General features: G+C 44.8%; 4 protein-coding genes across 4 annotated transcripts; 3 read left to right on the forward strand and 1 right to left on the reverse strand.

Annotated features, from left to right (window-relative positions):
- Positions 1-862: 862 nt before the first annotated feature.
- PtA15_2A221 (uncharacterized protein) lies at positions 863-1594 on the forward strand (the record flags this gene model as incomplete). The annotated part of the gene is made up of 3 exons (XM_053166220.1): positions 863-1000; positions 1065-1515; positions 1587-1594. The coding sequence occupies 3 exons, from the start codon at positions 863-865 to the stop codon at positions 1592-1594; spliced, it is 597 nt and encodes a 198-aa protein (XP_053017463.1).
- A 34358-nt stretch (positions 1595-35952) lies between these two features.
- Positions 35953-37228, reverse strand: PtA15_2A222 (uncharacterized protein; the record flags this gene model as incomplete). The annotated part of the gene is made up of 4 exons (XM_053166221.1): positions 35953-36323; positions 36391-36456; positions 36543-36819; positions 36917-37228. The coding sequence occupies 4 exons, from the start codon at positions 37226-37228 to the stop codon at positions 35953-35955; spliced, it is 1026 nt and encodes a 341-aa protein (XP_053017464.1).
- A 6582-nt stretch (positions 37229-43810) lies between these two features.
- On the forward strand, positions 43811-44397 carry PtA15_2A223 (uncharacterized protein; the record flags this gene model as incomplete). The annotated part of the gene is made up of 2 exons (XM_053166222.1): positions 43811-44303; positions 44390-44397. The coding sequence occupies 2 exons, from the start codon at positions 43811-43813 to the stop codon at positions 44395-44397; spliced, it is 501 nt and encodes a 166-aa protein (XP_053017465.1).
- An 8852-nt stretch (positions 44398-53249) lies between these two features.
- Positions 53250-53572, forward strand: PtA15_2A224 (uncharacterized protein; the record flags this gene model as incomplete). The annotated part of the gene is made up of 2 exons (XM_053166223.1): positions 53250-53406; positions 53469-53572. The coding sequence occupies 2 exons, from the start codon at positions 53250-53252 to the stop codon at positions 53570-53572; spliced, it is 261 nt and encodes an 86-aa protein (XP_053017466.1).
- Positions 53573-72089: the final 18517 nt, after the last annotated feature.

Here is a 72089-nt window from a genome sequence, read left to right on the forward strand (position 1 = left end):
TGACCACGGGACACAAGAAAAAAGGGGGGAATCTGGTTGGATTTCTTGGGATAAAGAAATAAAAACAGAAGGAGAGAAAGAAAGAGAGAAAGAGAGAAGATCAGGCCTGGACTTTAAGTCTTTATTAATTGATCTGGGCTATTCTCAACCTGGAAAAGTTGGATGCCAGCTGTGCCAGGCCAAAAAGAGTGCAACAGCCTCCACTCACAACAAGGAAACGTTGGTGGGATTCAGAAGTAGGGTTACTACTCTGCTCTGGTTTTGTAGGTCTTAACCAGAGATAACCTTTTGATCTTTTAAGATTGGAAGAGTTGAAGAAAAGAAGAAACAATCAAGAGCAACAGAGTTTCACTCTGGATAAGCAAAGCTCAGTGAAAAGAGTCTACTTACTGTCAATATCCTAGGCGCCTGTGATGGTAGGTATACTGGGAGCGTGGTGGTCTCTTTGGTGGTGATCCTGGGTTATCTGGGGTGTGGTTCTGGTGTGCTGAAGTCTGTAGATCCTCCTCAGGCAAGGGGGATCCTGACTTCGAAAATTTCCACAGTTTGCTTATGTAATTACATATGTACATATGGTTTTGGCGCACCTGGTAGCGCTGACACGTCAGAACTGCGCATGCGCGCCACAACTCAAGAACTCAGGGAAGGAGTATAGTTACAAAGAATTGATAATTTGTAACTAGGGTTAAAAGTGTCTGAGGAAACAGAATATGAAGTCAAAACAATGATATCTCTTAAGATGAAAAAGATATGAATTAATTTCATATGTAATAAGTAGAAAAGAGGCAGACTTTAGGTCAGCTGTGTTGACTCTAAAGCTGACACCAACAATGCCACTCTAGTCAACTGCTTGAAAGAAGAGATGGCACGTCATGGTAGTACAGCCAATGGCTTTAAGCCTGCGTCTTGGAACCAAGTCGCTCAAGCACTCCAAGGTTCTGAGCTAGTTAACGGCTTGAGGGCAAAGGACAAGGATACCTGCAAAAGTCGCTGGCAGGCGGTGAGTAGCCCAAGGTTTTAATCTTGGTCAACAAAGCAAGCTGACCAAGGTGTTTGCATTACAGCTTAAAAAGCTTTATGTTAGCTTCCAAACGGTCGCCAGAATGTTGGGTGCTGGTTGGGATGAGACTTCAAAAATGGTTAACCTTCCCCCCTTGGTATGGAAAGACCTTGCGGAAAACAAAAGCTTGGCCGGCCGCGATTTGTCACAATGGGAGCATCAATCGTTATCCCTATATCACAAACTGGGCGAGCTCATCGAGGGGAACGTGGCCACCGGAGAACTCATGGAAACCACAGAAGATGGCCCTGCCAAGACCCAAAGAGATGTTGGAAATGTCATTGAAGATGTGGAAGGTGACATTGACGACAAGGATGACGCTAGCGATCAAGATTTGGCTGTCATCCGAGGCCCCGTTCCCACCATAACCCCTACGGCCAAACGCAAACAAGGATCAGGCATGTCGCCTGAAGTGCTTGTTAACAAACTCAAGCTGATGGGTAGTAGCATGGCGAGTGCAATGCAGGCTCCGCTTCCACCTCTAGTTTTCACTAAGTTGGCCCCGCCTCCTTTGGTCCTCATGCAGGCCGTTGAAATTGTCCAGAAACACACGGACCTCAATCCTGAACAAATTTTTGAGGCAATTGAGTTCATCAGGCAGTCAACTAGCAAGGCCAAGGCCCGCCTCCTTTGGTCCTCATGCAGGCCGTTAAAATTGTCCAGAAACACACGGACCTCAATCCTGAACAAATGTTTGAGGCAATTGAGTTCATCAGGCAGTCAACTAGCAAGGCTGAGGTGTTTGTAGTGTTAAAAAAAAGCTCTCCGCCCAACTTGGCTTTGCATGAAATTGAGGTGGTAGCTTATCCGTCCTGCACCCTTATGCTTTCCTTTAGTAACCTTTTGTTCTTTTAAGATTGGAAGAGTTGAAGAAAAGAAGAAACAATTAAGAGCAACAAAGTTTCACTCTGGATAAGCAAGGTTCAGTGAAAAGAGTTTACTTACTGTCAATATCCTAGGCGCCTGTGACGGTAGGTATACTGGGAGTGTGGTAATCTCTTTGGTGGTGATCCTGGGTTATCTGGGGTGTGGTTCTGGTGTGCTCAAGTCTGTAGATTCTCCTATGGCAAATGGGATCCTGAATTCAACAATTTTCACAGTTTGACTATGTAATTACATATGTACATGTGGTTTGGTGCGCCTGGTAGTGCTTACACGTCACAACTACGCATGCGCGTCACAACTCAAGAACTCAGGGAAGGAGTAGAGTTACAAAGAAATGGTAAGTCTTAACTAGGGTTGGAATTGCATGAGGAAACAGAATATGAAGTCAAAACAAGGATATCTGTCAAGATGGAAAAGATATGAGGCAATTCATATGTAAAAAGGTAGAAAAGGCAGTCTTTAGGTCAGCTACACTGACTCTAAGGATGACATTCCCTACCACTAAAACAGGTTGGATTTCTGAAGGAAATTAAACAAATAGGGTAGACCTCTTCTCACTTCTGAACTTCCTGAGAAGGGTAGCAGATTCATGAATGTCCTTCTCAAGGAGCCATTCATCATGATCAGCACTCATACCTTTGTATCTAGCTAGGTACATCATGACATCTCTGTTCTCTACTCTTAATCATTTCTCTCTGAGAATCTTCTGTATGAATTTACTCTGGGGGTTTTTTCCATGGGGGGAATGACAACTTTAACCTTCTGTCTTAGGGGGAACTTATCTGGATTGGGGTCCTTCCATGGTTTCACTAGGCTGACAGGAAATGTGGGATGTTTTCTGCTGAAATCTTCAGTCAGTATTACCTCTACAGCATTATTTCCATGTAAAGCTTTCACCAGGAATGGTCCAGCAAAGGAGTCTCTCATCTTCTTGGGGCCAGACAAGTTTTTGAAGTTTGCTGTGGATATCAGGACTTTATCACCAACTTTAAAGGAACGTTCTTTATGAGTCTTGTCCCATCTCTTTTTGTTGTAAGAGGTAGCTTCTGTTATGCATTTTTAAGCATGTTTCCTTGCTTTCTCAAAGATTTTTCCATAAGCAAGAGCAGTAGGATGAATGTTTACAGAGTCTTGTTTCAAGAAATGTCAAGGAAGGTTTGGGATCCACCCTTTCTCCAGAATGGAAGGAGGTTTTCCAGTGGTTGAATGTATACTGGTGCAGTAGGCTAGCTCAAGGATTGGTAGAAGTGAGACCCAGTCATGAGTGTATCCATCATTGTCTTTGAATTTAAGTCCATAGGCACAAAATCTCCTGATCATATCTTCAAGTGTTTGGATCATCCTTTCAGCTAGACCATCAGTCTGGGGGTGGTAAGTAGTAGAAAAGGAGAGTTTTTTTCCTAGAATACTATGCAAGCCAGTCCAGAATTCAGATGTGAATTTGGGATCTCTTTCAGAGATAATGATTCTTGGGATGCCAGTTCTAGGCATTACTCTGTTCCAAAACAGTATGGCAGTGTCCATTGCAGAGTCATCCTTGAAGCAAAACACAAATATTGGGGTCCTGGAGTATCTGTCTACTATTACCAGGCAAGCATTGAAACTAGCAGCTCCTCCAGGAGATAAGGAACTTACCCAATCCATATTGATCATTAGAAGGTTCTTGTATTTTCATGAGTAGTCCAAATCCCTTTCCTGTATCTTTGTTGGCTTTCTGGCCTCTGTCACAAGAAGAGCAATATTCACCAGTATCTTGTTTCCAATTAGCCCACCAGGCAGCATCAGCCACTTTCTCTAAGGTCCTGTCTTCAAAAAGATGACCAGAGTAGACACTGTCATGGCATTCATGCAAGATGGTGTTAATGCTGTCCCTGTCAGCTAGAACCAGCACAGAATTGTATTTTTCTCTCAAGTAGATGAGGCCATCAAATAGAGAGAATATTTCTTCATCATATACCTTTCTCCAAGGTTCCTGCAGAGAGTTTTTCAGTTGGGAATCTTTGGCATCTTTCAGCAAAAGCTCAGACAAGATAACAGTGTTCTTATCTTGTTGGTAACCTTCTCTCACTGAGTCAAAGAACTCATTCTTGAAAGTAGAGAAATGTATACCCATGATGGGGAATCTATCATCATCTTTGTCTTCTGGGTCATAAGCAGGGTTAGTTGGATCATTTGGCAAAGCCCATCTGCTAAGTCCATCAGCATTCTTGTGAATATTCCCATCTCTGTGGATTATGGTCATATTGCCTCTGTATTCTTGAATAGCAATCTGCCACCTGAGCATGTGTCTGTTGGGAGTCTTCATGTTCAGCAGTGATTTCAAAGCTTTGCAATCTGTTACAACATGAAATACACTTCCATCCAAGTAGTAATGGAGTTTTTCCAGGGCCCAAACCTTACATAAGCATTCAAGTTGACTAGCACCATACCTTGTTTGACTGTCCTTCAGTTGTCTGGATATGAAAAAAATGAGCCTCTCTTTTCTTACCCCATCAATGACTTGGAATTGATGTAAAGCAGCACCCATGTCAGCCGGGCTACTATAATAAGTTAGAGCCCGGCTAACTATTGTAGCATTACAAAAATTGTATGTAATAATAGCGGCGCAGAGCGCCGCGTACGAAATAGACTTCTTTCTTGTAAAAAGACCTAGCTGCGGCGCGGAGCGCCGCGCACATAGTAATAAAGATTCCTTAGACAAGTAAGGAAAATAAAGCTCCGGCCAAAGAATTGGCAGGAGAAAGAATATTAGTTCAAACCCGTTCTCAAGCCAAGAGAACGGGTCGTCAGACACTCTCAAAAGACTACTAAACAGAGAGTAGTCTCTATGAGAAATAGAAGCACTTCAGTCGGGGAGGAGAGAAACAGAATTATACTACTCCTCCTCCCCCGGCCAAGGATGGAACATGAACCACGCTATTCCTCGAGCCGAGGAATAGCAAATAGATCACAGGACAAATAACCATGAATGGGACCGAAGGGACTAGTAGAATCCCCCTTCACTCCCGTCATCCTAGTCAGAAGCACGGCTTCCTCCGGCCGAGAAACGGAGGAAGTATTTGCAATAAGAGCTACAACCCTATTGGTTGTAGCTTGAATATATAATCGAGGGCCTTCGGGCGAAGCAAGGCCCCTCAGATACCTATTATAACCAGTTCGACGCCTCGCCAGTCTCGCCACTCGTCTCATCGACCAGTTTGCCAGCCTGACATTGCCTTGACTTTGGTTTTTTCGGATCGTTCGTGTTTTTTTGTCGCAGACTTCTTTTTACAAGTAAATCTGCATTTTTTTTCTTTCTACCGGGATTTCTATCCCCTTATATCTCCTGGGAGCGAGTCATCGCGCAATCACGCCCTTTTTAAGGGCCCCAGATGTCACAGGTCACAAAAACCCCTGCGCAGGCCCTGTAAGAACTGCGGAGGGCACTAAACCACCCCAGGCGCCCCTGGCCCCTCTGTTAACCCCTTTTTTGGGTTCATTAGAAATAAGCTTTTTTAGCTATTTTGCACTTGTACCGTGCTTTTGCTGCGCGCGCTACCGCTCTGTGCTCTGTCGCCGGCGTAGCTAGAAGAGTAATATTACTCTTGGCATCACCGCGCCTGACAACCTAGACCAGTCATGCTAGCATCTACATATAGTGTGAATGGATGGGCCCAGTCAAAGAACGGTAACAAGGGAGCTGTAGTCAGTTTCTCTTTTAACAAGTTGTAGGCCAATATCCTATGATGAGTCATCTCATATATGACATCAATCCTGGTGAGCTCAGTAATTGGTTTTGCTATCTCTGCAAATTTCTCAATCTGTTGTCTGTAGTAACCAGCAAAACCAAGAAGGTATTGAATTTATTTACCTACTACTAGGCACAGGCTTTTGGAGGACAGCAGCTACTTTGTTCTGATCTATTCCTATAGCAATTCCAGAGACAAGATGTCCTAGAGCTTTGATTTTGTCAAATTCAAAGTTACACTTCTTCAGGGAGATTTTCATGTTCATGTTGATGACAACTTTAAGTATCCTGTCTATCCTAGTGAGGTGTTCTTCCCAAGTATTGGACATAATGATGTTATCATCAATGTAGATAATGACCCACTTCTCATCAATCTCTTTTCTGAACTCAATGTCAATCATCCTCTGGAAATGAGAGGGGGCATTCTTGATTCCAAAGGGCATCCTCAGATATTCATAGATTCCCTTGTGCACAATAATCCTGAGCAGGTGTCTGGAATCTTCTGCAATGGCATTCTGGTGAAAACCTTTGAGTACATCCATGCTGGTCAGAAATTTAGACTTGGCCAGGTTGTTCAGAGTCTCACTGATTTTAGGAATGGTATATCTGTCTGAAGCAGTGTAGGAGTTTAGAGCTCTGAAATCTCCTACCATTCTGGATTTCCCATTAGGCCAGGCAATGATAACAGGAGTGGTGATTTCAACTACTTCATTATGGCCAAATTTCCTTAGAACATTCAGGTTTACTAGCTCTTCAATATGATGCTTAAGAGATTCTCTGCTTTTTGGGCTGGCAGGATATAAAGGAGGTCTTCTGAGAAGAGGAGGATAAGGCCTTTCATTTTTCAACTTGAGGTGAACTCCATGGCATTTGATGGCACCAAGGGCTGGTTGATGTTAGAGAAGGCAAGTTTGTTATTATAGAGGACTTCAAAGAGTTTCTCTTTCTACTCAATGATTAGCTTATCACTGAACTTGGCTTCACAGAGTTCTTCTATTATAAATTGCTGCAGTTGGGGATAGGACTTCTTTACAACAGAAATTTCATTGGAAGGACTCATTTTCTCCAAATGATGGGATTTAAAATTGAATTTCTTCCTCTTGTTCTCATTTCCTATGGTCTGCAAGAATCTCTCCTCACTATTTGTGATGTCAAAACCATACAGAGACATGTAATCATTTCCAAGTATAAGGTAATTGATTCTTGCATTTCTCATAACTACAAATTCTGCTGGAATTCTAATGGAACCTTTAGTGTGAGGAAAAATCAAAGCGATTTCTATTAGCACTGTTCACGTAAGTAATCTATGACCATGTGAGAGATATACATCAGCATACTTTCCCAGCCAAATTGGCTGGCACAATGGGATAAACTTTATTTCAATCTTGCTGATGTTTAGCTTATGTGAACAGTGCTATTATGCCCATTGGCTGTAATTGATCACTACAGCTGTGGAATTTAGCATGGTTGATTGGCATGAGTTTGTTTTCCCATTCTGGTATTATAGAATCTAGTAGTCTGTTGCTGATGATTGAACAAGAAGCTCCACTATCAAGAAGACATGGGTGTTCTCTGGATTTAATGAGGACAGTAGTGAGATTATCTTTCCCATTCAGATGAGCTTTTCCTCTATTAGGTTTACATTTCATCAGTCTAGCATCCTCTACATGTGAAGACCGGCAGGATTTGTCCCAGTTCTGAAGTTGATGAGTCTCAGCTTGGATTTCAGCAATGGAGAAGTCTTGGTTTATCTCACACTCTACAGCATGTGCTCTAAAATCAAAGTCAATTAGGGGATCATAATTGGCACCATTGCCATTGTCCATAGCAAGGATCATGTGGTTGGTTCTACGATTCTCTTCTTCTTCATCTAGCTCTGATTCAGAATTTTGTGGCTCACCTTGATCTGCTCCATTGTCACTCTTGGGATCATCATCATCATCCATTCCTACATTGTTGATCCTTTTCTTCTTCTTAGGGCATTCCCTGGAGAAGTGGCCAGTTTGTTTGCAGAAATGAAATACATGTTTTTTCTTTTCAGGGGCAGAGACAGGATTCCTTTTAGAAGAGGACCCAGTTGGCTTATCAGCTTTCTCAGGGGCAGGATTATTCCTCCATTGGGATATGTTTGGAGCATTATAATTGTTAGTCACAGGCTTGCTTCTTTTCATAACTCTGTCTATGACTTCTTCAGCAATTACGACCATGTCCTCAAAACTCATTTCAGTAGCATCTCTCTTGTATCTGCTTTTGACAGCATGTTCAAGATTTGGAGGGCATTGCTTCAGGATCTTTTCACAGATGAGATATTTACTGAGCTCAGGTTGATATGCTATCAGTCTCTCTCTCTGAGTTCCAAACCACTTATGAATTTTTCTTCCATCATAAGCAAAGTGATCACTTTCAAACTCCTGTTGCATTTTCCATCTCCAATTGTCAGTACCAAACTTAGTTCTGATGGCATTCTTCCACCAAGACATTTGTTCCCAAACTTATCTCTGATTCTAAGGTACCAACTGTTATTATTTTTAGCTGATTTGGAGAAGTTGGCTTTAGCAGATTGGTGGGAGTCAAGTTGAGGAGTATTGTCCATGGCAGGAGGTGGTCTGTGAGAAGCAAAATGAGCAGGATTTCTCAGATTGTCTTGGTGGTGTTGGCCTTCACTCTGGGCATTAAGCACTGGATTATTATAGTTGAGATGAGGAGGACAATCTCTATCAGCAGGTCCAATCAATTTCTCCAACTTGGTGTTGGTGTTATTTACTACAGAAGAAATATCACAGAATCTTCTTTTGGTCTGCTCAAATCTATTTTGTCCATTAGTTTGAAGGTCACTCAGTTGATTTTCTAAAGAGGAAAGTTTGTGATACATTTTATCTTCCATCTCATCCAAATTTTTACCAATAGTGTCCATATTGGAATGGCATTGGGATTCATTGACCAGAATGAGGTCTTGCACTCCTTCTAGTTTCTCTTGAACACCTTATAGCTTCTCTTCAAAGAGTCTTCTCAATTGTTCAAACTCACTGGAACTCACAGGAGGTCTCTATTTGGCACAGTCTCTCATTTGATTCAGAAATTTGTCAAGTAAATGGGGCATAAATTCCTCTCTGAAGATATCAATGATGGAAACATTAAGGACTTGTCTGAAATTTTGGACACAAGATTCTAAAAGAGTTCAAGGGATCGTCTCTACAGTACCAGAAATTTCAGAAAGAAACTTTGAGAACAATGAATGTAATTTTTCTTCTAACAAAATAGGACCATTGTTAGACAAATCATTATTAAGATGACTAAGAAAAATTTCTCTGCTGGATTGGCTAGAAAGATTATCAATGTCTAAACTTAAACCCATGGGAGAGGCTGAACTTGTTGGTGAAAACCTCTGCCTCTCCCTCTCCCTCTGCCGCGGCCTCTTCCGTTGGACCTGGTCAACCTCATCAAGAGTTTCCCAACGTTGATGATCCTGTGGGTATTTGCCATGGGTGGGTTCCAGTTCCTCCCAGATCTTCTTGAGCCGTGAAAATGGGATTGGTGCTGGTAATTACCGCGCTGACCTCCCCACTGGTGATAGTGGGGTTGAGGATGATGGTAATGCGCGTTGGGGCGCTGGTAGGGATGGTGTCGCGGTGCTTGGATCCCATATAGCTGTGTAGAAACTGGAGGGCGTCTCTCTACTTGCTGCTGTTGCGGATGGAATGGCAGTGGCGGCATTTGAGCTGTTTGGCCGTAGGGAGGAGGAATCTGCGCCTGTGGATTGTAGTGGGGGGTAGGACCCTGGTAATCTGGTCCTTGCACTAAGTGTCGCGAAGCTGGAGGCCCTGGCGTAGGAGTTTCCATTAGGGGCTGGTGGCCTGGGTGTGGGGCTAGAGCTAGGTTTGTAGGAGCCTGCGTGTCCATCTTCGGCGCCGTCTGGCGCACTTGTTCTTGGGGCTGATGGTACAGAGTCCTCTCCAGCTGATTAAGGTCCTCTCAAGGGATCAAGTCTTGACTGAGATGGATGGAATCGGCATTCCCTACTATGTCTTCCATCATTTCTTGGGTCAATGTGGCTTGGGCGAGAAGACGTCTCATGGCTTGAGTATTCTGCGCCTCCCGAGCTCGGACGTACATGTTGAATTGTTTGTTGAGCATATTGATTAAGCTCACTATCTCCTGCTCCTCCGGGATAACCTCCATCGGGCCAGAGATGTCTTGAGGAGGCGGGTTTGGAGCTGACGGAAGGAGGGCTAGATCCTGGGGCGCCTCCGGCTGCATGCCCTCGGGATTGGTAGGCTGGGGGGATGGATGAGTTCTGACTGAACTCATTTGTTCCCTCTCTACGGGCTGCGGTACGGGAGTTGATCTGCTGAAGGCCAAAGCTATGGAAGTCTCCCTTGGATTGTACAACGCCGGCGGGATTCCCGTGTCCGGGGGTAACATTTCTCCCTCTGGCAGTGTTAGAAAGTCCTCTCCCAGCGGCAGCAAAGCCGCTCCTTGGCTGCGGGACTAAGTTGGTATTGGAGGAGCTGCTCGGCAGAGAGGTCCCTTCCATTTCTAAGGTGGGGGGGCATTTTGTTTATGATTCATTTCTAGTTTTCTTTTGTTTTCTTTTGTTTTCTTTTGTTTTCTTTTGTTTTCTTTTGTTTTCTTTTGTTTTCTTTTGTTTTCTTTTGTTTTCTTTTGTTTTCTCTTGTTTTATTTTGTTTTCTTTTGTTTTCTTTTGTTTTTATTTATTTTATTTTTCTGATATAAAGAAATCTATCAAAACCACAGTTTTGTGAAAAAAAATCAAGGGTTCCCCCTACAATTGGGAAAAAATTTACAAAAAAATAACAGGGTTTTCCCAACAAGACAACAAAGTACAAAAAAATTGAACGGGTTTCCCCGCTAAATAAATACAGGAATTACAAGCAGTGAGACAGGCTAAATCCAAAATAAAATCTCAACCAGCAACCCAGCCCAACACCAGCCATAGATGCTGCACCCAGGCCCACATTGCTGCCCAACTCACCGGGAGGGACAAACAACATGTAGGGGAAGGCCCCCTGCAGCGCCAGTGGCAGAACACATAACGGGGGGACAGCTCTTTAACCCCCCAGGCTGTGCAAATTCATATGCAGCAGCGGGGGAGTGTGAGATGCACCGTCAGCTGGAATTACAGCAAAAAAAAATGCACCTGGGGGACAAACAGTTGGCCAGAGCTCAGCTTTATATATCCAAGTCCATTTGCTGGAATCTGGATTTCAGTCCAACCCAGTACGGTCACAACAGCAACACCCCAGCAACAGCACCACTGCCACGGACAAAAAAGCAGCTGCCACATAAAGCCAACAACAATGTCTGTTCTATATACACCACTGCCCTGGTGATATGTATGTATAAATGCAGGGTTCTCTGCTTCTTTGTAAGTTCTTATTTCTACCCAACCCACCCAGTCAAATCAAAAAGCCTCCGCTAACCATGTCAACGCACCCTACCTAAGCCATGTACATTTGCTTCCACAGTTGATTTTTCCTCCGCTTGCTCCTGCACAATGAGTCCTCAGCTGGCATCCAGACCACCGCCGCCGCGGCAGTTAACTCAACTTGAAGCCTCAACCTGCCCATCCCCTCCAGTTCTGCCCTTTCCCAGCTCCATCTTCCATTATTGTTTAATTGTCAGTTTCTTGGCATGTTGAGTCGTCAGGGGTTTTAACATCAATGGGAATTTAGCCCAAGATGCGTAAGGGCAAGTCTAGCCAATTTTTTGACAAGATTGCCAAAAATAAAATTGCTGATACTCTTTCAACACACGCTGGCCAATACACAACTTCAGATGGCTCAATTTCATTGACGCTTTACACAATTCTCCCCATTACGTACAGCATGCCCTATCTGATCATATACCCTCGGACATTGCTTGGAAATTATGGGTGAAGTATGAGGTAAAAAAGCTGTGAGTTGCGGATACAATTTTTGAAGTTCTAGATCATCCAGACTTCAACTTATGCATCATACAACTTCATAGGACTGTGTTCTTCATTCTGATATCTCCTTTAACTGTTGGGGCCTTGTGGATCTGGGCTCCCACTGATTTTAATTTATATTGAACAGAAGCACCATTCCCAGCCCAAATCACCTTCAGGTCTTGCCCCCAACAATCTACCGGCCTATAATAATCCCGCGGCAATCAAATTCCGCTTGAACCAGGTGTTCTGGTTTGAGAACTGAAGCTGGGATGACATCTGGAAAGACAATATGCGCGAGTGGCTCGCCTGGTCCCTTTTTTGCATGACCCTGGGAGAGGACCAGTTTGAAGATACCCATATGGAGCTCAAGCCGTTGACGCGCTTGTAAGGTTTCTGTCAATACGGAGAGCTCCTGAGCTATATTTCCAAAGAACCATGGCGCGCAACAAGCCCATCGTAATCTTCTTCCAGCCATCCATATTGTCAGTCTACTTTACCACAGCCCTCTTTCAGCCAGTCCAAGCTAACCAACCCCTGTCCTCCTTTTAGAAAAGAAGTCTTTTCTTCTCAGAACCTGAAACCCCTGAGCAAAGAGGCCCTGGCTGTTAAAATACTGCGTCTTCCAATCATGAATACGCAGTAAATCCTTCCAATTCTCACACGCATCGTGAATATCCCCAATCATAACCTAACCCAATCTTTCCCCCGCCAACAAAACAACCGCTTTGACCAAAGGCCTTGCTAGTCTGTTCCTCACGTGCAAAAATCATTAAGAAGTGAGGAAGAGACTAGTAAGCAAAATTTCCACCCCCCCCCCCATCCCTCAAGTCATCAAAATTGTCAAACAACCACTAACCTCAATTTTTTGCCCTTCATTCAATTTTTTTCCGTTTTATTCCTTTTCATCACATACATAGAAAATAAATCTCTTGCACACGTCCCTCGCCATTCCCAATAAATCAAAATCACACTGCGCTCATCGCAGGTATGCCAATAACCATTTTTCTTACTTGTTATCTTTATTCTTATTCTCAACGTTATCAATCTGATCATTTTGTTACTACCTCATCTCTTCTTGTTTAATTGTTATACCTTTTTTGCTGCAGGTGTGTTATCGTTCAAATACCGTCGTGTCGTTGCTTCAGCTTGTTTACAGGATTTCCATCTCTTCTATAAGGTGTCATCTCTGTTCTCCACAATCCCTGATTGAATCATATCAAAAATTTACATGGTAGCGAGAGTCCTAAATGGCCGACCAAACTAATCAGAACCAACCTCAAGGCCAATCACAATCACAAGGTCAAGGAGAAAGAGAAACAACAGAACAAGCACGCGAACAACTTCGGATCCGAAACGCACAAAAGCTAGCGACCAAGAATGCGCTCAACAGAGGAGGACTTGTCCTTGGAGCTGATCAAGCCCACGCATTTGCAATGTCATCCACTCTGAATAAAGTCAAAGGAATCAATGAACTGACCGACAGTAACTACACAACTTGGGCCTGTCAGTTGGGAGGAGCTCTAAACTCGATATTCTTAGCCAATTACATTCTGGACACTAGTTTCTTGGATTTAGGAGTTGAACCAGCCATCAATGAAATCAATCAATGTTGCATAATAGAATTCATATTTTCTCGTATGGATGAAACTAATGCAGCAAGGTTCCGGACAGCTTTAAAAGACGTTGAAATACCACTCATCAGAGAAATGATTGATCCAACAGACGAAAAACTTGAAGAAGATCCCGATGTGCAGCCACGCCCGGGAAGGATGGTTCCAGCCATGAAGCGAGGACCAGCACATCTATGGACTGTTGTCCAAGAATATCACCGAGCAGATAATGAAGCAACATTATACCTAGTCCAAAACAAGATTGAAAATTTTAAACAAGATTTCAAAACTTCGATCTTGACACACATCGACAGCTTTCTAAAACTGAAGAACGAGTTTTTCAACAGAGGAGGAACTTTAGATGAATCAATTATGGGACAACGACTTCTATACTCGATGCACTCATCACATTCTACTGAAGTAAGACACATTCTCCAAAACGTTAAGCCAATAACCACTCAAAACGTCATACGATCATTGAAGCAATATGAAGACAAAAATGATGAATTCAAATTTTCTGGAACCGGGAAACTAAGCAACGGAATCAACAGCCTGAAGATTGCCGGCAATACATCAAGATCAAGTCAATCAGACCGAATCAAATGCACAATCAACAAATGTCAAGCCCCACACCCCGCCTCTAAATGTTTTAAACGGCCAGAAAACACCAAAGCTGAACGTGAATGGTTTGAAAGTCAAGGACTAAATGCGCCAAAGGACCGCGCAAATGTTGCCAAGCCAAAATATGAAGCAACACCAGAACGCACCTTACAATCCAAATCTTCCAAACCAGTCCAAATAGCTAGTCACACCGGTACCCCAACTGTGGCGAAGAAGAAAAAGAACTACGTCTTTATGGCGTACGGGAACGAAGTCAATACTGTTCATCCAAAGTTCAAAGCCATATGGGATACTGGGGCATCCAGTCATATGTTCAATGACTATCTATTCTTTCATAACATCAAGAACAACTCTAAGATCAACAATACGATTTTGACCGCCGGATCTCAAGAACTAAAGGTTGAAGCTCACGGTGATGTTGTTATTGAAGGAATTAAAATTGAAAAATTCACTCTCAGCGATTCCCTTTATGTTCCATCCCTGAGAAACAACCTCATTGCGGCCGGTGCTCTCAAGCAGAAAGGAGCAATTGAAGTTCAAGACCCAAGCGACTTGTCTAAATTCATCGTGGCGTTTGAAGACAAAACATTCTTGCGCGGTCAATACGTTAACAACCTCATGGTGGTTAGAATTGAACCGGTCAGCAATATTCATGATTCCTCAAATGAAAAAAAAAACTCAGCTGAAAACTTTGCATCCAACATAGATCACAACTGCCTAGGTCATCTTAACCCGACGTACCTAAGAAAGACGATCAATACCGGGGATCAGACGGATGACACTTGCAAAACTTGCAGGCTAAGTAAATCCACAAAGTTAGCCCTACTCCCGCCATCCACTAGACAACATACATATTGATCTTAGTGGCATCATTCGAATTCCTTGTATTTTCGACTATTCATATCTCATGTTGATTGTTGACGAATATACTAGAATGAATTTTATTATTTTCTTGAAATCAAAAACTAAGGAAGAAGTCTTTGCTGCAATACAATCTTTCATAACCCGTGCCAAGAGACATTGCGACAGAAAAGTGAAAATGATAACTACAGATGGAGGCGGCGAGTTCCTCAACTCATTAATGATCCCTTTTTGTGAATCAATCGGCATCGTGAAGAATAATACTGCACTGTACACACCACAAAAAAATGGACTCGTAGAACGTTTCATGAGAACAATCTCAACTAAAGCCAGATCAATTTTAATTCACAGCGGCATATCCAGTCAATTTTGGAGCCTGGCGTGTGAGGCTGCTGTATTCATCCAAAATCAAATATTCAATAAATCCTGTAACGGCTTCCCTGAGTTGGCGTATGAACTGTGGTACAGTCATAAACCTAATCTTCAATACATCAAAAATTTTGGATGTCTCGCGTTCATCCACAATCGGAAATCTGAAATGGATCACAAATTCAGTCCAACTTCCAGGAAAGGATTCCTCGTTGGCTTCAACAAATTCAACAGAAATTACATGATCTTTGATTACAAAAGTCATCAAATAATCAACACCCATGATGTGACTTTTGACAAGACCAAATTCCCTGAAAGAGGTGGGAATGAGCCAGAAGACTTCATTATAATCAAAGAAGAGGAAGAATATATGGCAAAAACACCAATGGAAACTACCCCCAAGTCAAGGCTCACAGAAGAAGAAGATGCATCTGATTCAGAAGCGAAACCCACTACCATCAATCCAGTCATACCCACTAGCATCAGGGTAATCCCGCCAAAACCTCCAATTGATCATCCTGATAACCCTAATTACGTTCGTCGATTGTCAAGAATAAGTCAACTACCAAACAGAGCATACTTGACGTTGAACTCAATGCAATGTAACCGTACAGGCATTTCTGATCCCAAGTTCGAGCCAAAGCAATTCAAGGACATTTTCAACTCCGACTTCAAACGTCAATGGTTGGAAGCATGCAAAAAGGAAATTAAAGGAATGCACAATAAAAGGGTATACAGCCTCAAAACACGTCCTAAAAATTGGAAGTTTATCAAAGGGCATTGGGTTTTCAAGGTCAAAATGCTCCCAGACGGTAATATTTCAACATACAAAGCCTGATTTGTTGCTAAATTTTATACTCAGGAGGAAAGGGTCAATTACAAACAAACCTTTTCACCCACAGGAAAGCCATCTTCACTTTGTCTAATTGTTGCTCTAGCCACCAAGAACAACTGGGCAATTGAACAGATGGACGTGGTTGCAGCTTTCCTTAACAGCAATCTCAATGAAGAAATATACATGAAGCAACCCAAAGGTTTCGAGGAAGGTGGAAAGGACATGATATGGCGTCTACATAAATCAATCTATGGACTAAAACAATCTGCAAGACTGTGGCATATCAAAGTCAAAAAACACCTGAAGACTATTGGTTTTGTGAAGACTGAGGCCGACTCCTGCGTATTCTATTGGCTCAGACACGGCAAGCAAAGTATCTTATACCTACACGTAGATGGTATGATTATCACCGGCGATGAAATATCCGTGCTAAAGGAGGAAATCAAGACTAAATGGGCTATGGAAGACCTAGGAATAGCAAAATTCGCTGTTGGTATTGAGATCAGCCGTGATGAAGAAGGAAATTACTCACTCCACCAAAAAAGCATGATTCTGAACGTACTAGAGAGATTCAACATGTCAAACTGTTGCCCTGCAAACACTCCTTTCAGATATAACGTCAAACTTGTCAAATCAACTGATGAAGAATTGTGATCTTTCACGGATAAGAATCAACAATACAGGAAAGCCGTTGGTTCTCTCATGTATATTGCTATTTGCACTCGTCCCGACATAAGTTTTTCTGTTGGTTTACTCTCACGTTTCCTTGATAAACCAAATCAGAAACACTGGGACGCATTTATCCATGTACTTGGATACCTCAAATCAACCGCTGATTTCCAAATAACATACCAATCTCAACGTGGTGAAGAATTGTCTGCCAACCCAGCATGGAATTTTCCTGAAGTCTCTAGCAATGCGGATTAGGCAGGCAATAAATCAACTCTTCAATCAACAACCGGCTACGTCTTCAAATTCATGAACGGTGCCATCAGCTGGCGCAGCAGACTACAACCAACTGTAGCCCTATCATCCACAGAAGCCAAATACCGTGTGATTACTGAAGCTGGACAAGAAGCACTATGGATAATAAAACTGATGAAAGAGCTCAAAGTACCTGTCCCAATTCCTCTAGAACTCATTTGTGACAACCTCAGCGCCATCCATTTAGCTCAAAACCCGGTACACCATGGTCAAATTAAACACGTTGCAATTGAACGTCATTGGATCAGTGAACATGTTCACGAAGGCACTTTCAAGATGAAACACGTATATACTTCAAGCATGATTGCCAATATTCTCACAAAGAACCTAGGAAAAGTTCCCTTTGCAAAATTCCAACACATGATCGGATTGAAAGATGGCGTTCAAATTGAGGGGGACTGTTAAAATACTGCGTCTTCCAATTATGAATATGCAGTAAATCCTTCCAATTCTCACGCGCATCATGAATATCCCCAATCATAACCTAACCCAATCTTTCCCCCGCCAACAAAACAACCGCTTCGACCAAAGGCCTTGCTAGTCTGTTCCTCACGTGCAAAAATCATTAAGAAATGAGGAAGAGACTAGTAAGCAAAATTTCCACCCCCCCCCCCATCCCTCAAGTCATCAAAATTGTCAAACAACCACTAACCTCAATTTTTTTTCCTTCATTCAATTTTTTTTCCTTCATTCAATTTTTTTTCCTTCATTCAATTTTTTTTCCTTCATTCAATTTTTTTTTCCGTTTTATTCCTTTTCATCACATACATAGAAAATAAATCTCTTGCGCACGTCCCTCACCATTCCCAATAAATCAAAATCACACTGCACTCATCGCAGGTATGCCAATTACCATTTTTCTTACTTTTTATCTTTATTCTTATTCTCAACGTTATCAATCTGATCATTTTGTTACTACCTCATCTCTTCTTGTTTAATTGTCATATCTCTTTTGCTGCAGGTGTGTTATTGTTCAAATACTGTTGTGTTGTTGCTTCAGCTTGTTTACAGGATTTTCATCTCTTCTAATCGGTGTGTTATCGTTCAAATACCGTAGTGTCATTGCTTCAGCTTGTTTACAGGATTTCCATCTCTTCTATAAGGTGTCATCTCTGTTCTCCAAAATCCCTGATCAAATCATATCAAAAATTTACACTGGCCACCAATGTGATCCAACTGATTTATCCAAGTTTATTAAAGACACAGTTTTTCCAAAATCACAAAAAAAAAAGATCAAGGGTTCCCCCTATAAATACAAAAACCAGAAGAAAAAAAATCAAGGGTTTCCCCCTTACAAAAAAGCAATTAACAGACCAAAAATTTTCCCTACATAAGAATACAACAATAAAAAAAAATCTCAACCCAGCCTTCCAACATCAGCAATTCTGTGCCCACAGGCTCGCCCCCCAGCCTGCGTCAAGTGCACAGGTCAAAAGGAATGGACGTGAAGGCCCCCAGCCCGCAGCAAAGGGCACGGACCAGTGGGGGGCCCACTCTTTGCCCCTTGGACTGTGCATGTGCAACAGCGGAGGGGTTGAGAGCGATGGATAGCTGGAAGTGCAGCGTCTCCAATCACCCTGGGGAATCAATAACCTTGAATGCTGCCTCTCTTTTAAGCTTTTGGTCCTTCTCAGCGTTGCTAGAATCACCACAGCCATTCCCTCGACTTGCTCTGAATCAATTTCACTGTTACCCTTGCCACGACATTGTACACATCCACCGTTGCTATCTGCAACACACCGCCACACCACCCTATCATTGCCTTCCACAAACATCCCACCGTGGTGCAACGTTACTCACACTCGTACGTCACATCAGCCGTTGCTTTGCCTCCCATTTGTAACACTCCTACGTTTTTGCAGCCAATACTGCCTTTACTAGCCTTCTCCAACCTTTGCAGTAGCTCTCAAACAACTTGGATTCTTCATTGGCCTGTCACAAGTTTTCTCAAACCCATGATCTGCCAGCGTCTCAAAGATGTTTTTCCTCAGTATTGTGATCCCGTTCTACATAAGAAATTGGATGGGACATTATGCTGGAGTTAACATCTTCTAGAGCTGGTGTTTCAAGGTTTCATGGCTACCTAAGCATTCTAACATGCTCACTTCTTTTTCATCTAGCTGAGTTTTTGGGTTTGTCACCACTAACAACTTCTCTCTGAGTTTTTGCTCTAGAACGTGCAAGCCCCCAGATAGCTCGCTTAATTTATTGACACATTCTTGGGATGTCCACTCTGGCTGTCGCTTCTCACCTGGTACTTGCTGCGGGATGCAGCGTTGCAGCTCCCCGCAGCAAGTGCGGGAGGAGAGGAAGTAAAGGGGAATCCCTTTACTGCCCTTGACCAGGGAAGAGAAATTAGGAAGCTTTTTTTGTTTCTTTTCCTGCAAACACCAGAAAGTGAGGGGTTCAGGTGCCAGCCCACAAACTCAGGATTTTTGGGAGAGCCTGAGCCGCACGTGAACCCCCAACACTCTCAGCAAAAACCAGAGGCAAAACCGCAGAAACAATACAAAAGCATTCCTACTCTAAAAACCCTTCCTCTCTAGTCTCCTCACTCCAAAACAGTGCATACCAGGTGGGTGCACCGAGCCAACGCGCACATAGAAGGTCCTGATGCCCGAAGGCCTAGGGGAGGTTTGTCAGCTGGAACCATGCGAGAGAACAGAGTGAATTGTAGCTCTTCTTCCACTAGTTTGAATTACAATGGCCTAAATGGCTAGCCCTGTTGGGAGTGCGTTCCTTGGCGCGACCCGTTGGGAACATTTGTGGATAAGATAAATTACCACTGTGGTAACCCTGTTCCCACTCATATCACCATTCTCATATCATACATATCCCTCACATGTCCATCATTATTATTCCAGATTCAGATTCTACACCTCATTTTACCCCTAGTCACTCACTCATACCACCCTGAAATTCCCTTTGGATCAGAAGTTATTAGCATATACAGTTTCATTGGTATTTCTCTGCTTCTTACATTTCATCTACATTACATATTCCAGTCATCATCACCATAGCTACATATATTACACATTACATATCTCACTCACTATACATAGACATCTCATAGTGCTCATCATTACTTCACTTCATCATTACATTTCATCATTGCTCATCTTCAGACCTTGTTACATTGTGCTCATCATGATTTCCCCTTGTTGTATTTCCTCACATATATACTCCCCTCTAGATGTTGTATCCCCGGAGAGACATGCACATGCACTTTCTACCCCATACACCCTGTATGACCTTTTCACCACACCATTAGATAAAATTGCCATTCACACATCTTATACACTTTCACACATACCAGAAATATATCCCCCTGCATATATCATTCACATTTGCACACCACCTTTCATCTTTTTCCCCACTACTCCTGTCAGCCTGTATGTAACTAACCGTGTCTGAGAGGGTTGTTAATATCAAGATGATGGTGTAAGATGCCAAGGATGGGCCAATGGGTTCGTGGTAAGACCTGTAAAAGGTTTCACTCTATCAGTAATCTTGACTGAGAGGCTTGCTCAATTAAGGCGCATCCAGATCAACACAGGGTGTTAATAGGCATCCAAGGAATAACTCAACTTGGGTTCGTGGTTTTACCTACAGAAAGGTAAGGGTAATCAAGAGTTGAGAGTATTCCTGAATTGAAAGATGGGTGAGAATGAAGGCACTGTTTAACTATGTATGTGTTAAACCTTGCTATAATAATATTCTGAGGGATAAGCAGTCCTGGGGGGCGTGTTTATATATAGAAGGGAATGAGCAGGAGGGAACATGAGGCGCTTGGAGGCGCTTCAGGACCAGGGGGGAACTGGAAGCGCTCAAGGGAAGCAGATCCTCATGAGGATCAACATTGGAAATGATCAGGGCAGTGTAATGATCAGTACTGATCCTGGATCAGTAGCTGTGTACACTAGCTGATCATAACCAATCATTGATTCCATTCAGTGCTCTTTGAATTGGATTACATCATGTATTGTTTATGTATTTATATCATAACCAATATGTTATGTAAATAGGTACTGAGGCGTAACAGGGGATAAATGAGTGATACCTGTCTTGGTGTATTTCACGTGTACAGTAATATTACAATGTATTGTAATCTTACTGTTGCACGTAACTTAACTCTCATAACAGCAGTACATTATGGTAACTGTATTTAACTATGGTTATCTGTAATGTAATGTATAACAGGAGTACATTCTTAAGCTTGTATCTAATGATATACATATGTAATAAAGGCGTAAAACGGAATGTACTATATGTAATGTGAACAATTGCAGGTACTTGGTACGTGTAAGGTACTGTGACATGTACTCTGTGGCTGACAACTCCTCCTCTCCTCATACCCTACAGGTACAAGTAGTCAGCTCATAGTATTATTCAGTCTAAGATCATAGTAGAAAAGCCACACCTTTCTTCTTTTTCTTAGTGTTACACTCATACCCAGTAGTATTAGTCAGGAAGGCAGCTCTTATATCAGCATCCTTGGCATAGCTTACATTAGTACTAGTGTAGTTATACATTTCCCTTCCCAGCTCTATTCTCCCATTTGAGTAGTTCCACACCGCCAAAAACAAACCACACTGTGCGCTACAGCCAGACGCCATCAGGCGTGGAACAGAAGTGGGGATAGATCGTCTGGGATGCAGAACCAGACCCTATCCGAAACATGGTGCCCGTTTTGACTGCTGTGAGACAGACTGTCCGCGCCGTTCTCCTTGGAGACGACCCGTTTCGGTGTCACGTATAGCTGCACCTCCACGAGGAGGGCTTGGATGATCTTCCACTCCTCGTTCACATGGGTGTCCCGTGACTTGCGAGCCACTAAGACGCTCTCTGTGGTAGTATTGTCGGTCCAAATGACAAAATTCAAACCTCGGACGACCCAGCTGAATTCATGAAGCATTAGGATGCCGATGCGGATGGCAACGGTTTCTGCCCAGGCGATTGTCCTGTGAGGTTTGGGCCCCTCCCAGCCCTCCTTGAAACGCCGTTGGCACCAACGGCTACTGACGATAACTCCTATGCTGAAACTCGTGGAGGCGTTGCCCACCCAGCTGATCTCGACTTCTTCGGGAACTGGGACAAGTCTTGTGTGGGTGAAGTTTGTTAGTGTCTTCAGCCAGAAACGCAGGTCTGTATTCACGTCCAGGGGTAGGGTCCTTGTGGCCCAGAATCGTTTCCACTGATTCATCCAACGGTACAAACCTCTCAGGTTACACCGGAGCTGTGGGAGGACAAAAGAGACAAGATTCAAACGACCGGACAGCACCTCAACCTCGTTGAACCGGAAACTGGCCTTCGGGATGAGGAACACCCCTATTTGCGAGATGCGCTCCGCGAGCTTGGCCTCTGGCAGGCGAACCGTGCTATTGGCGCCATTACAAATAAAACCAATGTACTTCTGCTCCGCCGCGAAGTCAGAGCATTTGTCTTTGTTCGTCGCAACCCCGAGCGCTAAGGATCGGGAAACCACGTCTGAGATGGTGCACGGGGAATCCGGATGCTTGACAAAGAGGTTGTCGTCCACCCAGCGGAAGATCTTGACCACCTCAAATTCTGATTCCATGAGCCTCTTCCAGGTGTCAGCGGGTTTGCCAAAAGACCCGCATCCGGCGACCCCACCAAATGTGATCCGGGTGTCCAGGTACAAGTCTCTTTTTAGATCCTTTACCATCAGGAACGGCCACTGAGCTGGGTCCGTCGGGATTTGCCAATAGGCCTTTTCCCAGTCAAAAATGGCTAGGTTAAATGGGCCTGAGTTTTTCTTAAAGAAGGCCGCGACCGCCTTGAAGTCGTCCCAAGTCGTTTTAAACATTTCTTTGTTGACAAAGGAGTTGACGGACGGTGTGTCAGTGTTGTGCCGCGGAAATGATAAATCATTTATTGGTCTCATCTTCCCGTCCGCGTTGACGAAGGAACCGAGGGGGCTTGACCTGAAGAAAGGAAAAAATTTTGACACCTCGTTGTGTGAAAAAGGGCCAAACATCCGATTCGCCGCCACCTCTTTGGCAATTGACTTCTGGATTTTTCCTTCTGCATCCTTAGCCAAACTGTGGTTGTCTGGGGTGAACCAGTGCAAATCCCCAATCTTGTGAGACGGTATGCCCTGGTTGAAACCACACTCAAAACCTGTCAATATTTCCTCTAGTTCTGGCAACAGACCGGCTTTACCCAAAGCTTTCCTCCATTCTGGCACGTCCATCTTGCAGGAGACTGTCAAAGGCCAATGCACCCTAATCATTGGCAACACAAGCAACGAGCAAAGAGAGAAACAAAGTTAATTGCAACAGTTAGATATGTGTAATCTTGCACAACAATTCCGTTCAGCGTTGGCTGGGCACCAACACAAAAAATATGAAGAAGAAAAACTGGACAAAAAAAGGGGGATTCTTTAAACAGGGATGTGACCCTGTGGCCCTAAAAACTTTGTGGTGTTACATCGAGACAAAAGAAAAACAAGGTGAAATGAGGAAATCTCAAAAGACCACCTACTTGGTCGGATTTCCTGAGCCGCCCTGTGGGTTGTAATTGGGCGCGTTCGCCCCTTGTCAACCGTAACCAGTTGATTTGGCATGACGTTTGTCGACATATCCCTCCACAAAGTTGGAACCTTGGTAGCATCGTAAACGTCTCTCCGGATCCCCACCTTCTGACGCCGCGAAGCCGCTTGGATTATAGTTCGGCGCGAGTCTGTTATAATCTGAGAGAAATCCTTGTTGCCGCCCTTGAGGCCCAGGTCTCTTGAAGCCCTGGTATTGGACTGCTTCTGAAGCGTATCCAGAGGTGTGCTGGTAATTTTGAGGCGCTCCGCATACCGGAGTGTGTGGGGCTTTGAAATTGCTAAACACAACTGGTCGACCTTGATTTCGCGCCAAACTCGCGAAGACTCCTATCTCTGGATCCGCATGAGCATATTCTTGACCCGGAGCGTGATGGTTCTCTTTCCAACCCGCTTCTCCAAAAGTTTGCACAGTAACGTAGAGTTCTTCTATGAGCGTTTGTTGTTGGATTGATATGTCCTGAATCGCGGAACCTTCTTCTGATGCAATGTGGTGAGCGAACGCGGTCATTCTAATGGCCATGTCGTAACGGAGAGCCGTCATAAACCTGTAACCGCCCGCCGATATCGCGTCGCAGTTTTCTTTGTGTACCAACAATCTCGCGGCAAAGAACTCCATGCCGTATACGTCTCTCAGCGTCAAATAGAAGTTGTGATGATTGTTGGTCCAATTTGAATGGGTCTGGGTCCATTCGGACGGATACGCTAAGCCCTTGTAGGCTTTCTCCAATTCGACCGCTCTAGAATTTTTCATATTTATGTTGGCGTGAATGGCCTCTTCTTCCATTCTGATAACCAATCATTCATCAGACTTGGAAAACTACTACCAATTCCTTGAAGGACAAAAAATAAAAAACCTCACCATTGTTAAATATATTAAGAGGCAAGGGTGCCCTTAAAGCCTTAATGTTTTCATCAAAAAATGGAGTAAACCCCACATCGTGATGGCTAGACACCGCACCTATCGCGTGGACTAGACCCAATTCTTTTTCTGCCTTAACCAATTTTGCGAACATTCTAGGTTCAACTGTCAAGAGCACCGGAGTTGCTGAAACTGTCCTTGTGATAGATGGTTTACTTTTGGCTGAATCAGTCAACCCAGATGCGTTCATCAAATATTTGACCAAGATATTGTTGCCGGCCTGTTGAGCTTCTTTTATCTTTTCCCAGATATGGGCTCTCTCTTGATTGATGTCTTCTGATACTACAACTGCCGGAGGGTGTACATTGGTACTGTTCAAAATTGCCTCCACGGTAGATTTGGGCAACTTCGGGAGCGATATAATGGCATCTAAATCCAAAACATCCATTGGCCCTGCTGGTGCCAGGAACCGTAACAAACCAGAATTGCAAAGCAAATCTCTATGTGTTTTTTGAATAATTTGAATGAGGAACCGGCCTCACTTTTAGTTGGTCTATCACTGCCGTCTGGAGTTAAAAACTCATTGTCCAAATTGGCCTCTGCCTCACGTGTAAGGGTTCAATCCCTTCACTAGAGCCAACGACAAAGGAGCAGGGACACGGAGCGCGGAGAGAGACTTCTAGGACCAAACTCGTGGTTTTGATTGCAACTGATCCAGAGAGAAGTCAGTTCTCTCTGTGAGGGACAAAGAGAGAACAAGAAGAGAGAATGACAAGTTGAGGGAGTGAGCTTACCTGATCCAGAGAGAAGTCAGTTCTCTACTGAATCAGGGAAGGGGAAGAGCTCAGACTAAGTACAAGATTGTGACAGGCCTTGGTAACCTCTTGTGAACTCCAAGGGAGGAGGGGGGTTTACAGTCTCCCCTCCTATAAAAGAGAAGAAAGAGTAAGGGAGAAAGGAATAAGGCAAGGGAATGGGGGCATAGGGGACAAAAGAGTTAGGTGGGGCACTCCAGAAGTTGGTGGTAGGGGGGGGTGGGAGGAACTGAGGCGGGATTGGCAAGCCGGGAGGCAACGGACAAGGGGGGAGACGAGACTTGGGGCCCCTGTGTAGGACTTCAGAAGCTGGCAATGAGGTCAGCCACTTCATCTGGGTCAAAGGACGGTTCCTCGAACTCACTACAGAAGTGCGGGGACGCGAGGGTAAGGGCGGGGGTGATGAGAGGAGAGCTGGCGGCGGGGGGACATACTTTACAGCCTCAATTGAGAGTCGGTAGGCGTCCAGGTCTTCATAGTCCTCCACTGATGAAACATGGAGGTGTGGGGGATAGATGTTGTCCGCGGGGCCGTCCAGCGCGTCCTCCGCAATAGCTTTGTCTACTAAGCTCATCGCGGCGGCGTTTGCTGTGTCGTATTCTTGGACCGCCGCTACAGTGGCTGCTTGGGTTGGTGGTCGGCCCGCCGGCGGGTTGACAGGCTTGCCGGGGGCTGGTTGGGCGGGTCCGCGCGCCTTGGGAGCAATGTAATTAGCCGGTCTTGGGCGTGTGATGAAATTGTCCGGGGCATCAACATAGCGTTTTTTGACTGGCCCCGGGCAGGATCCCGGAATGTTGCCGCAAGCCTTCTTGCAGAAGTGGCATCGTCCTTGCGAGTCAAGGTACGAGTGAATTTGCCAAATGAAGTCCTCGCGCGCTGATTGCACATTGGTTGACGGTACCTGCCGGCCAGGATTGGGTTGGAGTGTGGATTGGCTCAGGGCTAGTGCCGGTGCATTTACTGCCTGCTCGAACGCCCCGTAGACGAACGGAGTGGCATCCAGAAGTTGGCGTTTGGCCACTCGGTGTTGCAATGCCTTGGGGAGTCCATAGACGACGAACTGAGCTGATCAGCATCCAATAGAGCGGTGACTTCCATGGCGTCGAAGTTGAACAAGCTCTGGAGCGTACGAGCCCTGGTACTGTAGGTCTGGAACAACTCGGCCGGCCCCATGTCAATTTGCCTGATTTGTTTCTTCAGCTCCGCTCGCCAGTTGAGCGGCAGCGCAAAATCAAACATTCAAGCTTTGAATTCAGACCAAGAGTTGGTCAGATAACGGGAGGCTTTGTTCCTGTAGAACGATTTCAAGTTTGTTTTGGCAATGAGGTTGCCAACAATTCAAACCTTGTCCAAGGAAACGGTGACGGCTTTGGTCTTGAAAAATATCTCAACCCCGTGGATCCAGGTGAGGAACAACTCGGCAACAAGAAACGGACCAGCAAACAAGGGCCCATCTGAAGTTCAGAATCGTTGTAGATCTACACCCTCAGTCGCTGGTCGGCCCGGGTGGTTGGAGGGCTTGGCTTTTGCATGCATACCAACGATGATCTCCTCGAGTCGGTCGGTTTTTGCATGCATGCCAACTATGATCTTCTTGAGTTGGTTGGTGCGGGCCGCGTTGGCCTTGATAGCGGCTTGGAACGCTTGTAGATCAGCTCGTCGGTCAGCAGCGGCTTGGCGGCGATCCTCGTTAGCCTGCTCAACTGAGGCGTGCTGAAGCTTCAGTACCCGCTTGAACCAATCTTTTGCGGTGGTCAGATCAGCGGCCTCGGTTGTTCGGGTCGACTTGGTGGAATGTTCTGGGCCCCCAGCGGTAGGGGTTGTATCCGACATCTCTATTGGTTGTTGGGGGTTGGGGCGGCTGGGAGATGTGGTGAAGAGCTGGGCCAACCGTCTGCGCTTGGCGTTACCGGATCAGAGGATAGCTTCAGGATCCAAGAGAGGAACACTACCAAGATTGATGAATTTGTGATGTCGTATATTGATCGATATAGCGTATATTGATCAATTTATATTGATCAATTTTTTTTTATTATTCTTCTTGATACCTTTGTCTGTTTTCCATGTCTCCTTAATACCATTCTATAATCTCTCTCCTTCCCCTTGTGTTAGCTTCAAGCCACAGGAATCTTTTTTTTTGCCTGATAACATTCATAAATTTCTACATACACCATTCAATTCTTCCTGAAAAAAAGACATTGCAAGTTTTAGGATTAATCCAGGATGGCTGAGGGATCTCAATTTTTTTTTCTTCTTTTTTTTTTACTTCAACAATTGATCTGTTATCAGAAGACTGCAAATTGACTTTTTTTTCAAAAAAGGAAAAACATTGACCCCTGACCTCTCTCATGATACCATCCTGCACACATTTTTAATTTGGTTGGTTGAACTTGCTCAAGATATTGCATATCATACTTGAAGTGCTACATGCATAGGAGGCCTTTTTGAAATTAGTTTACCATGGTTTAGCATATTTTTGTCAGGTTCTTTTTATTATCTACTTTTGTTATCAACCACAGATTAATGAGGAATATTTCCACATAAAATTTTGTTGGACAATTTTTCTGAATATAGAACCCAGAAATAATGTTTTTGGGGTCACATCCATTATGCAGCAGCTGCAATCTGATCAGTTGCCAAATCTCACTACTTTGTTAGTTTCTTGGTATGTCTGCAACTATATCTCAACACAGCCTGGGAATTTTTCCATGAAATTGGTACCAAAATTTTTAAAAGCCCCCATAGATTCATTGTGTACCTTGAATGACCACAAAATCCCCAAATGTAGCTGCTACAATCTGATCAGTGGCCAAATATCACTAATTTGGTAGTTTCTTGGTGTTTCTGCCACTATATCTCAACACAGACCAGGAGTTCTTCCATGATATTGGTTTCAAAATGATCAAGAGTCCCCAAGGATTCATTGTGTACCTTAAATGACCACAAAACTCCCTAATGTAGCCCCTACGACCTGATCAGTTGCCAAATATCACTAATTTGGTAGTTTCTTGGTGTTTCTGCCACTAGATCTCAACACAGCCTGGAGGTTCTTCCATGATATTTGTATCAAAATGTTCAGTAGCCCCCAAGGATCCATTGTGTACCTTAAATGACCACAAAACCCCCAAATGTGGCAGCTACAATCTCATCAGTTGCCAAATCTCACTAATTTGGTAGGTTCTTGGTGTTTCTGCCACTATATCTCAACACAACCTGCGAGTTCTTCCATGATATTGGTTTCAAAATGATCAATAGTCCCCAAGGATTCATTGTGTACCTTAAATTACCATGAAACTCCCTAATGTAGCCCTACGACCTGATCAGTTGCCAAATATCACTAATTTGGTAGTTTCTTGGTGTTTCTGCCACTATATCTCAAAGCAGCCTGGGAGTTCTTCCATGATATTGGTACCAAAATAATCACATGCCCTCAAACATTCATTGAGTACCTTTGATGACCACAAAACCCCCAATTGTAGCAGGCAGAATGTGATCAGTTGCCAAATATCACTAATTTGGTAGTTTCTTGGTGTTTCTGCCACTATATCTCAGCGCAGCGTGGCAGTTCTTCCATGATATTGGTACCACAATGATCACATGACCCTGAGGATTCATTGTGTACCTTGAATGAACACAAAACCCCCAAATGTAGCAGCCACAATGTGATCAGTTGCCAAATATTACTAATTTGGTAGTTTCTTGGTGTTTCTGCCACTATATCTCAGCACAGCGTGGGAGTTCTTCCATGATATTTGTACCAAAGTGATCAAATTCCGCTGAAGATTAATTGTGTACCTTGAATGACCACAATACCCCCAAATGTAGCAGCTAGGATGTGATCAGTTGCAAAATATCACTAATTTGGTAGTTTCTGGTGTTTCTGCCACTATATCTCAGCGCAACGTGGGATTTCTTCCATAATATTGGTATCAAAATGATCTGAGATATAGTGGCAGAAACACCAAGAAACTACCAAATTAGTGATATTTGGCAACTGATCACATTGTGGCTACTACATTTGGGGGTTTTGTGGTCATCCAAGGTACTCAATGAATGTTTGGGGGAATGTGATCATTTTGGTACCAATATCATGGAAGAACTCTCATGCTGCGCAGAGATATAGTGGCAGAAACACCAAGAAACTACCAAATTAGAACATTTGCCAACTGATCACATTGTGGCTGCTACATTTGGGGGTTTTGTGGTCATCCAAGGTACCAAATGAATCTTCAGGGCCATTTGATCATTTTGGTACCAATATCAAGGAAGAATTCCCATGCTGCGCTGAGATATAGTGGCAGAAACACCAAGAAACTACCAAATTAGTGATATTTGGCAACTGATCACATTGTGGCTGCTACATTTGGGGGTTTTGTGGTCATCCAAGGTACCAAATGAATTTTTGAGGGCATCGGATCATTTTGGTACCAATATCATGGAAGAACTCCCATGCTGCGCTGAGATATAGTGGCAGAAACACCAAGAAACTACCAAATTAGAACATTTGCCAACTGATCACATTGTGGCTGCTACATTTGGGGGTTTTGTGGTCATCCAAGGGACGAAATGAATCTTCAGGGCCATTTGATCATTTTGGTACCAATATCATGGAAGAATTTCCATGCTGCGCTGAGATATAGTGGCAGAAACACCAAGAAACTACCAAATTAGTGATATTTGGCAACTGATCACATTGTGGCTGCTACATTTGGGGGTTTTGTGGTCATCCAAGGTACCAAATAAATGTTTGAGGGCATCTGATCATTTCGGTACCAATATCTTGGAAGAAGTCCCATGCTGCGCTGAGATATAGTGGCAGAAACACCAAGAAACTACCAAATTAGAACATTTGCCAACTGATCACATTGTGGGTGCTACATTTGGGGGTTTTGTGGTCATCCAAGGTACTCAATGAATCTTTGAGGGCATGTGATTATTTTGGTACCAATATCATGGAAGAACTCCCAGGCTGCTTTGAGATATAGTGGCAGAAACACCAAGAAACTACCAAATTAGTGATATTTGGCAACTGATCACTTTGTAGCTGCTACATTTGGGGTTTTTGTGGTCATTAAAGGTACACAATGAATATTTGAGGGCATGTGATCATTTTGGTACCAATATCGTGGAAGAACTCCCACGCTGGGCTGAGATATAGTGGCAGAAACACCAAGAAACTACCAAATTAGTGATATTTTGCAACTGATCACAGTGTGGCTGCTACATTTGGGGGTATTGTGGTCATTCAAGGTACACAATGAATCTTCAGGAGCATGCAATCATTCCTTACCAATATCATGGAAGAAGTCCCATGCTGCGCTGAGATATAGTGGCAGGAACACCAAATGAGTGATATTTGGCAACTGCCCACATCTTGGCTGCTGCACTTGGGGGTCTTGTGGTCATTCAAGGTACTCAATCAGTCTTTGAGGGCATTTGATCATCTTGGTACCAATATCTTGGAATAACTGCCATGTTGCGCTGAGATATAGTGGCAGAAACACCAAGAAACTACCAAATTAGTGATATTTGGCAACTGATCACATTGTAGCTGCTACATTCAGGGTTTTTGTGGTCATTCAAGGTACACCATGAATCTTTGAGGGTATTTGATCATTATGGTACCAATATCATGGAAGAACTTCCATGCTGCGCTGAGATATAGTGGCAGAAACACCACAAAACTACCAAATTAGTGATATTTTGCAACTGATCACATTGTGGCTGCTACATTTGAGGGTTTTGTGGTCATCCAAGGTACTCAATGAATTTTTGAGGGTGTTTGATCATTTTGTTACCAATATAATGGAATAACTCCCATGCTGCGCTGAGATATAGTGGCAGAAACACCGAGAAACTACCAAATTAGTGATATTTGGCAACTGATCACATTGTGCCTGCTAAATTTGGGGGTTTTGTGGTCATTCAAGGTACCCAATGAATCTTCAGGGGCATTTGATCATTTTGGTACCAATATCATGGCAGAACTCCCATGCTGCACTGAGATATAGTGGCAGAAACACCAAGAAACTACCAAATTAGTGATATTTGGCAACTGATCACATTCTGCCTGCTACAATTGGGGGTTTTGTGCTCATTGGAGGTACTCAATCAATCTTTGAGGGCATTTGATCATCTTGGTACCAATAACATGGAAGAACTCCCATGCTGCGCTGAGATATAGTGGCAGAAACACCAAGAAACTACCAAATTAGTGAGATTTGGCAACTGGTCAGATTGTAGCTGCTACATTTGGAGATTTTGTGGTCATTTAAGGTTCACAATGAATCCTTGGTAGCTATTGATCATTATGATACCAATATCATGGATGAACTCCCAGGCTGTGTTGAGATATAGTGGCATAAACACCAAGGAACTACCAAATTAGTGATATTTGGCAACTGATCAGATTGTAGGGGCTACATTAGGGGGTTTCGTGGTCATTTAAGGTACACAATGAATCCTTGGGGGCTATTTATCTTTTGGATCGCAATATCGTGGAAGAATTCCCAGGCTGTGTTGAGATATAGTGGCAGGAACACCAAAAAACTACCAAATTAGTGACATTTGCCAACTGATCAGATTGTAGCTGCTAAAAGTCTCTCCTAGGTTGTTGTTGATAGGATGAGCAGTATCTTGGGAGTGTTCAGACATGTTGAAGGCTAACTATAGAGGAATGAAGTAGTCCAGCTGGATGGTTGGGATAAATGCGAGTCTTTCCAGAAGGGTGAAGTTGAGGACTTTTTTTTTGTGAAGGAATAAAAGGGGTTGAAGGAGTGAATGGTTAAGGGTGATATTTAAACAAAAATTGCTTCAAGCATACCTCTATTTGAAGAACAAATTGAACCGGTGCAAAACGGTCACACTAATTTATTGCAGAGATTTTTGGGAACAATAGTTTCAATTCAAATTACAATTCACCACAGTCTGCAACAAGCGGCGGCGCAGCCGCCTTGAAAATCTAGTAAATATAAAATACAGAAAATTATATTAGAAATGAAATTAGCTTTACACCGTGAAAAAAGAGCACGGGTGAGAAGTTGCCATTGTATTATTTATGTTACTTTTCACACATAGCTTTTACACGTGACAATTGGTTATAAAATGTCATGTGCCAAAGCAAAGGGAAGTTAAGTAACATAGTACAAATAAATTTCCCACAGCCAAGGAGGCTTACACGCCAAAATTTGGCCAATTCCCATAACCAAAAAGGGACTGTCTTGTGTGCTCATGGTCCCTCCCAATATTTAAAGGAGCCTTCAGGGCCTCTGGAATCAATCCCCCAGACTATTCAACCACACATACCCTGTAAGTTACTCGTGAGTATTCTCCTCCTACTTCTAGAGCAGTGTATCCCTTATAAAACCCCACCTAGCACGTCAAACCTACTAGAAATTACCCTTAAAATATAGAAAATTCCTTTATAGAGCAATTTTCAGCGTAACTTCTTTACAAATAATTGCAGTAAGACTCCAGCCTCTGTCAAGCAGCCAATCAGCTTAAGCTCTTAAGAGTTATTTTTACGCTTGAAACTCCCTGTTATTAATAATTATATATTATTAATATTAAAGTCTTTATCCTCTTAAATAAGAGAGAAATCCCTTTTAGTGGCTAATTACCATGTAACAAGTTTGGTATTATATCACCAGTGTTTTACTTCAACACAGTTATAGTGCAAGGGCCTACAAACCCTAATTACATATAAAAATTATGGTTTTTCAACCCTTAGCTTCATAAACAGAGCTGTCATACGGCCTGGCACCGTAGGAGTTTCACAGCGCCTAGGATATTGACAGTAAGTATTACTCTTTCACTGAACCTTGTTTATCTCAGAGGTACAACTCTCTGTCTGCTTGATTGCTCTTATTTTTGCTGGCCTTTGCCCTATCTTTGATCACAGGTCTGCACCTGTCTTAACTTCATCAACCAAAGAATTCTGCTGCATTTCATCCTTCTTTTTTTGTGGTTTTTGTAAGAAACAAACCACATAGGTTTCCCTTTAAAGAACCTTGACTATCCAGAAGGAAGCTGAAAAATTGTGGCTGGATTAAACTTGTCTAATCCAGGAGCCCTCCACGTTTCTTTGGTGAGAGGAGGCTGTAGCACTCTCTGGCACAGCTTGGCAGCACTCCCTTAAGGAGGTAGCATTGCCAGTGGAAGTTAGTACCCACCAGAATAACCTTGAACATCTGCTTATCTTGAATCTGCTCAGTTTCTCTCTCTCTTTCTCTCTCTCTCTTATATTTGTATTTTCTTTATCCAAAGAAATCCAAATATTGCCCCCCATTTTCTTGTGTCCTTATGTAACTATAGAGACTCAGGCTCAAATCCTGGCACAGCTGATACTCAGCTTTGTACCAGTCCTTGCTCAGCCTTTTCCTAGTTCTGTCCCAGCTGATTCTCAGCTTGCTGAGTATAAGCTGAGCCAGGCCAGGGAAAAAGATGGGAATCAGCTTGGACAGGACCAGAGCTGAAAATCAGCTGGGCTAGGGCCAAATCTGAGCATCAGCTGAGCCACGTCCAAGGCTGAGAATCAGCTGTGCCAGGGTCAAAGATGATCATCAGGTGGCCGGTGCCAAAGCTGAGCATCAGCTGTGCCAAGGCAAAAACTTAGCATCAGCTGAGCCAGGGTAAAAGCTGAGCATCAGCTGGGCGAGGACCAAAGCTGAGAATCATGTGGTTTTGTTACATTGAGTGCTTTGATCCTGAAACCTGTCATGTGAGCCCTAGATGTGCTGTTGGAGAGGATCAGCATTGGAGTAGTTTTGGAGCTGAAAACAAAGCTGCATCATTTCACTTGCCATCAAGCGACTAATTTTTTTTCCTGGTGTTGGGTGTGTTTGTTTTGAGGTGGTTGTTTCTTTTATTTCTGTTTCTTATGGTGTTCTGTTTTTGTTTTCTCCTTTCACTGCTGCACATTTTGCATGGTTTCAGTGGGGGGGGGGGGGGGTTGGTTTCATTTTCTTTTGTTTGTGTTTTGTGTTGTGGTTGTGGTTTTGTCTTTGTGCGTGTGCGGGGTGTGATGACTGGTCTGCAGCGCGCTGCGCCTCCCTGAGTCTGAGTCTGGCCCCAAACTCAGATGAAGGGAGGTATGGAACCTATCTGATCCCATTAGGAAATCCATCTGGAGTTTGTTGATCCTCATCCTGCGCCCTCCAAAGCGCCATCCTGAATGTTATTGACCTTTCCTGGCGTTGAGCCTGATCTCTCCCTGATCCCTGTGTTTTCCAGATTTCTTCTCAAACAACTCAACCGCCGACGCGCGCTCAATGCTTTTGTAAAATAACCCCCCAAACCTCATTTCATAACCAATCCTCATTGCTCATCCTAACCATCACCCCGGAGGGCATACAGATTCTCTTTTCCACATTCCACTCCACCAACTGCCTACCACCTGGCACAGTAGGATTTCCACCATGTCTAGTTACCTAGAGGCTGACAATCTGGACCCTCCATCAGAATATAAACTCTCATGGGAAGTGTGATGAGATTTGGCCTGTATTATGGTATAGAGTTTCAAATACCTGTGGGCTCATTGTTGGAAAAGCAAAAGGCCATGTACAGCTGCACACAATCTGCTTGCCGCTTTGAAATGAGGTCTCATCCCACTGCAATCTGGAAGGTTCTTGCTAACATGATTATGACTGCGCATTGGGCCTTGACCTATGTATAATATCCCTTGCAATGTTTGGAGTTGTATGCAATTCATTTTGAGAAGCAGAGGATATTATGAGGTTGCTCAACATTGACAAAAAATATTATGAAATTGAGGGCTAGCAGATCAAATTGATGTTTTGCATCATCCTGGTCCACAGTCCTACGGCAGGGCCTATGTTGCTATTCAAAAAATACTGGACCGCTCTGGGTGATGATCTAAGTTATGTTATATGCACCAATGATAAGCTCCAGGCCTTTATTCTTTATTGTGCTGAGCATATGCTTGCATCAATGGGTTCAGATCTTGGGGACGTAGCACTTAACTGGGGTTGCAGCTGCATGGCTCAGTGGCGGTCAAGCAGTGCACTTGAGTTTTAAGATTCCTTTCAAATTTAGCAAAAAAACTACATGTGACTTCACTGGGAATGAAACAATTGGGAAGAGGTTATTTTCTGGGTCAAAGTCATGGCTCTGCATTGGCAGGCAATCAAAACTGTACACTATTTTTTTGGCTATAAATGGCGGCTAAAAAATTCAGAAAGCTAAAAGCTTGCACCAAAAAGCACAAGCGTAGCCTAAAAGTGCTATAAAATAGCACAGCAAATACGGGCCAAAAAGAGCCACGCTATACGCTATGCAATGCCCCATGTTATGTTTTATGCTGCCATATCTGCAGCGCAGCACTTTCAACATTGGTAGAAATGTATAAGACTCATAATTTTGAGCAATTCCTAGCACTCCTGGCACCATTGAAGTTCACACTGCTTAAAAGCAGGCACATAAATTGAGTTAAGAAAGGTTTAAGCAATCAATCCAAGCTTTCTGAGTGAGAAAATGTAGACATGAGATCATATATACATGCTTTTAATATATATCAAGAAAAAATAAAAATGATATATCTGTGCTTAAGCCTGTACTATGGAAACTAGGACAGTTCAAATCTGAGTCTAAAGTGACTCTGCTGAGATGCATCAGCAAACTGATGTATTTTTTTTGTAAAGTTTGTAATTTTATTTGGCCAGCAAGTCACCAGAAGAAACAGCTCCATCCAGTCCTGAAGTGTTACACTAAAACTTAGTAAAATCAGCACAGTTTTCAAAACCTCAGAGGTGAACTGTGCTACTGAGCAATATTTGAGTTTTATGGGATGGTTAAGAGAGGGGGTTTTATAAGAAACTCTTGAGAAGATTGTGAACATCCTGGACAGTTTTCAATCTGTACTGTGCAGAGGTGTGGGTGTGTGGGTTGTCTTTGAGAATCTTATCCTTGACAATCACAGTGTGGAAGAATCCAAGCCCAGCATCATTTGCCCAAACCATTGCTCGAAACATGCCCTCATCAGTTTCCTGATCACCTATTGCAATTCCATCTGTGTATGTATTGGCTTGCAGCAAGTGGGCTACAAGAGTTCCTTTATTGGCTTCTTTGTGTTTGACTTCCCCATAGGCTCCAGGAGGCTCTAGTCTGAGCATGTAGTCAGGGTATCTTGTTAGGATTTCTCTTACTTCAGAAACCACAATGTTTTCAAAGGTACTCTCTGTGATCAACATGAATAATTCAGTAGATACTCCATTGAATTTTTTTTATTTGCACTGGTGACTCACTGTGTTCATCCTTGTACATATATGCTGCAAGGTTTTCTGCAGGGAACACTTTCATCCCATATTGGTCTGAAATGGTGAGGAATGCACAAAGATTTACCATTTGTGTCAGTTCAAAGTATTGCCACCAATATAGAGCCTAAGACTGGAGCAACCTTTATATTTCGGAACTAGACCTAGCATTTCTTTTCGAAGGTCTGGTACTGAAGGGTGCAGAGCTCTCAACTCAATTTTTCCCTGACCAGGTGGTGAGATGCGCAGTACTGTTCCATGCTCTGCCGCTATGTTCAGGTGAGGAATATCCATGTATGGCTCTAGGCCCTTCAGACCTCTTGCAGTGTTTACCCAAACTTCGTTGTTTTGGTTTGCAGCCAAAGCTGTGAGTAGTAGACGGGCTTTGTCAAAATCTTCTTTGCCCTTGATTAGTACCCCCTTTTGACATGGTAAGGTGGTGAAATTGATGGATTGTACTGTGATCAGTGACTCTGCACCGTGTAAATCCACTCAAGGGGAAGTATGATTAACTCACATCATTGTCAAGAACAATAAATGTTTTGCCTTGGCCTTGCGGTTTGAAATCACCTGGTCTTATGAAGGTAACTTTGGACACAGTGTGTGCATTTGGCTTTGAAAAGAACGAGGTCATACCAACGTATGGGTTGAAGCCATTGGCACCAAGAAAGTGCGGGTTACGAAGGACCAGGCCGTTAGTGGCAAATGTGGTGGGTGAGAGGTTTACAAGAGTTAAGACTGCCAGGATGAGGCAATACATTGTAGACATTGGATTTATCTGATGCAGGTGGCTGATCATCGATGAAGGACGCACTCCAGGGGTTGGCATCTCAACTATTTATAGCGGTGACCTGGTCCTCTAGGTCCTCGGATTGATTTCAGTCAACATTTGGCAGGACCCGAGGTCGAATCAAACTACACGAAGGTGATTTCTTGTTCCGATATGCCAAGCTCCGAGCTGACCCGCGAGCGGGGAAGATGTTGTATAAATGCACCGCGGGACTGCCCCGCGTGAATTGAGACCTTCATGACAGGACCCGACAGTCTCCGTGACAGGTTGTGACATGGTACGATGGGTCGCCCCGCCTCTGCAAAGCACAAAGCCTGGCGTTTCTCCTTGGTAGGCCGTCCAGCCGCCATCGGTGCGTATGTATAGATGCCGTCCAAAGAATACGCCCACATGACCGCCGCGCCCGTGGGTCGTCGCCAATGCGCATGTGATTTAAGGAGATGCCTGCGCGGGTGGGGACAACAAAAACGCCAATCTCGGGCCTCAAACTCCGAACCTATAATATTCCAGCTCAAGGTGCGCAAGCAATCGGCTACCAAGCATATTAGAAGTGAGTTGTTATGTAAACCGAGGAACTCTTTGTTACACCTAGAAAATAATCAGAATTTTCTCAACCATTTCAGAAACAGATTATCGCAGCAGTCAAAGATTAAAAACGCAAAAAACAAACACACGCAGCAATTGAGTTGTTTCTTCGAGCGCTCAGATAGCAAGATGTTGGAAAGCACCAAAAATAATATCTTCACTGCTTGGAGACGGATGCGACACCTGGGCGGTACTCGTTGATGCCGAACGCGCGCAGCCGTGTGTCGATCGTGGGCCATTGAGGTCGCAGAAGTGCATAATCTTGCGCGGATCTCTCGCTCAATCAAGAGGCTCTAGATTGATGCAGTAGGTTCAGGGAATGTTGGCAGGACCTTCAAGGAAGTCATCCCCATTGCCCAGTTGTTAAGAGTACACTACCTCATGAACATGTTCATCTATTTACAAGTCTCAATTTAGGTTTACAAACTCTTGCAGTAAATCACTCACTGTAGATCAGATAGAGCATCCCTCCTAATACCTCTCATCCTTTTTTCTTTCAAAAAAAATAGTTCTGGTTCATTGTGATTGACAAGGTGAAGAAGGAGGTACTAAGAATCACACAAATACTTGGTTGAGATGAGAATTGTGAGAATTGGAAGACTTGTGGTTTGAATTAAATCATTAGTCAACTCATGATGATCTTCATGAGAAAGAAGGAAACAGGAGATTATAATTTTGTCAAACGCTTAAGTACCTTAAGTGCAGTGGTAGAGCAAGGAGACAGTTTTTTCAGTGATACAACTAGTGTATGACAACAAAACTAATAGGAAAAGAAAAAGGCCCAAGAAGAACAAGAGTGCAGAACAAGTTCATTGCAAGCTGTTGATGATAACAGAGAAGAGCAGAGATAGAGTGATGAAGGGGTGTGGTGAGTTGGTCTAGGGCCTGTTTGGCCGTGGGGCGGAATCTTAATCTGAACTCACGGTCCCCCAAAAAATTAAGATTCTGCCAAGATTCAGAATCTTGCAACATGAGATTTTTGTGAGATTCCCAAAAAGCGTTTGGCTGCCCAATCTGGCAAAAATCTCCAATCAGAGATCTCACCAGCCACCAAAGGCAGATTACACTGAGATACAGCTATTTTGCTGTATCTCAACACCAAATCACAATCTCATAGCTCCCTTGGAGCTTTGAGATTTACCAAAAACCCTCTTCATGGGTCTGTACCAGTCATCAACAACCCTCTCAATGACCAGTCTGACTGGTAATCAAGAGGAATCAAAACTCTTGATGACCAATCTGACTGGTCATTGAGAGGGATCAAACCTCTTGATGAAACCTCTCAATGACCAGTTTGACCGGTCATTGAGAGAATCAACCCTCTTAATGACAAGTCAGGTCAGTCATCAAGAGAATCAACCCTCTCAATGACCAGTCAGGTTGGTCATTGTCAGCCAGGCTACTACAATAAGTTAGAGCCCGGCTAACTATTTTATTTAGTAACATTAAAAAATATAAATACCCTTTTTGTATCATCAGTAGCGGCACAGAGCACCGCGCATTTTATGATTGAATATTGAGTGCGGCGCAGAGCACCGCTCAAAAAGAATATTCATTATGTATCCCCTCGGCTGCAGGATAGAGTTGAGGAGATATTGAAAGAACTCCTGCCGAAAGAAACAGCCGGAGAAAGAACGTATCTATGTTCAAAAACCTGTTCTCAGGCCAAGAGAACGGGTTTGCAATTCTGGAAACTAAACAAACAACAATTGAAAGATCAATTGGAAACGGCCGGAGGAGAGTAGCAAAGAAGTAAACTACTGCTTCTCCCGCGGCCAAAGATGAACTACCTGAAAACAACACATAGAGTAGAAATCTTTTTTTTATTGACCAAGGAAGAGCAATACTTGTTGTTGAGTAAAATGGACAGGAGTGATGCAAGTAATAGAACACTCAACCACTCATGTCCTAACTAGTCTTTCCCGCGGCTGAGAAGCCGTGAGGAATTTGCAAAACAAGAAGTCAACCCCACCGGTCGCGGCAAGATATATAAAGGGAGGCTTTCAAGCGAGTAAAAGCCTCCCCAGATTCATACCAACCACCTCGTCGCCATACCAGCCCCGCCCTAGTCTACCCGACCAGCTCGCCTGCCTGTTATTGCTCCAAATTTGGTTCTTTGAGTCGTTTGTTGTCCTTTTTGCGGACCCTCTTCACGAGTAAGTCCGCTGTTTCCTTTTTCTACCGGGATTATATCCCAAATCCACCTCCTGGGAACGTTTTCAACGTTCTAAATACCCCCTTAACTGGGCCATAGACGTCTCAGGCTTTAAAACACCTCTGCGCACGCGTGCGCAGACCCTGTAAGACTTTCAGAGGGCAATTAAACACCCCAGGCGCTCCTGGCCCCTCCGTTAAACCCCTTTTTGGGTTTATTAAAATAACTTTAAAGTTATTTTTCACCTTTTACCGTGCTTTTGCTGGGATCACCACCGCACCGCTGCGCAGTCACCGGTGTAGCTAGAAGAGTACGTATACTCTTGGCATCACCGCGCCTGACAGTCATCAAGAGGAATCAAACCTCTCAATGACCAGTCAGAGTTCATCAAGAGTAATCAAAACTCTTGATGACCAATCAAACCGTTCATCAAGAGGAATCAACCTACTCAATGAAAAGTCCTACTGGTGTGGTGTGCTGTGCCTGTTGCAATGCCAAAAGCACATATGCAAAGGTATTGTGATAGTACAGTTACATACTGTGAGAATGCACGCCTAGTTCTCTGAATTCTTTCACATACATGTGAAACCCATTATACAAAAAGGAGCCAGTCTTACACAATAGTCACAACATTTACATACATTGTGGTGAGATAAATCAACCATCAACAGCATTAAAATAGTATAGTTTTAAATATTATAGTACATTACAAATTACATATTAAATATCTTTAGTACAAATCCTTTACATTAAATCTTTTCTCTCAGATTTCACATTTTATTTTCACCCAGAGAACCTGTGAAAGTCCACTAAGCAGGAATCAATCATGCCACAAATTAGCACAGTTAATCATTAGTTTCACACGCAGATTCATGCTCATACTAGGCGCACAGCCTCCAGAAGCTGCATGGGAATTGTCCACCAATGTGCACCAACATTACGCAATCAACAAGCCCCAGCCAACCTACAGCCACCCAACCACAATAATGAACCATTGGCAATGCGGCCTGACTTGCTTCTTTAACCTCCCCGGCCAGCCCAAGATACCCAGCCCCCTCCACATGATCCAGTACCCAAAGAGCATCACTATGGCCATTTTCATGATGACAAGGAACGCAACACTGACCCCTCGCTTCTTTCCCCTGAGATGGTCACACAGTACGCTATCAGAAGGGACACGCTCTCATGGAAATCAATCAAAAACGCAATGACTGCTTCATATTTTACCTGCCAAAATCAAACCCAAAACTGGACGAGCTCATCCAAGTACCTTGATCCCCTGGAAGATTGCGTGCGCACCATTTGCCGTCATTGGGCTGTAGATTTGATAAATACTCATGGCAAGTTAATCATACCTAACCACTTTACCAACCACACATGTACTAACTGAACCCTCCTCTCTACAGATCGATTTGCCCAGCAGCACATTGAGTTTTGCTCATGCATCCCTGACGCCATACGACTGATGTACCATGGGTACATTGCCGCATCACCCACAGCTCCTTAAACAGCATTCGCCATACCCCTGGTCCAGCTTTACCAATCTCTGTGGCACGAGTCAGCTGTGCCATACACATCATTCATCAAAGGCCTTGTTTGTCATCAGGATACCCGCTCTGCCAAACCACTTTTAGCTCAGGGTTGTTCCAGGAATCTATGTGACATTCGCCTTCCATTTTTGCAAGCAATGGACATCTACGGTCACATCCAAATCCTTTGCAAAGAGCTGCTGAATGCCACACTAGGGCTGGAAAATAAAGACTTATGGGCTTCCCAGTGCCCCTCTTGCTTTGGACCCGAAAAATCTGATGAAGTGAGTAGCTTGGATGGAACAGATGCCATTATAGCTATGGATGGAAACTTCCAACATAGGCATCACCACTTCGCAAGTACTGATGTTCTTTCTGAGAGCGACTATCCATCAATTTTTATCACACCTTCACAAATCAATACACATGAGAATCAAATACAATCTACCAATGAAGAAGCAGCGGGAGTTTGAGTGAGTTTCCATTCAAGTTCCATCTAATCTTTGCTGGTTGCATTTTTTCTGAATTTTGGGCACATATGTGTATCTGGTAGTCAACTTGCTCGGATTCTCACAAGGCTGCAAATGATGTTTGGAACTCAGCCTCTTGGGACAAATTTGATGATACCGGGTTATTTGGGTGCTGTTGTCGCCATGACATACCCTTGAAACTGAACAACATTGAGGGAACCGGTGAAAAGTATGTACTTCCACAATAATCTCCCCGGGGCATTATGACTGTGACCTTTAGTTACCTGAATGTCTTAAACAGGCTTTACTATCCTATAAGAATACTTGATGATATCCTGAATGACTTTCCAAACAAGAAATTTGGACTCCTTTACAACATTGGGTGCCATTTAGATGTGCATGTCAAAAAGGTAAGTGCCAAAACAACTTTACTTGACTTCCGCCGATGGATGAGCACTTCTTGATCCAACATCATATTCATTGTTATCAAACCAATTCACGCAAGACCTACTTGGCAATCACATTGATTGTGTTGCATTTGGAACTTCTGTTTTCCATGCATACGTTCATATCTGGGCATGTCAAATAAAGTATAATCCATGCTACAACACCGACTGGGGCCTAGCTGATGGTGAGGGGATGGAACGGCTGTGGTCACAATTGTCGGACCTTGTTGGCCCACTCCGAAGCGCAACACGTATTCATCCACTGCATGCAATTGCTTGCCAATGCGACTACTATACTTCAAATCTGAAGCAAGGAGCTGGTGAGAAACATATTTGGATCAATTTTTGTACTGCGCTGCTCTTGTCACAGAAATTGATTTGTGCTTTCCAAAACTAAGTTGATTAGATGCATCGGCATCTTCAGCAGGCTATAGATAGCATGGAAGAATGACAAGTCAAACTGCAAGAGATCTATGGTTGGTTCAACCACTTCTCCGATGAGTGCTATACATCACAGTTCTTTGAAGCACAATGGATTGCGGAGAGGTCATACTATGGCAATAGAGATCATGTGAAGGAAGAACAGAAGATTGAGCTGGGAAAACTACTTGCATTAGAACAGCATTTGATTGAAGAATGGTAAATATTGTAGCCTTTGCCTCTCCTAGCCCTATGTGCGCAGCTGTGCAATTGCAATTAACTTCTCAAGTTTGTGCTTTTATTTAGGGAGGAAACAAGATCTCCAGAGGAGTCTCTTGCACGTGTACGATCAATGTGGGAAATTCAACTCAAAATATAACAGCAGCATCAGTGCATTGGTGCCAACGAACTACTGGCTGGGCTCACACCTGAATCTGAATCACTCTTCCTTAAAGTTTGGTGGGCCAAAACCAATCTCAGACAGAAGTTCCTTGCTCTACTTGAGGAGAAGAGGCCCCTCGATGCCGTCCAAAAAGGTGTAGCCTCCAAATTGGGTTGGTGGTGTCCAGAAAAACTGTTGTTTGTTGCATTTAACATACATCACACTGAAATATTTATCTATTACAAACTATGTAGGGACCAACGGGAAAGAACAACTCATAATTGCCACACGCAAGCGGACTGCCGCCTTGCAAGCTGTCCTCAACACTTATAACCGCCACCTTGATGCATTTCACCTCGCTTTTCCGCAACTAACCACGCTAAAGAAAATCGAGTATGATGAGCTAATGAGCTTGGATGCAGACAGCTCATTTTGGAGCGACGGTGTGTTCACAAACAAAGAGGAGCCATGGGCTGTTGACGCTGACACTCAGGACGGTATGCAACTACTTGCAGGTCTGACAAGATGTGAAGAAGAAGTGCGGCGAATCGGCCAGGAGATCCGCAGGGCTGCTTGTTGGGCAATCACCAAACACAACCAAATAACTCCTTTGATGTTTGGGCTCACCTCCGAAATGGACTGGGCAAATGCAAGGCTTCAACCTGTCATGAATCATTCAATCTTACAGACATTGTCAAGTGATGATGATCAATTAGATGCAATCAAAGCCATCCTCCACAACCACTTTATCAAGCTATCATCCCTACAGTTGCACTGGAACACCAAGTTGGTTTCCCTTGTATCTGCTTCAGGGCCTTATGAAAATGATAACGAACTAATAAATGATTGGAACAATAAACTTGTGCGCCTAACAATTCTAAAAGCAAGTGGACACTTATCAATGGTTGCTGGTGATTTCAACAATGCCATCAGCAACACCTTGGACAATGTCGATGAAGCAGCTCTCCAAAACTTCCTTACCCAAGATTTCAACGGTGGTGCTGCTCCTACTAATTCTCAGGATGGACAACATGACAAGGATGAAAACAATGAACTTCTAGCCCCAAATGCGGATCAATTTGAGCTTTCTCTAGAGCAAGAGGCTCTGACAAATGCCCTGGCAAACGGTGCGTGTTTTCCATGCTTTAGGAGCTAAGAAGAACAATAGTTAAACTATGCTAATCTACCTATCTTGCTATGCTTTAACCCACAGAGATCTGAAATAGGTTTGCAACATGAATAGTTACTATATCCTGTATTGCATCAGTTTGAACAGTTACGTTACAGGTTTTTCTAGCATGCGCATACACCAGGGGGGAATGTGTGGCACTCTCTAGAGAGTGCCAAGCCGTATGTTTCTGTGGGAAAGCTGATTGATTTCAACTGTGTGAGCATGTGTGATGCAGGCTTCAAATATGTTGAACTTATGTTCAATTAAGGCTGATCATAGATCCACTCCATGGTGTACACACTGGCAATTCAGTGGAGGGTACCTCCACTTGATGCTTGGTAAACTCTTGAATTCTACACTTACTGGTGTGTATCAGCCATCAAGGTGAGACACCCTCCGCTCAATGATTGGGGTGTACAGCCATTGAGTGGAGATACCCTCCAATTTATGACTGTTGGACAACCATTGAGTGGAGGGTGTATCCACTCAATTAACATATGCACATTACCAGCTACATATCAAGTGAAGACATACTGCACTTGATAACTGGTGGTGAATGCCATTGAGTGGAGGGATTCTCCACTCAATGACTGGTGTGTACTGGACATTGAGTGGAGGGGTTCTCCACTAGGTGATTGGTGTCTACCAGCCATTGAGCGGAGACACCCTCCAATTGATGACAGGTCACTGGGGTGGGAATAACCCGCCTCAATGACCAGCCCTACATGGGAGTCATTGCGTCTTACCTTTCCATGTTTGACGGAGAGGTATGTGCTGTACATTGCGCTGGGAGAGTCCCGGCTCAATGAGCAGTACATACCGTCCATCCAGCTGCGCTTTTCCGAGCTAGGTGGCTAGTATATATGCCTACCATGCTTGGAAAGGTTGGCTTGATGACCAGAATGTGCTGGTCATTGGGCTAAGGCTTCCCTGGCTTGATGACCAGGTGCTGGCCATTGTCTTTGAGTTCGGAGACGCCGCAGATTGATTACTGGGGCATTATAGCCATCAAGCGCGGCCTCTCCCCACTCGATGACCAGTTTGTGCTGGCCATCAAGTTTGAGGAGGCCTAGATCAATGACCAGAACATACTGGTCATTGATCTTGGGTTTTCCGAGCTCTGTAGGCAGCACATACTGGTCATGGAGGCTGGGAAAGCCAGGCTCAATGACCAGTATGTGTTTTACTGTTGAGGGTGGGGGCTTTCCCAGCTCGATGATAGCAAGCAGGGCTCGGTGAGTCTGGGTACATTGGCACCTTGCAAATGTCCTCCCTGATGTTTGGCCAAACATGACGGTGGACATTGCAGAAACAAATCAACACTCCCCGGGGGCACACGGGGATGCAGGGCTGATCTCTGTTGTCCCTCCGCAGCTGCTGTTGACTTATGCCCACCTTGAAACTCCCTAATTTTTTTTTGGTGCTTTTAACCACATATACATGGGTGCAAATGCTCCTCCTCCAATGTGAATTATGTTGATTGATCTGGTTAAAGCAGGTACTACTACAAAGTGCATCAGTGTTATCTAAGAACTTGGCAACTACGTACCATGTCATAATAGCAATCAACACCATGTTATTGCACAATGCCCATCAACATGATGGTACCTGTGATGAAAGCATGCTACCTGTAGGAACAAATTGGCGGAAAATTTCAGGGAAAAGATGTGAAGATACTCAATCTACAAGACAAAAGGTTTTACCAATGCTGGGATATGCATGGGCATTTCAGAATTCACTGTTCACCTTGGATTTCTCAGACCAGTTTCTGAATTTTTTTGCCTGCTGGTTCCAGGATCCCTGAAATATTGATGAACCTGTTTATATCCGCCAATCTACCCACCTTCTCTTGATAAACTTGATTAATTTCACAACTAGCCACATTTTGTAGTCAGGTGGCGGTAAAACTATGAAAATTTTGCAATGTGTATTCTCATATGCCAGGTGTAGTACAAAAATAACAGCTGATGACACTTCAAACTTTACCTTTCATGAGTATTCCATCCTTTGTTAAACATGGTAGGGAAAACAGCCCCTGTTATTGTTCACATTTCATGGCATTGAAATGTGGAAAGTTATAAGTTACACAGCTTTTCCCAGCTTTGGCACTGTTTGAGACTCAAAGAATAGACATTTGGTTTTAACATCACTTACCTCCCAATTTGTTACAGGAATAGGCATGAAAGAAACATGCCGGAAGGATTCATCTACCACTTGGTTGAGAATTTGGAGTTGCTAAATTTTATATCTTTTTTTCCACAATCTCATTTTACATGTGTTTTGAATGAAAGAAATCAGCTCTCCAAAATATTCCTTGTCACTTAGTCAAGGATATTTTTAGCATAAGTATAGTCAAATGCTTGGCACCACATCTTGTGCATTGAAGTTAACATCCAGAATGTGATCCAGATTGAACAGAAAAACAATTTCACAAGAGAGATTTTCATGTGTTGGCGTTGAGGGAGATCAGTTGGAAACAACTTCACCAAGAGTTACACTTGGATTGAGAAGAAAGTTGAGCAAAGGGTTACAGTTGAAATTGAACTCACATCAGACCATTTGAAGGATAAAATTACGGTCTGGCACTCTCTAGAGAGTGCCACACATTCCCCCCTGGTGATAGTTACCACACAATGTAACATGATTTTTATTTACAATGAGTACGTGTGTTGAGTGAGTTAAGAAAGGATGAGTGTGTATGAGGAGACAGAAAGCGATGATGTCAGTTGTAGAGAGAGGTAAATTAATCCCTGCACTGGCAGAGCTCCTTATGGTTGACCTTGTCAGTAAAAGCCTTGGCAACAGCGGGATCGCTACACCGCAACAGCGAGGCGGACAAGTTATGCTGGTTTATTCACCAATGCTGGGTGAGACCCAGGCAGCAAACAAGAAGGAAAATCGAGCAATCGCGGCCTTCCAGCAGGCTGTGGCCTATTGCAACGCCAACGGCCAGTCAGTCGACATTGCTGTATCAGGCGATCCGCTGGGTCAGCCAAGGCAAGGAGAGGCGGGCCTTGATAATTATGGAGCGGTGGCTGATGGACACTGTATCTGGCATCGCTGGCAAGGTCGGAGCAGCCAGAGAGGAAGGGATGAGGAACAGACAATCAGAACTGAGAGCTTAGATCAATTCACAAAGAGTCAAAGCAACATAGCCGTGGGGAGAACCAATAGACCACCTTGAAGAGTCAATCAAATGACCCGAGAAATCATGCATTGCCTCGGGCAAGTGATATTCCAGCTTATTCATTCCTTTCTTTTCTAGCAGTTCCGATAGCTCGCAGGTGCGCTTCCGAACTGATCCTGCTGGCGCGGGGATTGAGGATAGCTCGTAGATACGTTCCCGAGTGGAATTGCATTGGTGACCAACGTAAGAAGGGTGATTTTGCCGAGCAAGGTGATAAGACAAATTCACGCGCGCATATTGTCCTGTACGAGTCCAATGGGTGGTGGCCTATAAAAGAATTCAGATGACTGAGATAATATTTCTTGTTAGGAAAAGGTCTATCTGACAATCTCAGAGACATAGAAGAAAAAGGAAACAAGAAGTATATACCTGAGAGCGGAACTGTAGCCGGCTCTGGTATAAAGAAAACAAGTAGAAACTTTTGACTGTTATGCAGCTTTGACCACGAAATCGTGGTATGAACGGTCCTGCTTGAGGACAGCAGCTGAGACGGAAGTCAGCGCTTGGACTTCCCGGTGGGAAGCTAAATAACGGAGACAATTCTTTTACGTTAGCTCGTTTAGGCTTGCGACCTTATAGTCCGCCGATACGAGTGCGCAGTGTGCCGTGATTGTTCGGGTCTGCTGTATTAACAGCACCTCACATCAGCTCTTGGCTACACTGGTTTATTGAACACTACATCGATGGACTTACCGCTTGTAGAGCTGGTGATCCTATCGATGAGGCTAGGGACGCTGAGGTCTGATTCGGCTTCGGGTGCGTGCTTGCTGAGACAGAAACAATTCCATTGTTTATCAGCGGCAGACCTCTCGGCTAAGGGCAATCCCAATGAGCATCACTCACCTGTTTGGTCGTGTGCTTCTGTTGGGATGCTTAGGCTCTTCGTTGGTTGTTGACGTGGCTATAGAATATGAACAGAGTTTCAGCTTTAGCTTACTCCTTCCGTCTAGGAGTCACATGCATATGCATGGACCTAAGGGATGCGCGGACTTACCGTTCCCCCTTGCGGGGTTAGGGTTTCGTTCCTTGCGCTTCCTTTGACCCGGGACAAGCCCTAGGTCTTGACATCCCGCCATGCTTCGATCCGGGAGGGTCGAAGCAGCCTGAGAAGAGGGCTTGATGCCGATTGTTTCCAGCGCTCGCCAAATGATTAAACGACCGACTGGTTTAGTCAGAAAATCTGCGGCATTTGACTCGGAGCGGATGTAGCTGAGTTGAATTAATCTTCGGACTACCAGCTCGCGGACAAAATGCAACCGGATTGACATGTGCTTTGTACGAAAGCTATTCTGCGAGGTTTCCGACTTTGCAAGGTCAATGGCTCCCCTGTTGTCGACTAGGACTTGAATGTTCATTAAGTTGTCCCGTATCTTGACTTCAGATATGAGGTTGGATAGCCAGGCGAGCTCCCGGCCCAAGTCCGACAAGGCCTTGTATTCGGCTTCCGTCGTTGACAAGGACACAGTCGCTTGCTTAGACGATTTCCAGGCAAGCAAGTGCGCTCCCGCCATGATGGCGAACCCAGTGGAGGATCGTCGTGTGTCGGGGCAGTTCCCCCAGTCCGCGTCGACGTAGGCTTTGATGGAATTGTCCGAGTTCTTGCGGTATGCGAGTCCGAGAGACTTGGTGCCGGCCAGGTAGCGATAGACTTGAATAGCAGCATGATAGTGGGGCATACCAGGATTTTCCAGGTACTGGGATAAGGAACTGACAGCGTAGGCTATGTCAGGGCGCGTCAGCACGCTCAAGTAGTTCAGGGAGCCGATTAGCGCTCAAAAGTTAACGCCAGTTCTCTTGAAGTCTGCGATCTCCTGCTTTGAGGCTTTCTTGTTCGGACGTCGAGTTGATGAATTTCAAGACCGTTGTCGGCCGCAAAGGAAATGAGCATTCTGAGGGAGCAGGGTCGACCATTTGGTGCATACCGAGCCTCATAGTTCAGGCCATAGGTCTGCCTGAACCCCTGCGCGCATATGCGCGCTTTAAATTCAAGGACCTGGTTATCGGGACCGAGCTTTTTCCGGAAGGCCCAGGTTGCGGGTATCGGAGAGTCGTCTGAAGTCCGCATTCTTTAAATCCATACGTAGTGCTGGATCATGTTGGCCACTTCTTTCAGCTCGGCTTCTTTCCAGTCGAGCGACTCCGTTGAGCTCATTGCCTGTTTGTGGTTTTTCGGCTCAACCATCACCGTGGCATGATACATCTGACGCCTGGAGTACGACCTAATGTTGGCCGGATCTATATTGCTGTTGATTAGCAATGGATGACGGGGACCAATTACTTTCAGGCGAAGACGTTGTCTCGGTTCACTTGGGTGATCTTGACGGCTGCTTTCCTCCTGATCAATTGCGGCCTCACTGCGGCAATCCTCCTGGTCCTCACTGTCATCATCGTCCAGTTGAGGTCCTGGAGGAAGATGATGGAGGATTCAAGCGAGATCAGTTTCTTCTTCCCTTGCTTCCTCATCAGCTTGTTGCTGGTTTTCGAGCTCTTCATCCTCACAGAAAGGGAGTGGATTGGCTTCGGTGAATGATGGCAGCTTGTTAATCCCATAGACGTCGAAGCTTCTATTCAAGGCCGGACAGCTGGGAAACGTCCGCTCGTCGAAATATACTTGTTTTGAAGTCACAAACGACTTATCCTCCGGTTGAAAGATCCGATAAGCTGTGAAATCATTGTTGTAGCCGAGCATGATTCCGTCCCACGAAACTGAACCAAACTTGGAGCCCCGGTTTTGTTTTGGTTTTACGATCCACGCCCGGCAGCCGAAAGGCCGAAAGAAGGACATATTCGGCTTGATTTTAAACATCAGCTCCATCGGAGACGCCCGGGATTTACTGAGAGAGGGCAGGCAATTGGTTGTCGCGGTTGCTGACTTCACCGCTTCTCCCCACCACTCCGGGGCCATGTTGGCCTGCATTAGCATTGTCCGGGTCATTTCAATCACTGTTCGATTGGCGCGTTCGGCGAAACCGTTGTGTTGAGGTGTGTAGGGCGGCGAGACATTGTGCTGCACACCAGCGTCTTTGAGAATTTCGCTCAGGGCCTTGCTGACAAACTCGCCGCCGCCATCTGTTATCAGTTTCTTGATGCGGTTGCCAGTTTGGTTTTCAAAGAAGGCCTTGTACTGCAGTATGGCAGCAGAAGCGTCGCTTTTCTGCTTGAGTATCTCCGTGTGGATGTAGCCGGAGTACTGATCGACAAGCGTGAGAAAGTATCAAGCGCCGTTATTGGTTTCCGGTGTAATGGGCCCGACTAAATCCCCGTGCACAACTTCAAGCTGGCTGGTGGTAGCCTTGAAGTGACTGTTGAACGGAAGACGCGGGATTTTGCCTTTCATGCAGGCTTCACACGCTCGCGTCGCCTCGTCCGGTAGTTGCTTTTCAATCATGACTTCAATCCGCTTGCGGCTGGCGTGGCCAAGTCTGCAGTGCCAGAGATCAAAGTTGCTTGGTTTGGCGGTCGGGGCCGCCTCAGTGAGATTAGCCATTGCCGCTCCTTCAGTTTTTTGAAGACCGACAATTTCAAAGATGGAGTTCGTCGTGTCGATGCTTATGGTGGTACGATCGTTGATCTTGACTTCGAAACCACTCGGGGCAGGTGAGATCACTGCCTTGTTCTCCATGAGTTGCGCGAACGAGATCAGGCTGCGAGAGAGGTTAGGAACATATAAAGCGTTCGTCAAGACGACCTTGGATCCATTTTCAAGAGTGAGGGTGGCGTTTCCTCTTGCGACCGCAAACAGTTCGTTCCGATCCCATTTGTTTCCAGTCGCTATACTGACTCTGACAGGTGTGGTCGTGCTAAATAGTTCTAAGGAGTTTAGCATGTGGTGACTAGCACCTGAGTCTAGCACCATGCTAAGGTGATTGTCCTTAGCGTCGGGTCCCGTTAAATAGCCGAAGGTTGGTCGGACTATGTTGGCTGACTCAGTAGGTTCAGATGCCGTAGTAGTGACCAGACCGGTTGGGGGGTTTTGTCGAGTCTTCTTGTACAACCCTGGATGTAAAGTCCAACAGTTTTCCTCAGTATGCGTGGTGGCAAGAGGATTATGTTGTTTGTTTGAACACGGGTGTGGATTGATGCGCCTCTTCTTTTGATTTCCGTTTCGACCGGATGAGGATTGAGCCTGAGTGTTCAAGGCAGTAGATGATCCAGTGGTCACTTCATCGTCTTGATTCATTGTTGCGGATACGGCGTCATGATGGGTGATGTCTCGGAGTTTAGCGATTATTTGCTTTGGATGCGAGAGCATGTCTGCGTTGCTGATTAGGGTCTCCATTAAAGAGGGTCGCTTGCGAGAGATTCTCGCGATAATGGTGCAACTAAGGATGGTACCAGGGACCTCCAAGCCCATAGCGGCGAATTCAGCTAGCATGGATTCTAGTTGAGTGATGTAGCGGTTGATATCGTCCTTATATTGAATATCTTCCCACTTCCTCCACGCGTGGTAGATGGCTAGAACTGACGCCAATGCATATTCGCCTTTCAACTCCTTCCATAGGGTGAAGGCATCGTTGATGTTATCGTCGGTGATGATGTGGTTGTAGATGTCATCTTCAATGTGACCGCTGATGACTGCTGCAGCTCGCACATACTCCAGTTTTGCTTCGTCCGTGGCATTTTGGGGTAGAGGCTGCTCGATACATTTGAGGAGGCTCTTAACTACCAGGTACGTCTTCACTTTTCTCTGCCATATGGGAAAGTTCTTCCCATCGAACGTTGGACATTTGAACAAGTCACGATCGTCACTTGAGGTGGTGGTGGCGGAGCTTGTGGCGTTCGAAGTGGAGGCGGCAGGAGTTTGGCGAGTACCGGCCATGTCGTTCCGCTCTCAGTTCTGTTGGTGAGGTCGGGAGGTTCCGAGATTCAAGACTGTAAATCTAAAAGAATTCAGATGACTGAGATAATATTTCTTGTTAGGAAAAGGTCTATCTGACAATCTCAGAGACATAGAAGAAAAAGGAAACAAGAAGTATGTACCTGAGAGCGGAACTGTAGCCGGCTCTGGTATAAAGAAAACAAGTAGAAACTTTTGACTGTTATGCAGCTTTGACCACGAAATCGTGGTATGAACGGTCCTGCTTGAGGACAGCAGCTAAGACGGAAGTCAGCGCTTGGACTTCCCGGTGGGAAGCTAAATAACGGAGACAATTCTTTTACGTTAGCTCGTTTAGGCTTGCGACCTTATAGTCCGCCGATACGAGTGCGCAGTGTGCCGTGACTGTTCGGGTCTGCTGTATTAACAGCACCTCACATCAGCTCTTGGCTACACTGGTTTACTGAACACTACATCGATGGACTTACCGCTCGTAGAGCTGGTGATCCTATCGATGAGGCTAGGGACGCTGAGGTCTGATTCGGCTTTGGGTGCGTGCTCGCTGAGACAGAAACAATTCCATTGTTTATCAGCGGTAGACCTCTCGGCTAAGGGCAATCCCAATGAGCATCACTCACCTGTTTGGTCGTGTGCTTCTGTTGGGATGCTTAGGCTCTTCGTCGGTTGTTGACGTGGCTATAGAATATGAACAGAGTTTCAGCTTTAGCTTACTCCTTCCGTCTGGGAGTCACATGCATATGCATGGACCTAAGGGATGCCCGGACTTACCGTTCCCCCTTGCGGGGTTAGGGTTTCGTTCCTTGCGCTTCCTTTGACCCGGGACAAGCCCTAGGTCTTGACAGCCTACAAGACAGTGTATGGCTTGTGAGAATGCTGCCATGGCACTGGTCAAGTTGTTAGTATCGGGCCTTCGAGTAGTGTGTAGAAGTGGAGATAACATACAAGAGCATAAGAGCAGATGGGACCAAACTGTCGGCGCCACTCAGCACGAAAAACTTAGGACTCCAAGTTCACCGTGCGAAATCCTTGAAGAGAGTGAAGCGACCGAAGAAGACTCCTGTTTGAGCTCTTCTTTGGCTGATCGAGTTCGCCATCAGCTTCATCCGAGTCGATCACTGTTGACAAAGCCAAAGCCCTCGTGGTTCTCCTGTTGGCACCGTTTGACCAGGAGTCGATCCGAGCCAAGTCATATCTGCACTGATCTCCTCATCTGGGTCACCATTTTGCGATGGTCTAGCCCCGGTGAGACGGTGGTCATCGAGAGTAACTGTGTTCGGAAACCTCGACTTCTTTTGGGGTTGAGCTTGAGTTTGAGGTGTACAGCTGGTCCAATCGGGCGGGTCGGAGTATTGCAGCTAACTTAACACAAGTCCTTGAAGGTACCCGAAGCAAAGAATGCCGCAAGAGTACCGGGGTCCATGAGCATAGGCGAAACCGAAACTGTTCTACAACAGACCAGGAAGGCAGCTGTAGAAGAAAAGATCCGAGCGGCGTGTTTTAGACTAGGAGCGAACGTGTGATATATAGAGGCGCGTCATCTCGGACAGACCTCCATCCTCACTTCCCACTCCGACAGTTTCTCGTGTTTCTGCGCTCCAGATTCGATATTTCTCTGACTCACAGGAAATATTGGAAGGACGTGATGGAAGACAATTTTGATCTAATTAAGGTGTTTCGATGGGTTGATGATAACCTTTTTGTGAAAGGAGAACATTCCACGACTGACATGGACGATATTGTGGCTTATTCAACACGATTGGGGGTCCAAACCAACAAGGAGAAATGTTCCGCCTTCTCCGAAGAACAGAAATTTATCGGATTTATTTGGAATGGAAAGTACAAAACAGTTCGACTACCTGACGCGAAGCTTTTGAAAAGGGTCAATCAAGTTATGATTTTTCTAATCGAAGTACGGATTTTCTCTTACAACGAAGTGGAAATACTAGCGGGACGTTTAAATCACGTGGCCTACATATTACCTCAGCTGAAAGCCTATTTGAACAGCACATACAAATGGTTGGCGAACTGGCATTTTCATTACCCAAAAAGACCGGCCCCAGTGGAGGTACTTGAAGATCTGGAAATCTGGTATAATACACTTAAGTCTTTCGAACATACTAGGTTAATCCCGACAAGAGAACCGGTCAACATTGATTGGGTCGGAGATGCTAGCACTAGCTTTGGTATTGGTATCAAGATTGGTCGGTTGTTGAAATTGTTACGTACCGGTTCCGAAGATAGAAAATACAATATCGCCTGGCTAGAGACGGTTGCTATCAGGTTGGGCATACTAATGCTGATTCATGAAAAACGTATTCAACAAGGGTCAAATCTGATAGTCTGGACAGACAACAACACAACCCTCGCCGTCATTGAAAACAAGAAATCCGGGGATGTGGCGGTGAATAACGAGTGGAAGGTGATACAAGATCTGTTGTTGTTACACCAGATTGATCTAACAGCGAGAAGAGTAAAATCTGGCGATAACATGGCGGACGCCTTGTCACGAGGGATCAGGGGTCCACACAAAGAGAAAGATAGGGTCCTTTTTGCTATTCCCGATGATTTGGCAACTTTCTTCTACCACCCTTCCTCATAAATACTTGCCCGTTCCTGCCTTCAATGTTTTCATTGTTTATATTTCACACCTCATCCTAGAATTTCCTTTGTGGCGCTGCCCCCCTTTTTTAGTCTTTTTCTACTACACACCACCAAGAAACACGTCTTCCGCTTACGCTCAACCCTTTCCAAACACGCAAATTGCGGGTCAACCCTTGTGTTTATTCCGAACACTGCTCCAATGGAGGACCCAAGGTGGAAATCTAAACTAAGCTGCTTTCTGATGGACGGGTCAGTCCCGAAGGAAGTAAGGCCGATAAACAAACACATTTTATCAGCCAGGGCGATGTCTACCTTGATTAGCTACAACTGCGCCGTGAAAAAATTCCTGGTGTTCAAGAAACAGACCTCCAACAAAGAAACAGACCTCCAACAAAGATTTTGTCCTCCCAATCTCCGGTGACGACATTGAAGAATTCTGTTTTTGGGCCGGCCGCAACCTACACACAAACTGCCGCCATAAGATTAGCTCAAATTCGGTAAAAAAGTATTTGTTTGGCATTAAAGCCTGGCACGGTTTCCACAAGAAACCATTTCCTTGGGTCACCGGGAGGAGGATAAAATTGATCCTTTTAGCGTCCAGGAAGATCGATGCGACCTTGCCGCCGAAAGGACCGAAACCCGCGATAATGTTGAAGCATTTAGTCTGGATCGTGAACAAACTCTCCGTTGGTTCCGAAGAGGATAAGGCCATCTCGGACCTGGCGATAGTAGCCTTTTGGGGGATGGCACGGTTGGGGGAACTCACATACGGGATCCATACCGGTTACCTCGATATCCAACATTCCATCTTAACGAGCGACGTTCGACAGGTGCAAACAGACGTCGGCCGCAACATGTACTTGACAGTTAGGAACGCTAAAACGGCTAAACCTGGCGTACCACAGAAACTGGTTTTACACAGTTTGAAGAACATGCTATTTCCGGTTGAAGCGATTGAACGCCGACTCCTGGAGGCGTTGGGCGCTACCACTTCTTTATTTGGATACTATCTTGACGGGGTGAGATACCATTTACAACGTGCAAGGTTGATCAGTCGGATTCAACACATACTCAAAGAAGGCCACTTCGAGGGTCTGATGGGCCATTCTTTCAGGGTGGGTGGAGCGTCATTGCGACACGCGTTAGGCGTTTCGACGGAGGACATTTGCAACCTAGGCCGCTGGAAGTCTTCTTGCTATTGTTTATACATTAGGAAGTACACTGAAGTCGAAGTTGAGGACACCAAGTCCTTAGTTAGACACCTAGGAGAGATGTGGAAAGCTTGATCTAGTAACTATGTGACTCTATTTTAAAGAGGATTTTTCCTTTGGATTATTTCTTTGTTTCAAATGGTTTTTCGAGTGTTGGGTATTTGCGCCGAGGGCTCAGGCTCGAAATTTAAAATTCTTTCACACTGAGTATCAGGTGTTCGCCGCGCATACCCTCCTTGATTAGAGAAACAAATAATGGTTCATAAAAAGAACAATCTGCACTTGTTACGCTTCTAGCCTAAATTGAGTGGAACTCAATTTTCTCCCTAGACTCGGGTGGACTGAGAGACTTCCTTTCCGAATTCTCCTATACACCCTAGAGGGGGATAAAACTAATTCAAAACCAATTTTAATTCAGTTTTGTCCACCCTTGACACGAGTACTAGAAGTTAGTACCGATATGCAGAATGGACCCCTGGTGGGAGCGCTGTGGCTGGCGGCGAAGCCGCCCCTCCCGCAGGGAGGGACTTGTGCATTATCCCAAATCTTACGCGGGAGCAGAAAGTTCATTTGGCTGAGAGGTTTTTAAAAATTTTATAGCTCCTCCCCCAGCCTCTCCACCAATATGCCCTATCTGTACCCTATGCTACTTTTCTTTCTCTACATTTTGGTCGACTCAGATTTTTTCTATCTCAATCTGTTGACCTTTTCAAAAGATCAAAAATGCACAAGTCTTCCAAATGAGGCTCCACTTGTTTGGGACTCCAGGAGTTGTTTTTCTGGCTACAAGATAGATGAGTGGCTCAAATTCCTTGCAAGAACAGAACCTGCAGCTCTGTGTATTCAGTTTTTCTATATTGGTTGGGATTTTTAGTGTAGCAGATCCTTTCTGCTCCTGCTTAAATCAAGACATAACTCATAAGCCTCTCCTGCGGAGAGCCCTCCGGGCGGGGTCCCCCGGACCCTCCGCCCAAGAGGCTTTGTTAAGCTAGGTATTGCAGGGGATCAAGGAATCCATTCTGACCTAGACGCCGCGGGGATGTCTTTGGGTCTCCTTTTTCCGGCTGCGGGAGATAGTGCTGTGCATCACCCTTCATGCGAGAGTTCCAGCAGCTCTGGCTTCTTACCGCTCTGGACCCGCATCGCGCCGGCCTAACAGATATCTTAGCTCTGCTAACTCATCTTAACTGCTCACTTTTTGGGAGTCCCGAAAGCCAGGGAGTGGATTCCCAAGACTCTTGAGTGTGGGTCGGGGGGAGGTTATGTCCCCGATCCTCTGTACTAATCTCAAGTAATTCTCCTCTTGTCATGAGTCCTCCCGGAAGGAAGACTCGACATGGAGAAGCCTCCGAGGGAGGAGAGAGCAGAGGATCAGATCCTCCCGGAACAGAAAGACACCCGAGGGTGTGAGGGCAAAGGCGCCAGACCCCTTTCTCCAGACTCGGAGAGTTTGGAGCCCGGCAACTGTGCCCTATCTGCAATTCCGACTGAGTTTGACGATTAGCGTCCTCAGATGAGGTTCTCGTAGTGAGGTGGGATATTCATTTCAATAGGTGTGACATAGTAGGATCGTCGATTACTGGGTCCAGCATTTGTAAAGTTCCCGGAGAATCGTAACTTTGTCTTCCTCTTCTTCCTTGGAATAAGGGCAGATGTAGAGTTTGAAGCAGTCTGAGGTCCATCGACCGGATTGGCAGATAACGGACTACCCATGGAGTGTAGAAAGGAAGTCCCTCCGACCCTGAACGAGTGTCCTGAGATCCCGGAGCAGCCGTTGTTGTTCCAAAACTGGGATAGGGCTCGACAGGCCATTGGTTTGGTTATGTGGATCCTAGTTTCTCCTTCCCAGTAACCGAAGAGTGAGGCGTCTCTCCTTTGGGCATTTGTGATTCTCCTCTCGAGGGCGAGTATGGGGCAGAGCATGGTCTTCATGTTCGCAAGGTTGATCGTTTGGACTTCCCCTGGACTAGCAGTTTTAGCTCCTCTGACTTGGAGGATGGCTCTTTTTGAGGTTCCTGTTTCCCAAAACTCTACATCTCCGACTAAGACTGACGCCGATTGGCAGAGTGGTCCTACCCTGTCGTTGTAAGTTAGTTCACCTAAGCGTGCTACTCCCCAGAAAGCCACTAAACATAAGTCTAGGAGGGCCTTTTGGAATTCCGTGCCGTTAATCCACGCATTAGTGATCATCACCAATTGTCTGATCATCACTGCCTTCTTCTTGGGTTTGGATTTGGATTCTGCATCTATGTAGGCTGACGACCTGAGGAAGGTAGCAACTTTGCACTTGGAGGCGTAGGGATATTTTGCGTTGTGCATCATGTGCCAAATTTGCAGGCCTGAAATGTATTTGGCTAGGGTTACCGAAGAGACTTTTGTGAGGGCCGGGGGACTCAAAAGTTTGCCCTGCCCAGCAACAGAACGCGTATATGTCTTGCTCGGATAGGGGAAGTGAAAAGGGAGTGCGCTCGTTGCTCTCTGCAAATTTGACATACTTCTTCACGGCTGAGTTGTAGCATTTGAGGGTATTCCATTTATAGCCCAGTAGAAAGTGTTTGTCTTGGGTAGATAACTTTTGAGAGAATGAGCCTCTCTTGGCTAGGGCAGTTAAACTAGATAAGGTGTCTGCTGTTGCCATCTGGGTAAGAGGCTATTGCAAGGAGGTGGGGAGGCGCAAAAAGGAGAAGAGAGAGGATGGAGTCTTTTTATTAACCCCTGTAAAGGGGGAAGTTGCATTGGGATACAAAGTAGTTGCTCAATTAGTCTACTTGAAACACAAACAACTCTTGGGAAAATGTTTATCAAACCTGGAAAAGTCTGTTTTCCAGGTCCCAGGTGTGAGGACTCGGGTACTACTCAGTTCGCTATGTAAGGCTATGAAACTATCCAAGAGGATAGTTCGCCGATGCTTGAGTAATAAATAAGATTATAGTTCTATGCGATTGCAATAGAAGTAAGATTCACAATGGTAATGTAGTCTTTCCGAGAGGTTGGAGATTTCTCGGATACACGAAGAAGATAGTAATGGATGAAATGAAAAAGAATATATCGATGGGGAAAAGAAGAGAAAGGGAAAAGAGGACAACATGAAAACCAAAGAAAGATAAAAACAAGAATCCAAATCGAACCAACAAGGATCGTGAAAGAGATACGTCATGATCATTCGGATAAGCTCAATTAATCCACCATTAGGATTAGTAACCCAAAGCGCATGACAAGAGATTTGCCAACCGGCAAATTTGCCGGATGAATAAGCATTCCCCACCCAGTAACGAAAAACAAGACGTTACAAAATAAGCCTGACCTATTTCCCTGAAACCTCAACGTCAGTGCCCGATTTCGCATTTCTTACCTTCCGCTTCTTCTGCATTTCCGCTGTCCTACAAAAAGCCTGCAAAGAAGAATCAGGAGATACCGGGATATGATTCTCTGAAACCCATGTATCTTCCCCCGGAGTAGAACCTTTCCATGAAATGAGATAATCAAATTTGCCTTTCTTCGCGCTACAAACATCTAAAACAGACCTGAATTTTGACCAATCCACCAACTGGCTGTCAGTATAATAGCGCTCCTTTATACCCAAATCAGCAGAACGCCCCTCCACAGAGTTAGGGCTGTTAAGTTGTCTGTTAGTCTGCTACCATGATGTATCACCACAGTATGGAGGGCTGTCAGATCGACCCATGAGCACTACCAACCAACCACCCAGCTGGCAGCCACAAGCGTCTGTAGCCTAGTTGGTAAAGGCAGCACTCTAGTATGTGTCTCAGCATAGCTGAGGTCGTGAGTTCGACTCTCACCAGACACATCTTCATTTTACAGTCTCTACAGGTTATGAGCCCAGAGCTACCTGAGCGCTACTCGCTTACAATAGAGACTTGATGAATTTGTGAATGCTTACTTGTAAGACCACGCAAACCCCTATAAGCCTACATCTAGATCACGGGTTCAATCCCTACGCTGATCATCTTTCCTGGGTCTCATTCCCACTCTCTCTTGGGGTCAATCCCCACTTCCCATCATGTAGCAAGGGGGGGTGTTGAGTTGTCTGTTAGTCTGCTACCATGATGTATCACCACAGTATGGAGGGCTGTCGGATCAACCCATGAGCACTACCAACCAACCACCCAGCTGGCAGCCACAAGTGTCTGTAGCCTAGTTGGTAAAGGCAGCACTCTAGTATGTGTCTCAGCATAGCTGAGGTCGTGAGTTCGACTCTCACCAGACACATCTTCATTTTACAGTCTCTACAGAGGTTATGAGCCCAGTATATTGGGTCAACAAAGACACATTGAAGACCAGATGAAGCTTTGGATAATCCTTAGAAAGATCCAACATTACCACATTACGGCCCACCATTTTAACCACCTTAAAAGGACCGATAAACCTATAATCAAGCTTTGCATTAATGCGCCGCGACTGAATAAATTTGCGCAGAAGCAAAACCTCGTCCCCTTCTTGATAAACCGGAGTTTCTTTCTTACCCTTATTGTAATACTCAGCCTGTTTGACCCTCGCTTGATGCAAACACTCCATTGCCGTTTCTTGCGTTACCTGCAAGTCTACCAAAAATTTGTCCAAATTTTTCCTTCCTGTATTCTCAGTTAGTACATTAAACCTTGGATGGAAACCATAAGTAAAGAAAAATGGGGAAATTTTTGTGCTCGCCGAGTCCAAATTATTTATAGAGAACTCCGCCATCTCTAAGCATCTGTGCCAGTCGTCCTGATAATATGAACAAAAGTGTCGCAGATAGTCTTCTACTACCTGGTTCATTCGCTCGGTTTGCCCATCTGTTTGTGGATGATAAGCCGTCGACAAGGCCAGAAGTATACTCAAAGACTTTAACAAAGCCTTCCAAAAACCGCTTACGAACGTAGAACCCCGGTCCAAAACAATTTTATCGGGAAGACCGTGTAAACGAAAAATATTTTTCCTAAACAAATCAGCTAAAACCGCCGATGACGACGCCTCCTTACAAGGAATGAAGTGCGTCAGCTTGCTCAGAAGGTCAATCACAACTAAAATAGAGTCGAACCCCCCCAAAGTTGGTAACTTAACAATCATATCCATCCCAATCACGCTCCAAGGCTTTGGATTAGCAATTATGGAAACCAACTTTCCGTCTGCCGCTTGCCGCCAAGCCTTCACCCGCTGACAAGAATCGCAGCTGTTGACGTACTTGATAACAGAATCCTTCAACCCTGGCCAAGAAAAGGTTCGCGTCAACGTTGACAACGTCCTAGCGATGCCCGGGTGGCCTACAGTAGGTGAATCATGATAAAGAGAAATCAATCGCGTTCTCAACGCCGCCGGAACTAAAATTCTATCCCGATGCCAATAAACATTGTTAGCAAAGCGCAAAAATCTCCCCGTCTTCTCAGCCTCTGTGTAGTTTTTACCAAAGTAATCCAACAAATCCTTTGAAGGCCGCTGGAAAAACAAATCGTGAGAGGTAAAAGGGGATAAGTCATCCGTAGACGACTCCTCGCAAGCCACCATCCGTCCGGAAATTAGATTAGCGTCAGTACTCCTGATTCTCTCTTCAAAGTAATCTTCTCGACGGGTCGGCCCGTCCGCCGGGTTCTTATATCCTAAAATATGATAAATGAGCATATTAAAATTGTCTAGAAACAAAGCCCACCTCGCCTGTTTAGGCGATAAGTACTTAGCTGTCTTGAAGTAAAGCAAGTTCGAATGATCTGAAAACATTTTTACTGGATTCTCCGTACCCATCAACCACGCCCGCCACTCTTGGCAAGCAGAAACAATCGCCAGGAGCTCCAAGTCAAACACCTTCCATGATCGCTCTCTCTCTGTCAGCTTCCTTGAAAAGTAACTGACAGGAAGAACATCCCCTGCCTCGTTCGGCTGACTTAAAACTGCCGCTATAGCATAGCCTGAGCTGTCGACATGTACAATTCTATCCTGTGCGAAGTTAAAATGCAAAAGAAGTGGTTCATTAACAAACAAACGCTTCAAAGACTCGAATGCATGAACTGCATCCTCCGAATTCAACATAGTCGAATCACTATACTTCTCCTGTGTCAAAGTTGTTAAAGGCCCCGCCACCGTAGAAAACCGCGGTATGAAGCGCCGATAAAAATTTGTAAAGCCTAAAAACTTACGCAACCCTCTCACCGTAGCCGGAAAAGGCCACTGCTCAATTGTCAACAGCTTATTCCTATTCATTCTTAAACCCTTATCCGTAATGTCAAACCCCAAAAATGTCACCTTAGAGCAAAAGAATTCACACTTCGCCAACAAAGCTTTAAGAGAAAATTCCCGCAGCTTTCGCAAAATGCTATCTAAATCCTTCAAATGCTCGTCCCTAGTTTTGGAAAAAATTAAAATATCGTCAATATAGACGAAACAACATACATCCAAAAACTCTCGCAACACGTGTTGAATGAAGTGTTGAAAAGTGGCAGGAGCATTAGCCAACCCAAACGGCATAACTTGATATTTGTACAAACCCCAGGGTGTTTGGAAAGCGGTTTTCCATTCGTCACCTTCCGCGACACGAAGTAGATTGAAAGCTGCCTTCAAGTCTATTTTAGACAAAAACTTACAGCCCTGCAGATTATTAAGAAGGTGAGCGATAACCGGTAAAGGATAAGAATCCCTTACCGTCATGTTATTCAACAACCTATAATCAACGCAAGGTCGGTTAGCCTTTCCCGGAACCTTCACATAAAATATGGGAGCAGCAGCCGGGGAAGAAGAGACCCTAATGAAACCCTTAGCTAAGTTATCATCCACGTATGTCTTGAGCTCATCCCGCTCCGGCTTACTCAGATTATACATTTTCCCAAAAGGCGGCTCGGCTCCATCCTTCAGATTAATCTTGCAATCAAATTGACCCCTGTGCGGTGGCAAGTTTGCCAAAGACTCAGTTACAAAGACGTCAGAAAATTTCTCCGTAAGACTTCGCAATTCTCCGCAAGACAAATCATTAATTTCCTGTATACACTCATACATTACGATATCACCACTAGATCCTCCTACAAAAGAACCAGAGTCTCTTAACCATGAGTTTTCTAAGATAACATTTGCCAAAGCTAACTTGGTTAAATACAGTACAACATGAGAGGAAAGAAAGGAAACGGAAACCGTGGGGATAATAACATATCCTTTTGCATAGGAACTGATTTCTCCCGAGGACGCCAGAGAACCGTTGAAAGACTTGCAACGCAAGCCCACCGCCATCGGGAATATTTCCATTTTAACCTTATTAGCGTAATCAGAATCAATGAACAAAGCCGAAGCACCAGAATCAACCAACACATTTACATCAGCCTTGTTACTATTATTTATCAGCAAACTACCACGAAAAAACGGACGATTATCCGGTCGAGGAGTTTTCACAACTAAATATGATTGCTTACAGTCTGAGGCATTCATCTTTTCCGCCAAACAAGCGTTAAAGAAAACCTCCCCAGCCGACATATCCTCCATATTAACCATTTCTGCCGACAACACCGGATCAGCGTCATCACCGCGAGCGCTTGCCGCTCTTTTCTTGAAGGGTAAACCGTCAACTTCTGCCAAAGATTGCCGTTTCTTGCCTTTGTCTTCTTGGTGGACTGGCGAAGTCGTACCACTCCGACTCGCATGTGCTCGAACAGCCGACGAATTTGAAGGACGTCTGACCCCTTCCGGAGACGATTTAAGGTCTCCTCGCTTCTTCGCCTTGCTCCTTCGCGTTGACCCCCCCCATTCCTTCCATAACGACAACATATCAGACAGATTCATCTTCATTTCGGCGCCAAGAGTACACCCCTGCTTGAGGTAATGAGAATTGTCGTAAGTACCCCCACACCGAATACAAATATTACGATCCACGCAAGCTTGACGGAAGTCCTTGTAGTTGAAATCTGCCTCTTTTAACAAAGCCGAAACCTCATCGACATCCATAGGATCTCCATCTGGCAGCTTAACACGCTGAGGATACAAAGTTGTCAGTTGAGGATTGACCCGAGCCCGATTTTCTCCCGGAGGATGATTTCGATGATCCTGACCAGCGTGAGAAGGACCCTGTTTTTGATTGGAACGTGGGTCGAGGATCTTACTGACACCGGAGACATTCTTAGCCACGACCTCAGCGATAGCTTGACGAGAATCCAAATCAACTGTTTCATCCCATCGTCCTCAAAAAAGCGCCAACTTGATTATGTCCGGATCAATTGCTTTATCATATGCTACACATTTCGAACGGTCGGTTAATTGTAAGGGTCGCAGCAAGGATTTGAAGATAATATTGAATTCCTCAATAGACTTGTTTCCCTGGCGAGCCGCATGAAAAGCCGCTTCCGCATGTTCCAACTCGTGATGATCCTTGAACGTGTGCTCGATGGCACCAATAAAAGCCTCACAATCCCGCAACTCATTAAGAACGTAATCCATTTTCGCAGAGGCCGGCAAAGTCGGTAAATTGAGAGCCAATGCATTCTCAGAAAGCAATCCTCGCCACCAAACATACGACGAAACACTTTCGTCCATGCGACCTGTGTCTGACCAAAAATAAACGGAGATCCAAAGAATCTTCTGCTTCTCCGAATTGAATTGATCACCAATTCGCTCAAATGTGTTTCTCATAGAGAAACAAAAGTTGTTAGTTTCTCGAGGCATCCCGGTAAAATAAACGCCCGCCTCGTGAGGAGGCTCGATAAAAATTCGAGGACGCTCAACAGTCATTGGTCTTGATTCCAACCGACCCACTCGACCGTCGAATCCTTCCTCAAATCCCTCAAACGTTCCACGAAGATGCGCCATTGATTCATTTTGCGAAGACTGATAACCACGTAACTCCGAGAAAAACACGTCCTTAATGTTCTTATTCTCGGCCTGTAAATCCTTGATCGCCTTCTTGTCTTGTCGAGCTTGTGCCTTCAAAAGAGAGATTGATTCTGCTTGATCCTGAAGGCGAGAAGTTTGAACCGAGTTATCGACTCGTAAACCCGATAAAAGCGCCGAAACATCTTCCTCATTTTGACCCGCCATACCCGGATTAGCACCACTTGAACCCGCAATAGGAAAGTCGACTCCAGGGATAGGAATATCGGTTCCGGGAATAGGTCGGGGAGAAAAGTTGATAAATGATGGGGAGTTGTGATTGAACGGAGAAGGAGATTGATTGGAAAAGAAGGGAGAAGCTTGAGCACGAATAGGTACTGGAGCTGTCATTTGTGGTTGAGTTGGAGGAGACGGAGAAAATCTTGGCGAAACTCTGACTGGAGTAATCGGAGAAATGACAGAGGGTTCTGACATGCCGAAAAATTTTATAATATGTATGTATATAACTCTATTTCTGAAGATCAATATATAATTGTGAGGACTTGGGTACTACTCAGTTTGCTATGTAAGGCTATGAAACTATCCAAGAGGATAGTTTGCCAATGCTTGAGTAATAACTAAGATTATAGTTCTATGCGATTGCAATAGAAGTAAGATTCACAATGGTAATGTAGTCTTTCCGAGAGGTTGGAGATTTCTCGGATACACGAAGAAGATAGTAATGGATGAAATGAAAAAGAATATATTGATGGGGAAAAGAAGAGAAAGGGAAAAGAGGACAACATGAAAACCAAAGAAAGATAAAAACAAGAATCCAAATCGAACCAACAAGGATCGTGAAAGAGATACGTCATGATCATTCGGATAAGCTCAATTAATCCACCATTAGGATTAGTAACCCAAAGCGCATGACAAGAGATTTGCCAACCGGCAAATTCGCCGGATGAATAAGCATTCCCCGCCCAGTAACGAAAAACAAGATGTTACACCAGGGGACCACAATAACAATCTGAAACTGTAGGTCATGTTTGGGCCTATCCCCTCTTGATAAAGCATTGGCGGCGTTTTCCTTTGATGTTACGCGTCTGGGAACAATATCAATCTCCATCTCCACTAGGGTCTTTTGGATAATTTTCCATTCATTATTGACCGCGTGGTGTTTTGATTTCTGTTTCCGTATCGTGTCTTTGGTAGTTGTATTGTCGGTCCAGACTATCAAGGTTTTCCCCGGTCTAATGCCCAGTTGTTGTAGAGCAATTAGTCTGAGCCTGATTGCTACTGTTTCAAGCCAGGCTATGTCCCTCTTCTGTTCCAGGCCTTTATTCCATTCTTCTGTCAGTCAAAATTGGGCCCATCTTCTTCCAATGAGGATTCCTATTCCGAATCCTGTAGATGCGTCACCCACCCACCCAATTCCGACAGGGTCTGGGTTCTGGATCATTCTTGTGTCTTCGTAGTGAAGCAATGTTGAAAGCCAATATTCTAGGTTGGCTTCCGCATCTTTTGGGAGAGTCCTTTCCTTTTTCTGGTGTACCCAGTTGTTCATCCATCTATATAAACTGTTCAGGTAGCAGCGGAGCTGGGGGAGGATATATGAGACGTGGTTTAGACGACCCGCTAGCTGTTCAACTTGTGCAAAGGAGAATTCTGCTTCCAGGATTAGGAATGCTTTAACTTGTTGGACACATTGGAATTTCTTGTTGCTTGGGAGCCGGACTGTTTTCTTTGTTGCGTTCCAGATAAATCCAATGTATTTTTGTTCTTCCTTAAAGGGGGAGAATTTGGTTGCATTTGTCTTGACTCCTGATTGTTCTGATCTTTTTACAATGTGACTCATTTCTACCGTTGATTGGAGTGTCTTCACGAATAGGTTATTGTCAACCCACCGAAAGACTTCCACTAGATCGAATCCTTTTTCCATGAGGTCTTTCCAGGCATCGGCTGGTCTCCCAAAGGAACCGCATCCCGCTACGCCGCCAAATGTGATCCTGGTGTCAATTAAGATGCCGCCGTTGAAGTCTCTCACCATGAGATAACGCCATTAGGATTTGTCTGTTGGGATTTGCCTATAGGCTCTCTCCCAGTCAAAGAGAGCAAGCAGGAGTGGTTGGGTTTGACTTCTGAAAAATTTAGAGATTTTTTTGAAGTTGTCCCATGTTGTTAAGTATTCTAGCTTGTCTACAAACAAATTCACAGAGGGCACGTTGGGGTTGTTCCGTGGGAACAACAGATTGTTGATTGGTCTTATTGATCCGTCTCCGTTGACCGCTGCCCCCAGGGGGTTGGACCGGAAAAACCCGTATCTTGTCATCAGTTGCTTGTGCGTGTACGGGCCAAACATCCTCCCTGCCGCTATCTCTTTCGCAATGGTCGCTTTGATCTTTTCTTTGGCTAGGAGGGCGCCTTGATGGTTTGGTGGGTTATAGTATGGGACATCTGGTCCCAGATTGTGTTCCGGTATACCTTGGTGAAAGCCTCTCTTGAAACCTCTGATCACATCGCTGTAATCATGTAGGAGTCCTGCATTGGTTAAGGCTCTCTCCCCTTCTTCAATATTCATTTCGCAGATCACCTTAGTTGGCCACCTCGGATGCCCCTTTTCTATTTCTCCGGAGCTTTGAGGTTGTTCTGGCTCATAGGGGATCGAGTTCTCACATTCTGTCTCCCTAAAGACACAAGAGGCCTGTGTTAGAATCCATCTATCATTTTCATTTCATATCTATGTCACATGAATCATTTGTTTTGTGTTTTGGGGAAATAGGGCCGAGAGAGGAGAAAACAATTTCGGATTGGGAATATGAGAGGGGTAGTTTGAACCATGAGAAGTCGGGAAGGTGTTAAGTCTGGTGGATGATACTAGGACAAGGAGCGAGGGGGGAAAGAAGGAAGAGACAAAAAGGGGAAGGAACAAGGAGGCAGAGAAATAGAGTGGAGTCTTGGCGAGGTTTTGGACTATGGTCTGACGGCTTGGCCAATATTCAGAAGGGAGCTGTCCTGGGTGGAGGTGATGGTTGGGGGAGAGATTCTTATCAGGGGGTTGTTTAGGAAAATATGTTGGGCGTGATTAAGTGGGAGAGTTGCACTTACTGGTCTTGGTTGCGGTTCCTAACGCTTCCGCCAATGTGGTTGGGATTGAAGTTTTTTCCCTTGTAGCCGCTTCCCGGGAGGCCTCAGCTTGACTTGGGTGGGAGGGATAGGGTACCGGTGGTTGAGGTTGGGGTTTCTTCCAAGCTGGGCTTGCCGGTTGGTTTAGGTTTTGCTGACACCGTTTAATTTTGTTGGACTGGGCGGCTGGCTTTTTGTGGTCTGATGCCCTTGATTGGGTCTCCTCCAACCTTGTTATCGCCAATGGCGTAGGGGTTCTCCGCAAGACCTATTCCGTTAAAGTCTTGGCATGTTGATATCACTTCATCTGCCGTTTCTTGTTTGAATTGTGATATGTCTGAGAACAATTCTTCACCGTTTTCTTTCACTCTGAATGCAAAGGCATTGTTCCGGATACAAACATTGTAACGGAGAGCTACCATGAAACCGTGCTTTCTGTGGAGGCGGTCGCAGTGATCTTTGTGGACTAAGATCCACTCTGCGAGTTGGGGGTAATTGTATCTATCCCGCATTGTGGTGTGGAAACAACGGTGGTTGAGTGTCCAATCAGAGAACGTCTGTGAGAACTCGTCTGGGACCGGGTATCCGTGGTAACGGAATCCCTTCTCGGCTGCCGTTTCATCAGTCTTTTGCCGGTTCTTTGAATGATAGGATAGGGCGTTTTCTTGCCAGATTCAGTTGAAGCTTGTCAAGAAGAGTGGACCCTTGCACTCCAGCAGAGGTTTGTGGAAGTACGGAGTGAAGCCGCCGTCGTTGTGGGAGTTCGTACGACCTCCTATGAATTTGATGGTTCTTACTTGGGTCGACTCTTTGACCATTGAGGGTCTCTTCCGTGGGATCACCAGATTGGTCGCCGAAAGCGTGACATCATTGTTGATTGCAACTTTCTTCATCTTTGGTGCTTGATCGGCTAGGATTGCCTTGTACATCAATGTGTAACGTTTGGCTTTTGCGTCATCGCCGGCTCCATCGGCTTTCATAATCTTTCCATTAGGAACTTCCGTGCGTCTTGGTTGACATCTTCCTCTGATTCTTGAGGTGCGTGCTGCGTCTCTTTAGCTGGGGGTGCTATCTGCTTTGGATCTGTTTGGATTGGGTTGGTTCTCAGCTCTGTATTCCTAGGGACATGGGGTTTGCTTTATAGTGGCCGCTCTCTTACCGCTTGGGTTGCCAAAGATCTCCGCTATCTCTGGATCTTTAATCGATCCTCTGGGCGCCTCCTCCGAGTCTGGGCATGACGCGCTTGCGGGTAACGGGTTCTTGCTTGCAGAGCAAGTGACTGGCTTCCCGCCTTTAGCGGTTTTCGAACCTGCGGAGTTTCCAACAGTTAGGATTTGCTGCCTACGACTTTTTGGAGGATGTCTGTGCTTGGCTCACCTTTTGGGTTTTTCGAGTTGGGGACTGCCGGTTGTGACAATGAATTAACATCTGTGTCTATCTCAATGGTTGGGTTGGGGTTTGTGCCCGCCATTTGGCTGGTCTCCCCGGCTGCTTGAGAGCTTTGGTGGGCCGCGGCTTTAACACTATTGCTAGAGTCTTGGATATTCAAGCCTGAAATTATGAATTTGGAAGTGTGAGAGTCGTGTTGAAAAGGAGATCTAAATAAGTTTGGGGATTTGTTGTGTTTGCGTTGTTGTTTAGACTGGAGTTTTGAGTTTGGAGTCTGGGGATCGAAAGTCTAAAGGATATACCTTCTTCGGAGAATAAGGGTTATTTCAAGGAGAAGGGAAAAGGGTTTAGGGTTCGAGAAAATTTGGGATGAGGAGGTTATGAGGCAAGCGCCTGTAAGTGAGTGAGGATGGTTGGAAGGGGGAGGATGGCGAAGGAGGTAAGACCAAGTTCGCTGTGGGAAGGCAGTTCTGGGCAAGAGGGGGAGAAAGGACTCGTGAGGGAGTTCGCCTCTTCGCATCCCCTTTGGTCCTGTACCATACACCTTCCTGTCAGTGCCGCGTGATGCGGGTTGTCGCCTCCTTGCGTGCGACGCAGGGGCTTGGCATGTACAGGACCTGGCTGGGCGGTCCCCATGGACTCGACCCACCTCCCACTACGCTCCCGGTAAGAAGCGGGAATGGACGAGTTCCCCCCTGTCCATGAAGGCGGCTAAGCGAGCGGCGGCTGGGTGATTGAGCCAGAAGCTCTGCGTCATGCGCAGGCTTTGTTACGGCCCAAAGCCGAGGTTCATATATGACCTCCTCTCTGACGGAGAAGAAGCCACGAACTCCCCTCGCTTCTTCTCCGTCTCCTCTGATCACCAACGCCGCTCACTTCAGAGTCGCGAGCATTTTCAGACACTCAAACTCAGATTGAAAGACTGTCAGACACAATCTACCTCCTCTCTATCCTTTTCATTATACTTTTTCGTCTCATCGTCATCATTTCTTTACCTCACTTGGGTACGGTTTTTTATCATCAGTAAACCATTTTTCTTCCACGCGTGTCAAAGGGATCATCCCCACATCCGCATTGACGATTGATTGAAACATATAGTTACAGAGTTTATATACATTTGTGAAGTAAGGACCGCTGTCCTCAAATCCAACGTCTCGACATCGCAATAATTTTTCTATACGCGCCGTCAAAGGGTCATTTGCCCCGTATCCGCTATCCCTTTTATCATCGGCACCAAACACGAGTGCCGAGATTGATAGTCGACAATAGTTGTTGTAAGTCATCTGACTTGTGGGCAGATAAGTCCAAAGGCATTTTAGCCACAAGACGTCCAAATATTAATTCATACACATTTTTTTTTTGATGTATCAGGTGCAATTCCACTGAGTCCAGAGATCAATAGTCAATCAGAACGGTTATCGGGAGATATTGTGAATTTGTATTGGTCCATCAAGACCGCAGTCAAAACAAGACTGCATTGTGAGTCAATTGACTTGTGTAACTGGAAAGTCCATAGTATTTTTGCCATAAGACGTACACATATTAATTCATACCTATTTCGTACATGGTTTTAAATCGCAACAATTGTAAATAGGCAAAATAAGGCATAAGGCGCTTAGCCAACTGCTCCAGAAGATACCAACACTCACCCTACTGGACCAACCAATCCCCTTCCTGAAAATCCAGTTCCAATCAATCCTTTACCCCAACCTACCAACACCTTCAATCAGTACAGAGGAAGCAATGGCCCCAACAATCCTCAGTTTCAATCTACCAATGCCTTCAATCAGTACAGGTACAACATACCTGAACCTTCTGAAAGCTCTCACCTAGGACTCAGATAAAGGATCACACCTCCAGCCCCATCTGTATCTTCCAAGAATTCTGTGGTCTACTTTTTGGAGAAGGAAGCTAGGATGCCAGCCTACAAAGGACCAATCAAAGGAGTCAAAATCAAGCCCTTGGACAAGGAACTCTGCTTTGATGGGACCAACATCACCATTGAAAACTTTATTAACATGTATGAAAATGTAGGATCAACTGATGGAGCTTCTTCTATAGATTTGGTCAGACAGGTTGTTTCTTTTCTCAAGGGGGAGGCCATCAAGGAAGAAGTGGAACAAATGGAGGCTTACAGGAACCAGAACTGGGAGGACCTCAAGAAGCAACTACTGGACAGATATGGATCCCCACTCCCTTTGGTCAGATATACTAGGAGGGACCTCACTCAATTAGTCAACAACTCAATCCAGGCTGGAGGGATCAAAACTTCAGAAGACTTCAGGTTGTTCAACAATAAATATTCAGTCATTACTAATGACCTCTTGAGAATGAAACAGTGCTCCCACCTGGAGGAATTCAGAGAATTTCTATTGGATGCCCTTAGCCCAGAACTGGAATCAGCTGTCACCAAGGAACTCATCAAGTGCAATGAAATGCTGGCCTCAGAGGATGGAGGAATGATTCTACCCCTGACTGCAACCATTTTCTCCTTCATAGTCAGAGAAGTCCATTCAGCATCAGTCATGGAAAGGAGGAAACTCTTCAAAATGGCTCTTCCCCAGGATCAAAAGGACTCAACTCTTCCAGTAACCAAGGCCCCTCCTTCCGCCTCTC

This window comes from Puccinia triticina, chromosome 2A, assembly GCF_026914185.1.
Source record: "Puccinia triticina chromosome 2A, complete sequence".
Classification (NCBI taxonomy): domain Eukaryota; kingdom Fungi; phylum Basidiomycota; class Pucciniomycetes; order Pucciniales; family Pucciniaceae; genus Puccinia; species Puccinia triticina.